Source organism: Zeugodacus cucurbitae, chromosome 2, assembly GCF_028554725.1.
Source record: "Zeugodacus cucurbitae isolate PBARC_wt_2022May chromosome 2, idZeuCucr1.2, whole genome shotgun sequence".
NCBI lineage: Eukaryota > Metazoa > Arthropoda > Insecta > Diptera > Tephritidae > Zeugodacus > Zeugodacus cucurbitae.
In genome coordinates this window covers 40405579-40477667 of record NC_071667.1, presented here as the reverse complement: position 1 = coordinate 40477667, position 72089 = coordinate 40405579, and the positions used below count along the sequence as shown (strand labels likewise).

Sequence of the window (72089 nt, the reverse complement as noted above, 5' to 3'; positions counted from 1 at the left end):
TCAATTAAACCTTTTGGTCAACACAAGCACGAGAATTGGAACGACATGGTTTAGGGGCTTTTGAAACCGTTTATTATCATGACGTTTGTCAACTGGGTTTTGCAGTTTCAGTATCTTTGGGCTTACCGGCACTTGGCCGTTCCATTAGCAGCTAAAACACAGAAATTAAAGCGTAAATTTAAAGAAACCAAAAGAGTCCTCACATAATGTGCGCAGCTTACACTTCCAGTCCGCACGGAGTATTTGACATTTGCCACTCTTCCTCCATCCTTTGTCCGATAGCAAAATTTGTTCAACTATTCAATTCTTTATACATATGTATATAGTGTAGTATGATAATATATGTATAAAGTAAATATAAATGGCATGATATTTTAAATAAATATGAAATATAATTAATGAAAATTGCGAGTATAGTCTCAGGGCTTTTGTGAGTCTAAGTACTGAAAATGCACATGGAGTTTTGGTTCGTAGTTTTGGGTATTTCATCCGTAATAGTACCAAGAACAGTACTGAAAGTGCACATGTAGTTTTGGTTCGCAGTTTTGGGTCTTTCATCCGTTATTGTACCAAAATCATTCACAGAATTGTGCAAGATAATATATAAATTGTTAAATGATGAATGTAATGTGCAAGAAAGGGATGAACGATCACACGTACACAATAGTTTCGGGTACTTTTGTCAATTCGCCCTTAAGAATGGCATAGAAACTTTCATTGAAACTGCTAGTACCGCTCCCTGGCATTTCACCGAAGAATTCGCTGGTACCTATCTTGCAGGGTAGCTCTTCAAACCATTAATCTAAGTCGTTATTTAAATTCCGATATGAAAGCAATCGTTGACAAAGTAATCGAACATAATGGATACTTTGGTCACCCAGTAAATCTTCTCATTTCCATGCTTGGTGATGACAGAGAGATTATAAGAGATCTTGCATATCGAAGAATTGTAAAAGCAAGATCAAATAATGCTCGAAAACTTCAAACGTTTAAAGTAAATACAGTTAACTTCGACACCAAAGATTATCATGTGCCAAGACTGCGATATAACTGAGCCACCTCTAACTTTAACTATATCTGATGAAACCTTGAAAGACATTGTCACAAATGGTCTTGGTACATGTCAGAATCACAGTGTATTCAACAAAGTGAACTAAGTATATGACATTTCATTTTTTTACACGAATTTAACATGTTTGTTGCCACTGATTTAACCCTTACATTTATTCAAAAATTCAAATTTTGAAATTCAAAAGTAAACAAATTTCAAACCAAAACAATATTTTTTAAATGAATAAAAGAAAATGCCGAATACTTTCTGCTTATGCAAAACAACTCATGGAAGCAATTTACTAATGTTTTGTGCTTGAACTGACAAATTGCAAACAATTTTATCAATATATATTATATTGTTCAAATACATGAATTGTTTACTATTTTATTGTCAAAAACGGGTATGTCAAATACTTAGTTCACTTTGTTGAATACACCATTGTATAGAGAAGTAGAGAAACCCTCAGCTGATAAAACGTAAACAATCCACAGCTGAGAGAGATTCATGGAGAACTGTCAAATAGTCCCCGAGGGTGAGTTTCTTTGGGCATCCAAAATGGCTGACTTTTTAACGGAAAATGGTTGCATTGTAGAATTTTTGCAAAATTTGTTGAAAAGTTGTACATAAAATATTGATTATTTGAAAGCATTTAATACTTTTTCGATAAAAAAAAGAGTTCCTTTTTCCTCATAAAGTGGCCATACATGACACACAATTAATGTTTAAAAGAAAAAAATGTGTTCATATTATGTATTGTCTAAATACATACAAATACATAAAATTGATAGTGTAACAAATTTATATCATTATTATAAGAAGGGTTGTTTTAATAACTGCTTGATCTCTCCCATGTTTATTCATTGATCCATTCCTAATTTTGTCTATAAATACGTCAAAATAATTAAATTATAATACTATTTAAATTACTGCTAACTTTTCGTACCATATCGCAATATCGCATTACAATGTTATTTCGAGAATCCCACTTATAGTAAAATAAATCTTCTCGTTTCAATTAAATATTTTTCAAATAATTATGTTGGGTATTCACCCCTATCAAGAAGAATTAATATAATTTAATTTCGTAATACTAAATAATATCATAATAATACCAAAAATTCGAATGGTAATAAACAATAATACACAAATTTTTGATTATGTGAAACCCTTTTTGGGGAATATGAATTAGCTCAACATAGGCGGCCATGTTGGCTCAAATGTCAAAAGTAGTTTCTGGAGGTGGGTTTTTTGGAGTTTCTCTACTTCTCTATATAATGGAATACACCTTGGCCAGAATATTACAGATTTTCTATGCCACACCCAAACTGTGGAGCGCTGCATCAAGTTGTTAACAGAAGCATGGAGTGCAGTTTGTGGGAAAAATAAACGAGATTAATTAGGACAAGACTGCATTCACGTCAACGAATGCTCCATTTCAATACAAAAAAAAAATACAATTTGATGTTTAAATAGTATTTTAAGTAATGTATGAGAAAATGTTTCGTAATAAATGCTTAGGTAGCCATTTTTTTGTTTTATTTAAATGTTTGACTGTATTGGGTCATCTAAAAAAAGAAAAAGTCAGTTGTTTGATATTATATTTTGCATGTTTGTTTTAATTATTAAAAGGCAACTTTTCATAGCTATGCCTCAAAAAAAAAAAATTATCCATACATTATCGCTCCACCTTAATATATATACAACATAAGACAAACAATTTTATTATTTAAACTTTGAAACCCACGTAACCCATTAAACGGGGATTTCCGTACATATATATTCGCATTTACAAAATAAGTGATACGGTAAAACGTATTTTGTGTCAGCATGCAACTCTTTTTGTACAAATAAACAGAATTGTCCAAAAAGTTATATTTTTAATTACAGCAAATTTTAATATAATTTATAGAAAATATGTAGAAACATATTAGTGAAGTGTAAATATTTGTATATATGAAATAACGAGTTAAATATTGTTTTTTTTTCAACTTCAAATGCAAATATCGCGAAAACTATAAGTTTGGGACCAAAATATAAATAAAAAATTCAATATAAATTTAAAAGTTAACTAATTTTAAGAGGGATTATGTCGAAAACTATAAATTAGCTGCAGTTTATGTAGATACATCTATTTTCAATCTGGAGAACATTCTATTGGTTTTTTGGTTAAAAAGAGGATGGTTTCCAGAATATATATGGGTCGGCTTTGGTATACCGTCCCACGATTTCGGGGTTAAAATTAATATGGGAGGGTAGTAGAGGATCTCCAGATTACGAATTTGTGTCAGAATGCAACACTTTTTTATTATACAAATAAAGAGAATTGTGCAAAAAGTTAAATGTTTATTTACAACAAAGTTTGATTTAATTTGTTTATAATAAATATGTAAAAACAAATTAGTGAAACGTAAATATATTTAAAGTGCAAAATATATGAGAAAAATTCAATATACAGTGAGAAATAACGTGTTGAAAATTGTTAATTTTAATCTTTAATTGCAAATATCTCAGAAACTATAAGTTTGCGGCGGCAATAATTATATATATTCGTAATCCTCCTCTATCCGCCCATCTTCATTTTAACCTTGAAATCGTGAGACGGTATACTAAAGTTTTCCCCCCGAAATCGTGGGACGGTATACTAAAGTTTTCCCCATTATATAATCTGGAGAACCTCCTCTTTCCAATTTCAACCCTGAAATTGTGGGATACTATACTAAAGTTTCTCACATTCTATTTCCGGCCATACTCATTTTAACCCCTAAAGTGATATAGTAACTATACTATAGTTTCCCGGAATACTGAATATTAATAAATTTATCAACTTTATTATAATATAAATTATAAATTATACACTATTGGATCTAAAATCTTTCACAATCTGATTTTTAAAGAATTTATTTATATATATTAATTGTTCGCATTTCAGCAATTCATCTTATGTAATATTGGGACAGAAAATTATTAAATTGAGACACAGATCACTGTTTTTTATAAAATTTAGAATTTAACCGGTGTACACCGGATAAATTTCAAGGAATCTTTGTATTCAAATAAGGTTTACAATTTTTGATAATAAAATCAATATACAAATAATTATCAATACTCACATCCTTTAATTAACGCATCAGTAAAACAGCGATCTACACGTTTCCCAACATCATCTTCAGGGTAGCTGACTCTGCGATCACCCATTTTAAAAATATTTCTAATTTGATTTAGTTAAATCCTCAATGCTTAAAACAGAACATCTAATTGGAGCAAAATATTTTCGGTCGATTTCTGAAAATGTTCATATATATCGATAAGTAAGAATCGTAACGGGGCATCTCTATAGACAAAATATTATTGTATAATATTTCTGGCGGGGCATCTCGACAGGGAAAAGTTTATATCATACGAAATGTCAAATCGATCCGCAGCAAGTCATGGGTACCGAAACTCCAACACATTTAAAGAAATTTCAATATCACCACTACATACACACATATGTAACAAAAGGCAAAATGTGCTTAAACATTTACCTCAACTCATCTCTCGTACAGCGCCCTGAATGAAAGAAAGAAATAACCAAAGTTCTCGTGTATTTGAGCAAGTTATATTTTGAGCTATATCATGGTTGCTTGTGAAGTATTATTTTGCGTGTTTTATTTAAATCAGTGATCTGCAGCCTAATTAAAGTTTAAATTATTGAAGCATGCATTTTAAATAAGTAAAACGTAAAATAAAAGTTTTCTAAAGCCAAAATATGGAATTGAAGAGGGTGACACAGTAATAATTCATCGCACTGTCAATTCGAAGCACGCAACAGAAGCTACGCCAACAATGGTCAACATCAAGGGCGAAACTATTGAATGCGTAAATAATTGTTGAATATAATAATATTAACTTGCCTTAAATTCTAATTAATTTTCCATACAGATATTTCAAACCTCATACGGCGCGGTAAAGGTACGCAACCTAATTGGTGTCACTTATGGTAGCAGCGTAGAACTATCGAAGCGATGGAATATGTGCTGTTAGCAAATCCAGAACTATGGATGCAAACGCTGCTACATCGAACACAAATCATTTACACACCAGATATTAGGTTTAATGTCAGTTTAATGTCGTGAAATTAAACCTTTTGGTCAACACAAGAACCTGAAGAATTGGAACGACATGGTTTAGATGCTTTTGTAACCGTTTATCGTAGCGATGTGTTTCTACTGGGTTTTGCCTATGAGCTAGAGGGCAAAGTAGATTCAGCATTTTTGGACTTACCGGCACCTCAGTTGGCCGTACCATTAGCAGCTGAAACATAGAAATTAAAGGGTAAATTTAAGTGAATGTTTGTGATCATAGATATTTAAAAACTTGTATGTTCAATTAGGAGGACTTTTTTGATTCATTTTCACCTTGTATTGAGGAATCATAACGTTGTTGTATCGCTTTAAAAGGACATAAATTCACCGAAATTAGTTCAATGGAAATACCAGAGAATGTCAATTATAGAGAAGGTTCATGGTGTGCCGATTGTCACACTGGTCCGCTTTTCGAAGGGGTACTCGTTTCTATAAGCGTGTTTCACCACATGTAGCTATAAGCGTGTTTCACCACAGTTTAACATTAGAGGGCTCAAAAATAACAGATTTGAGCGTTTTCATGTTTAAATGAGAAAAATTGTGTTAATTTCAATGTTAAATGAGAAAAATTGTGTTAATTTCAATGTTAATAAATGTACGCTTACAGATTCGCTTATATACAATGCGCAAACGACTTTGCATATAGTATGTATATATGTAATTTGTGGATATTTTGTTTATATTTGATATTAAAGTACATGCGTACTTATGTAATAATTGACTTAAATAATGGTTTATTCTATAAAACCTTTGAAATATATAATAAACTAAAAATATTACATATAATATGTAAATGTAACATAAATGCCCATATATGTATATGTATATTTAATTACTTTGGTCATGAATAATTTCTATAATATCTCAAAATCATGAATATCCGCGCATTTGTAATCATGTGTGCATGTAAACAAATGTCAAAGAATCATTCTGATTGTGTAGATATGTCAATTTGTCAACATTCAATATATATATATATATGTAAATATGTGCACTCATGGCTTTATATAAAATCTTCGTTGCCACGGTCAAACAATGGCCGAAGATTATGATTTTTTGTTTTCATGTCATAGAGTTGTAATGATTGTGGAGCGTACGCAGGCAAAAAGGCCCAGATGCCCAACATACTATGTCGTTAATTTTTATGCCTTGTTTCTTACAAAGATCAATAGTAATTATTTAAAATGTGTCTTAATATATTGGTAGAATATTAAAATGTATTTAATTGTGTAGATACATCATTAATACTTCAATATTTGTCAACGCATATTAAGCGCAATTATTATTACGGCGGGATAACATGAAACGGCCCTGTGAAGCTCGATGTGTCGAAAATTTGATGGCCGCCTGCGCGATGCCAAAGCGACGCAACATTGCGTTGTTGGTAGAAAATCGGCTTGTCGTAAATATGTATGAATAAGTATGGGCATGCAAACATATCGACATAAATTTTTGTGAGCCACAGAATTTTTGCTGAAAAATATTTTAAATCGACTCAAGGGCTATGTTGCCATTTTTATCCTTTTTTAGATTTTGCGGCGTTGCAACTTTTCCTTTTGCAGGGAACATTAGAAAAATCTTCAATTTATGATTTTTGTCATCGTCGCGAAAAGGCGTTTGTTGGCATGGCATGCGCGGGGAGATGTGTATGGCTCTGCTTTATGAATGAAGCAACTTTGCCAAATGAATGTGCGCCTGCGTTCATGAATGAAAATGTTTTTGTTGTGTTTACTACAATATTTGGCAGCATCGATTGGCTGCCATATTGACTTGTGATGCTGCTTATGCGTTTGAGGCGCTTGTTGTTTTTGTAGAACAATGCTTTTGCTTTTTTGTGGTGGTTGACAAACTTACGTGCACGCATATGCAAATGTAAGTTTGTGTGTTTGTTCAGTGACATGCAAACATATGTATGTATATGCATACAGAGCAATGCGTGCACATGTGACATGACCTTCACTGATAAGTGATAATGAGACAATTCGAATTTTTGAAGACATATCTGCATACATATGTACAAACGTAAATGCTTATATGTATATAGATATACATACATATGTATATGCAAGTTTAAGTTATGAAATTTGTTGCTTATTTTAGTAATATAGGAAATGTATTTAGTATAAAAATATTTTTATAAAAATAAATAAAAATATCTATGAAAGTTAATTATTGTATAACATTATATACACGTATGCAGCTTAATTTGGTTTTTACTACAAATATGGCTCTGAAAACGCATAAGTCATTTTCAATTGTGGATGCATTCATATATAAGAATCATATCAGCTCATATGATTGTATATAAATGTATCAACACATAAGCCAAATAGCTAACATTCCGCTTTAAAAAAAATGTAAACTTCTGAGCATAATTTTCAATTAATACTCAGTTCTGTTAAGAGGCCCTGTTAATATTTCTCCTTCCGAACCGGCCGTGGTGAAACACGCTTATAGAATCTTGATAGGTTTTGACAATTCACACGCTTGTCCGCAATTGGACCTTCTCTATATTATACGTTCTCTGGAAATACTACAGCAAGAGCATGGATGTTAAGACTAGAATGTTGCCCGTGCTAGATTTAGAATTTCTGAAACATAAGGTAATTATTACCAACTTTTATGTTGTAAAAATTCAAATTTTACTTTATATATTATAGAAACCCTCCCAGAAATTGGATGAATCTAGTACTAGTGAAATTAGTGAAATAACAGTTCTCACAAAAACTCCTAAGGAAACCAAAAGAGTCCTCACATAATGTGCGCAGCTTATACTTCCAGGCCGCACGGGGTTTTTGACAGCCAGTCTTCCTCCAGCCGATAGTAAAAATTGTTAAACTATTCAATACTGTAACGGATTTCCAAAATAAATCGTTTACTCTAAAACTCTACCCTGAGTTCGATCACTGGATTGTCAAATAAAAGTCACTATTTAATGGCTATACACTTATCTTTATTTCTAATTCAAAGAACTTAACACTTTATTACTCGTTATTCGAGTTTACAACTTCTTACAACTCTCTAATTAGAACTGCGTGTTGCTGCCAGTACGGCAGCCCTTATATAGTCGATTCTTGGCAACATATCGCCACTCGAACATTCTGGCAATTACGATTATCGATGTCTGGATAAATCTGGCATGTTATCGATTTCGATTCTTGATTCTGGTTTATTCTAGCATCCATGTTCGTCAGACTGCCCTCCACTTAAGTCTGATCGTCCCGATTAGACACACTTCCAGATCCAAATGCGGCAAGCCGTTCTAGATGGACCACCTTCACTTTATTCCTGTGCCTTCCAATTGTCTTTATGCGATACACCACTTCATTGATCCGTTTAACAACCTGGTATGTTCCTTCCCAACTGCATTGAAATTTAGGAGACAATCCATTCATCCGTTGTAGGTTATATAACAACACCCAATCTCCGTCCACAAATCCTTCAGAGTTCATAGCCTTGTCGTATTTAGCCTTTATTTTATCACTCATGATTTGGGTGTTGGCTTCCCTAACATTCTTTCCACCATTTGCGTTTATTCCAAACTTTAAATCAATCGGTAACCGAAGATGATTACCAAAGATTGCCTTTGCTGGAGTCTACCCAATTTGTGGCACATTTCCTTGATTAGAGCTGATTCGAAATTCCTTCCTTGGTCAGAATGTAATTCTATTGAAACACCATACCTTGTTACCCAATTATTGATTAATACATTTGCTACTGTTTCAGCTTCTTGATTAGGAATTGGGTATACTTATGGCCATTTGCTGAAGTAATCCATAACTACCAAAACATATTTGTTTCCTAATTTACTGGTGGGAAACGGATCGGCTACATCTATGGCAATTCGTTCATCGATCCGTGACTCCTGGATTTCGGCCCTTTTGCTGTAATGCACTCAGCACAATTAGCAATCCACTCCGTGACTGATTGCCGACAACCAACCCAATAAAATCTTTGCTTTAATTTTTCCAAGATTTTTGTGATTCCCATGTGCCCCCCCACTTGGACCGTTATGCATCTCCTTCAGTACATCAGGAATTCTTACTTTCGGAACGATTATAAGAGTTCGGGAACTTTGTCCATCTTCGCTTTCCCCTACTCGATGCAAGCAGTCAGATACCATCTTTAAACTGGACTCTATGCAGCTGTTTCTTCTCTGATTGGACGCTTGTTTAGCTCTACTCCATGCATTACCAGTTCCAAATCTAGATCTTTTTGTTGACATTTTCGTAATTGCTTTGGATCCCAGCCTTCTGTCGAAATTATTGACATTAATCGGACATCTATAATGTATTCTTCGTCCTCAGCTCTTGAACAATGTCTACATTCTAAATTACAAAGACGACGGGACATTTCATCCGCATTCCCATGACTACTACCTTTGCGATGTTCTATAGAGAAGTCATAACTTTGAAGTCTCTCAATCCACCGTGCCAACTGTCCTTCTGGATTCTTGAATTGCAGAAGCCATTTCAATGCTGCGTGATCTGTTTTACTCGAAATCGCTGTCCGTAAAGTACTTATGGAAATGTTTGATGCACTTCACCAATGCCAGTAATTCTCTTCGCGTTACGCAATAACTCTTCTCTGGCTTGCTTATCGTCTGGCTATAATTATCGACCATTTTTCTCTCGTGTCCACGACGAACGTTGATCCTGGAACTGGATATGCTAAAATTTTTCGTGAGTTCATGGAGGCTACTAGCTCCGCTGGCGAAACTTGGAACGAATCGTCGGTAATACGTACACAGTCCAAGGAAACTCCACAATTCATGTAAATTTTGAAGTCTGGGCCAATCCTTTACTGCCTCTATCTTTTCTTGAGCTGTACCAATGCCCTTCGTTGTGACTTTGTGTCCTAAATAACTCACTTCCCTCTTGAATAGTGAACACTTCTTCGGGCTCAGTTTTAAACCAGCCTGGCTATAAGTTGAAAAACATCTTGCAAGTTCTTGAGGTGCTTATCAAAACCCACAAGTCTCTTAAAAGTGGCAGGAGCGTTACATAACCCAAAGGGCATTACAGTAAATTGCCAAAGACCATCTCCAGCGCTGAAAGCCGCCTTTTCTATGTCTTCTTCATTTACCTCCACTTGCCAATAGCCAGTTTTCAAATCGAGTCTAGAGTGTCATCTATTCTAGGTAATGGATAACTGTCTTTCTTCGTGACATCATTCAATTTTCTGTAGTCCACACAGAACCACTTGTTGCCATCTTTCTTTTTCACAAGTACTACAGGTGAACTCCATGGACTCCAAGAAGGTTCAATTATGCTGCTATCGCTCATTTCATGTATGGTCTGGCTTACAACTTCACGTTTGGCTAATGGAACGCTGCGAGGAGCCTGGCGGATTGCGGATCTTGCATCTCCGGTGTTGATGAAATGTTTCACAATTTTGGTTCTACCTGGTTTGTATTCATCTTTATCAAATATGGCGGAGTATCTGAGAAGAAGTAGTTTGGCCTTCTTTTTATGGTCTACCTCTAGTTCCTCGGTCCAAGCGTTAATTTCTTTCGAAATATCGTTTTAACCCACAGAATTTCCTTCAAGATGTGTATCGCAATTTATTACGGCCTCTATCTCCTGACACTGCCCTACTATAGCTCCTTTGGGGAATGTGATTGGTGACTTACCAGGGTTTTTCCTAAAAGTAAGTTTCGTATAGATTCTTTCGCGCCTTCAACAACCCATAACGTGTCCGTCCCACAGTCTCCATCTACTTCTGCCCAAACAACTGCTTCTGATTTTGGTGGAATCTTCTGATTTTCTGTTACTAACACTCGTCTAACGTTGCATTTGTTATCATAACCAAACATAAAAGGCACTTTCATATTGGTATAAGTCATAATTTTGTTTTCCATGTCTAATTTGATTCCTTTACTGGCTAAAAAGTCTACTCCAATTATGACTTCGTCGACGATATCTGCCACTATAAAGTTATGTAACACGGCTATTTTTCCTATTCCAATTTCGCACGTTACTTCCCCGAGAACTTGAGCATCATCTCCAGTTGCAGTACGTAACTTTGCACCAGCTAGTGGTTTTACTTCCTTGTTAACTAGATCCGATCGAATTATGGAATGTGTTGATCCCGTATCCACAGTCAAAATGCGCTTTTTACCATCCACGCATCCACTAACGGTAACGTTGTTCGTATTCTATTTATTTGAGAGACAGAAATTACAGGGCATTCACTTGAGGGAGCCAGCACGCGCCCCGTCCGACTGGCTCGCTTTAGTTTAACGATTGGGTGCTTTTTAGAGTTGGTTGGTCTTCTTCAGCTTTGCGTTTCCGTCCGGATAGGTAATTGGGTCGATTCGATTCCATATTGCAATTACGTGCAATATGGCCGCCTTTCCCGCAGTTGAAGCACTTAACCACGCCATATTTTTTCTTAGGTGTTTCTCCAGATTTTTCCAGTATTTTATGCATTTCTTCAAAAAATTTCTTCGTCCAGGGAGGCTCTTCTATTTCTACACGATGAGCTTTAAATGTTCTATGGCTCAGTAAGGAGGCAGTCTCGTGAGTTAGAGCAAAGGATACCGTTTCTGCAAAAGTCATTTTTGGACATGCTAGTGCAGCATAGCGCGTATTTTCGTCTCGTATACCATTAACGAAACTCTGGATTTTTATATCCTCTATATATTCTGCGGACTTATGCGCATAAGCCAAATGAGCTAACCTTTCCACTTCCCTAGCAAATTCTTGCAGAGACTCACTAGCTTTTTGTTTGCGATTTTGCAGTTCGATTTGGAAAATTTGTCTCCGGTGCTCACTTCCATACCGTCTTTCTACAGCAGCCATCAACGCTTCGTAACTGTTTGACTCGCAATTGGGTATAGTTTGTAGAATTTCCGCAGCAGCCTCTTTTAAGGCCACGAACAGCGCTGCAACTTTGTCATCCGCGTTCCAATTATTATAACTGCCGTCTTTTCAAATTGGAGTTTTGACTTTGACAGAGCCTGTTGACACCACTGGTCGATTTATTTGCAGGTCACGGAAACGTTCTTTCAATTCTTCCACATCAGCCTTAATCTTGTCTTGCCCTTCTGAAATCTGCGTTGATACTCCTGCGTCGATATACATGCTTCCTGTTCTTTTAACTGTGCTGACACCTGAGCTGATATCTGTGAAGACAGCTCTGTTGTTTGTAAGGACACTTGTGTTGACAACTGTGACTGCTGTGCTTTCATCTCCATTAATTCTAATTTCTGCGCTTGGAACTGTGACGACATCTGCGATAATGCAGACAAAAACATTTATATGTCCGATGCCCTGATGAACCTGGAGAATCGTGCTTTTCCTCAATGAGGTGCGGTATCTTTAAATCGTTGAACTTAACCATTATCTCCTATGGAATTTTATTTGTCAATCCCACTTCTGACACCAATTGTAACGGATTTCCAAAATAAATCGTTTACTCTAAAACTCTACCCTGAGTTCGATCACTGGATTGTCAAATAAAAGTCACTATTTAATGGCTACACACTTATCTTTATTTCTAATTCAAAGAACTTAACACTTTATTACTCGTTATTCGAGTTTACAACTTCTTACATCTCTCTAATTAGAACAGTGTGTTGCTGCCAGTCCGGCAGCCCTCATATAGACGATTGTCGGCAATAAATCGCCACTCGAACATTCTGGCAATTACGATTATCGATGTCTGGATAAATCTGGCATATTATCGATTGCGATTGTTGATTCTGGTTTATTCTAGCATCCATATTCGTCACAATACGTTATACATATGTATGTGGTGTAGAACGATAATACATGTATAAAGAATATATAAGAGAATATATAAGAGTTTAGGCACTTTTGTCAATTCGCCCTCAATAATCGCATAGAAACTTTCATTGAAAGTGCTAGTACCGCTCCCTGGATTTTCACCGAAGAATTCGCCGTTACCTGTTTTGCAGGGTTGCTATGCCCGTATATATAATATATATGTTTGCATCGGATAACTTGATATTTAATTTTCAAAACGACACCAGCCAAGTATATTCGCTGTATTGAAGCGCTTAATTGCTTGAAAATAATGGTAAAAGTTGCAGATGAAGATAAAAAAGAAAATTTTTATATTGAGACTGTAATAATATATATATTAAGACTCAAAACAAATAAAATGTCGACAACGCATTCCAACGAGGTTATCACTACAACATGTTTTCCGAAATGAAAAATTAGCTGTCAAAATACCGAAGTGACAGATTATGGCAGCAATCTGTCGCTTTTTATGTTTCCACAAGAAACTCGACATATGTGGCGAAATATGAACTTTTGCCTGTCGAGATGCCCCGTTATATTGTCAATATTGGCAGTGGAGTCCGCATATCGTTTTGTGTCTTAATAGAATACTATATATTGCTAAAACATTTCAACATTTATGGGGAGGCTGGAAAACAGTAAATAAACACATTTTCCCATTTGAGGGAGTTTAGAGATATAGAAAATAAACAGTAACGGGAAGGGGACACCGCCCTGAGGAACCCCTGTTTAATTTTCCTGAGTTTAGATGTTTTACCTCGAAATAATACGGATGATTGCCGACCGCTCAGGTAGTGCATGAGAGATGCCTGCGAGAAAGTGTTGTTTGCTCAATGTCTTTTAGTAGCGTTGTTAAGTTGATCGTGTCAAAAGCTTTTGACAGGTCCAACGCCACTAGGACCGTTCTCTTACAGGGTGGTTTTTGATTAAGACCATGAACCATCTGGGCGTTTATGACGCTAAGTGCTGTAATGGAGCTGTGCACTTTACGGAAACCATGTTAATGTTCCGCTAGGTTCAGGTGGACCGCGAGTGTCGGGAGCAGCAAGGCCTCAAGTGTCTTCACTATTGGGGAAAGGAGAATAATCGGGCGATAAGACTTCCCTTGGTTGGCGGGTTTCCCAGTTTTCAGTAGTGGAACCACTCTTCCAATTTTCCACATATCGGGTATTTTAAGAGTGGTTAGCGACAAATTGAGTACATTGGTGAAATATTCAACTTCCGTTGAACCTAGGTGTTTTAACATCAAAGAATTGATTCCGTATGGGCCGATGGCTGTGGAGGACTTAGCTTTCATGATGACATCCTGAACCTCCCCACTGGTGAAAACAAGTGGCGCGCAGTTATTTCGAATTTTGCGCAGTCGTCTGGTGACACGTAAACCGGGGGTGCAGTATAAATTGTCTGCTAAAATAGCCCGCGCACCTCTCCGGGTCCGAGGAGGCATGGCTACCGAATTGAATTTCAACCTGGTCGTCATGTCTCCTCGGGTTTGACAGGGATTTGATGCTTGACCAGAGCTTGCTCACACCAGTGGAAAAATTACAGGACTTCAAGTGCTCTACCCATTTCGTCCGCTTATACTTGTTTACCAGTTATCGAACCCCCAAATTGAGCATTCTCGGTGAATTCTTTAGCTTTATTGAAGTTAACATAGGTACGGTTGTCCGCAGAAATAAAGTCGGTAGGTTTTTCAATCGAGATCTGATGCAAGAGTTTGCATAGGTCGTCAGGTTATTCAATTTATCATACCACCGCGAGCAATGGTGATGTCCGGCGAGTAGCTGCAAGTGCTCATAATTCTGGTGTGGGCTTAGTAACTCATTGTGCAGAGTGTTCTTTTATTGATACGCCAAACGTGGGTGTAAATCTTCAAAAGATATTGATGGCCCCTACCATCAATTATGCACTATTTGACTGTACAAAGCTTATACAGCGTATACATTCTAAAGCACCCCCTAGATCACGTGCCTGTACTTCCCCGCGGAACTACCTTTCGTCATAAACTTTTCTTGCAGCTTATCGGGGCTGCACTCTCGGTCTTACCGCGATTTCCTCTTCTCGAACCCTTTGCATAATGTAAGTTATTATGCCACATACTGTATCCCATGCAATCTGGGACGATAACATAAAACCTACAATGTCTGCGCCACATATAGGTAAGGGGTTTCCCTAATTTCTCGGACAGGATTCGCCTTTCATTTCGAAAACTGACACAGTCCACCACCAGATGATCTGCTGTTTCTATATAGTTTTCACAGTACACGCAGTAGGGAGATTTAACGTGCTTGAATTTGTATAGGTATCCTCGGAAGCAGCCGTGTTAAAAACTGGGTACGGTAATAATTCACGTTGCATGGCCCCGCATTATCCAGTCTCTAATATTGGGTATCAGAGAGTGGGTCCACCTTTCCTTAATCGAAGTATTCCACCTTTTCTGCCATTGATAGAGGCATTTCTCATCGACTTTTGTCACTTCTTGTGCGCAACGCTCTGCGGCTATGTCTATGGGAAGTCTCCACGAGATAACATTTATTGCATCGTCCGATACTGTTTTGAATGCACAGCAGGTTCTTAGTGATCAATCTGTGTACCGAGGCGACTCCTCTCATGTACGAAATATGTTTAGTTGCAGAGAACCAAATTGGCGCCGCGTATAAAATGATTGAATTACTAACACAAGTTAACAGCTTGTTGCCTGGGGCCTTGCATATTGGGCATTATTCTAGATATTGCCGACACAGATTGCGGCGCTTTGATGTGGGTGGCTATCAAGTACTGTTTAAATGAGAGTCTGTGATCCAAGAGAACTTCAAGATATTTGAGGTATGGGCTCGATTTTATGATATGCCCATCAATAATGATTTCAATGGTCTCAACTCTCTTACGACTACTCATTAGACCACTTCCCTTTTATGTGCAGCTACTTCTAAGCCAGCGTTCTCCAACCATTTCTGAACGTTACGTATGTTTTCGTTACATTTATGTTTTGCTTCGTAAAGTGTTTTCGCCACGACTACAACCGCTATATCGTCCGCATATCCTAATATCTTTAGCGAATCCGGCACAACAACTCTTAGAACACCGCCGTACATTATGTTCCACAGTACAGGACCAAGGACAGAACCCTGCGGGACGACGGCATTTATTTTGTACATTTCAGGGCCGCATTCTGTGTCATATAAAAGGACCCTATCCTCAAAATAACTTATCACAATACAAATAAGGTAGTCAAGGACATTTACCTTGGTCAAAGCTTGAGAATCTTGGTCCAGTTCGCTGAATTGAAGGCATTTTTTATGTCAAGGGCGATAACAATACAGTATTCTTTATCCCCCCATTGCCACGTAGTACCTCCCAATGCTTTATTTGCTATTTTTGTGACAGGTTTTATAGCATCTACAGTGCTTCGTCCTTTCCGGAAACCGAACTGAATTTGGTTCAGCCCTGAAGTTCCCTCGGTATATTGTTCGAGTCGCCTACATATTATTTTTTATAATACTTTTCCGGCTTTTCAAGCATACATTGCTGGCGATACGACGTGGGTTCTCCTGGTGGTTTGTCATCCTTGGGAAGTAGAAACAGGCGTTGGCGTTTCCAGCATTTGGGAAAGACTCCTTCCTTCAAGCACTTTGTTTATGTTTTCCGAAACAGAGGTGGTTTTCCACATAAAACCAGTTTGGTAACGAAATTTGGTATTTCGTCTAAACCTGGTGCTTTCCTAGTCTTTATTCTTGACATTGCAATTTTTATTTCTTCAGGGGACACTTCCATGATTTCCTCCGGCTTTATTATAAGATTAGGAATTTGCATTGGTTCTCGTCTTGGGAATAAAGTATGGACTATTCTGCCAATTACAGTGAGGGTTATAGGTGGGCTTGGTCCGCAAAAATCCCCCGCTGAACCCTCCGCGAGGGTGCCGACTGGTAATAGTTACCACAGTGTCGCAACTGTGGAGGGAACTGTCCGGTAACGGTCTGTCCCCACCACAGTTGCGAGGTATCTAGCTAAGGTGCGACTCCGTTGTTGAGTGTTTGCTGCTCTTCAATAGCACAGCATTCGGTGACGCAGTCGTATCATGGTAGGGGGTACAACAAAGGGCTGGATCAAGGTGTCATGCGACCTGTGCCGAGGATCAACCTGGCTGGGGGCCCTTAAATAGCCCAGTCTCGAACGGAGCTTACGGATACCTGGCGCCCTCCGTAATAAAATAGCCTTGCTTGCGTATCGGGGGCTATGCGCAAGTGGACATTTATTCCCCTACACTCGTGGGTCCAAAATATGAACACATCAAACAACAAAACTGGAAAATCAGAGGAGTCCGGTCCTCCCTTAATAAAGTCGGAAGGAACGGATTGTTCCGAGAAAAGAGCAGCGTTTGCAACGAGCTCAAAGACAGTCAGCACGAAGACAATGGCTATGCCTGGTCTGAATGTTAAGGCTGGCACCAGTGCTGGAACTACAGCTAAACCAGGTTCCAGCAAGGCAACAACAACAGCGGCACCCGGAGCCAAGCCTACCAACCAGAGGCAGAAGGCAAAGGGAGAAGCCAAAAGTTTAGTTGCTGGTGCAGTGCCGAAAGAATGGCCTACCCATAGGGTGGAAGAGTCATCGAAGGCGAAGTATGCAGAGAGGAAACTCCCAATAAATCGTTTGCGGATGTGGCCCGGAACCGCATTATCATTGGTGTTCTGGATGAGGGAGATCCCGAAGGCAGAATTCCCAGAACCCAATGGAAATGGGTGCAAGCTGCGCTCGCTAACGTGGCCCTGGAAGTGCTACTAAGCAATCGAGGTCCACCGTCGTCATGCACAGATGCCGGTTGGTACCAGGGCCAAATTAAAATAGTAGCATGTGACGACGAACGATCGGTCCAGCTCGCTCGGCTACACCATCTCAGCCGGATCAAATTATGCAGCTGATCAGGGCTTGCAACCCTAAACTACCAACGGAGGGTTGGAAGTTCGTTAAGGCATTCGACGAAGCGACAACCGAATCGGGCGTGGAGACCAAAAGGGCCACAATGCAGATTTTGTTGTTGCTAACGAATGACGCAATCGAACCGCTGAAAAAAGTGGCGGTGAAATCAATTATGGCTTCACTAAGGTCAAGGTGAAGACATATAAAGCAGATGCCGGTGCTATCGACCATCTTACCTCGGATAACGAGATGGATGAAGTGGAGGAAGATCCTATGGAGTCCTCGAGCGATGTCGATAGCCTCGAACAAGGTGAGTGTTCCTCAGGGTCTGAACTGGCGGACAGGCTCTCTAACTTATATACTGAGAAAGAGCTTTTAAGCGATTCTCAAGACGATGTAGATGTAACTTTAACTAATGCATCTCTTACAAATTAATCTTCACCACAGCAAAGTAGCGTCAGTAGCCCTAATTAACCGCATGGCAATAGATCAGCCTGACTTTGTCCTCATTCAGGAGCCATGGGTTAATGGAGGGCGGATTTGCGGCCTGAGGACGCCGAACTATAAAATTTACATGTCACATTGTGAAGGTAAGAACAGGACATGTATATTGGCTAAAAAGGATCTTAATGTTTTTATATTGTACAAATATAGTGACATGGACACCACGGCAGTAAGCTGGGAGACGAGCAGAGGTAACTACCGGCTTGTCTCTTGCTACATGCCGTATGATGAGGAGCAGGTACCATCACTGCTGATAAAAAGGCTGGTGCAAGAAAGCGAGGCGTCCAGGAGTGTGTTAATACTTGGATGCGACTCCAATGCACATCACTCACTATGGGGCAGCTCAGATATCAACACAAGAGGTGAGCTGCTTTTTAGTTATTTATTAAGCACTAAGCTATTGCTGTGTAATAGAGGAAACACGCCAACTTTTATTACCAGAAACCGACAAGAAGTATTAGATATAACACTTGTGTCGGAAGAACTGGTAGACAGAGTAGTACGATGGAGGGTTCTAGAAGAACACTCCTTTTCCGATCATCGGTATATTGAATGTGTACTGAGTGACAAAGTAGGTCGAGATAATAAATATAGGAACTATAGGAAAACAAACTGGCTAGTGCGTATGCAAGAGCTAAAGAGGTATATCCCTATGACTCCTCCATTCCAACCTAAGAGCAGGGAAGACATAGATTCCCTAGTTGAAAGGTTCACAGAATCTTATCAACAAGCATTAGAAGTGGCATGTCCACTTACTCGCAGTAAGGGAAGAATTAGACCCCAATGGTGGTCCCCCGAGCTCAAGAAATCTCCGAAATAGTGCAGGAGGCAATTTAACGTAGGGAAACAATCCCAAGTAGAGCGGGACTGGGAACGATACTATAGCCCTCTTAAGTTATACAAAAAGGAAATCAGGAAATCAAAACGTAAATCGTGGAAATCCTTCTGTGAAGAAATCGAGACGACGACAGAAGCGTCTCGGTTAAGAAAAGCAAAGGCTACACATAACTTTGGGTACCTACAGAAGCCAGATCAGAGCTGGACGGAATCCAGTGAAAAAACCTTAAAATTGCTAATGGATACTCATTTCCCGGGCAGCTCAGAGAGCTCCACCGCTAAGTATACTCTAGACAGAGTAGTGGACACAGATCCTAATATTGGAGACTTAATATCAATAGACAAAATAAGGTGGGCAATTAACAGCTTCAAGCCTTTTAAATCTCCGGGACCTGACGGTATATTCCCGGCTCAATTGCAGAAATCGCTCAGTTACGTAACGGGCTGGTTAATAACCATTCTCGAAGGAAACCTTCGGTTAAATTACATTCCTTCATTGTGGAGAAAAGTGAAGGTAATATACATATCAAAAGCGGGCAAAAGCTCTCACACAAGTCCAAAAGATTTTAAACCAATCAGTCTTTCCTCATTTCTACTAAAAACACTGGAAAGATTAAAAGAAATTAACATAAGGAGTAAGCTAGATCACATCATGCATACTCCAAAGGAAAATCCACGGAAATAGCCTTAAACTCGGTGGTAACAGAGATTGAAAGGGCTCTAGTAGTAAAGGAATACGCTCTCATAGCCTTCTTAGACATAGAAGGCGCGTTTAACAACATCCAGCCGAAGGCCATTATCAACGCGCTTAAAGATCTGAACGTCTCGGAATCACTCTTGAAACTTATTGAACAGATGCTTCTAGGCAGGTTCATAACTTCAACGCTGGGGGTTTCGACGATGTGCAGATCTGTGCAAAGGGGTACACCTCATGGAGGCGTGCTATCCCCACTTCTATGGATCCTAACAATGAATAGTATGTTGTTAGATCTAGAGAAAGGGGGAGTACATGTGGTGGCCTACGCTGACGATGTGGCGGTATCAATTAGGGGAAAATTCCCACATATACTCTCGCAACTTATGCAAACAAGGCTAAATGAGATAAATCGTTGGGCAAAATCATGTGTGGTTCAAAACTGGACAAACGAGTAGGAGGCGGGGTATTTTCAGAGAAACTGGATACCAGAATCGCTTTCCGATTACCGGATCACTGCAGTGTTTTCCTAGCAGAGATCTCTGCAATTAAAGAAAGCCTTCTCGTTTTGTCAAAAAGAGTGCTAACGGCTAAGTACATATTCATATTTTCCGATAGTCAAGCGGCTTTAAAATCACTAAAGTCGCATAGAATATCATCGAAGATAGTGAAAGAGTGTTTGGATTTACTAATAGCAATGACATTATATTTCAGGAGGATGGAGTCACATGTAGAAGTTCACGTAAGTGAGGAAAGTTTCTGACTGCCATTCACTTGGGAGTGGCCAGGAACGATTCTTTTACATGTGGCTCAAGCAGCTCACAACTTCCGGTCTTAGACCAAGTATGCTCTGGGTAGCCAACAGACATCCGTCTGGAAGCGAGCTAAAGTGAGAAGGCGAATCCCGCTTATGCGGTTGTGCGTAGGGCTTGGGACCCACCACATAAAAACGAATAACCAGTGAATAAGAAACACAGGCCTCGGATGAGAAACCCCCCTTTTGATGACGACCACGGCAAACGTATAAAGGACTATGATTTAAGGGCATGCACCTGGAATGTCCGGACCCTTAATTGGGAAGGTGCCTCTGCCCAGCTGGTTGATGTCCTCATACGACTTAAGGCTGACATCACCGCCATCCAAGAAGTGCGATGGACGGGACAAGGACGGAAGAAGGTGGGTCCTTGTGACATCTACTACAGTGGCCATATAAAGGAGCGCAAATTCGGTGTGGGATTCGTGGTGGGAGAGAGACTCCGTCGTCGAGTCCTGGCATTCACTCCGGTGGATGAACGTCTAGCCACAATCCGCATCAAAGCGAGGTTCTTCAACATATCGCTGATTTGCGCCCACGCCCCGACGGAAGAGAAGGACGAAGTGATCAAAGATACCTTCTATGAGCGCCTAGAACGTACCTATGAGCGCTGCCCCCGCCACGATGTCAAAATCGTGCTTGGCGATTTCAACGCTAGGGTGGGTAAAGAAGGTGTCTTTGGCACAACAGTCGGAAAATTCAGCCTCCATGACGAAACATCACCAAACGGTCTGAGGCTGATCGACTTCGCCGGGGCCCGAAATATGGTCATCTGTAGTACTAGATTCCAGCATAAGAAAATCTATCAAGCTACTTGACTGTCCCCGGATCGAATCACTCGCAACCAGATCGATCATGTTGTGATAGATGGACGACATGTCTCCAGTGTTTTTGATGTGCGTACGCTTCGTGGTCCCAACATCGACTCGGACCATTATCTTGTAGCAGCTAAGATACGCACCCGCCTCTGTGTGGAAAAGCGCACACGTCAACAAACACAAGGAAGGTTCGACATCGAGAAGCTGCAATCACAACCGACAGCCGAACAATTTTCTACTCGACTTGCACTCCTGCTCTCTGAGAGCACTCATCAGCACCTCGGTATAAGGGAGCTGTGGGACGGCATATCAAACTCCTTACGTACAGCTGCAACCGAAACCATTGGCTTTCGGAAAAGCCAAAAAAACAGCTGGTATGATGAGGATTGTCGTCTCGCAGTGGAGAGAAAACAGACTGCCTACCTCGCAATGTTGCGATCGACCGCAACACGAGCGGGATGGGAAAGATACCAAGAGCTGAAGAGAAAGAGGCAGAAATGCGTGAGTGTGAAGAGCTTGACAAGCTGGCCGACAGGGGTAATGCTCGAAAATTTTACGAAAAGTTGCGGCGACTAACTGAAGGTTTCAAGACCGGAGCACACTCCTATAGGACCCCCAGCGGTGATCTAGTGGTTGATGACCAGAGTATACTGTGTTTGTGGAGGGAACACTTCTCCAGCCTGCTGAATGGCAGTGAAAGTACAACACCAGGAGATGGCGAACCCGATTCCCCAATCGACGACGATGGAACAGATGTTCCATTGCCCGACCGTGAAGAAATTAGAATAGCAATTACCCGCCTGAAGAACAACAAGGCGGCGGGGGCCGATGGATTGCCGGCCGAGCTATTCAAATACGGCGGCGAAGAGCTGATAAGGTGCATGCATCAGCTTCTTTGCGAAATATTGTCGGAAGAAAGCATGCCCGACGATTGGAATCTCAGTGTACTCTGCCCAATCCACAAAAAGGGAGACCCCACAATCTGCGCCAACTATCGTGGGATAAGCCTCCTTAACATCGCTTATAAGGTTCTATCGAGCGTACTGTGTGAAAGACTAAAGCCCACCGTCAACAAACTGATTGGACCTTATCAGTGTGGCTTTAGACCTGGAAAATCAACAACTGACCAGATATTCACCATGCGCCAAATTTTGGAGAAGACCCGTGAAAATAGGATCGACACATACCATCTCTATGTCGACTTTAAAGCTGCTTTCGACAGCACGAAAAGGAGCTGCCTTTATGCCGCGATGTCTGAATTTGGTATCCCCGCAAAACTAATACGGCTGTGTAAGTTGACGTTGAGCAACTCCAAAAGCTCCGTCAGGATCGGGAAGGACCTCTCCGAGCCGTTCGATACCAAACGAAGTTTCAGACAAGGTGACTCGCTATCGTGCGATATCTTTAACTTGATGCTGGAGAAAATTATAAGAGCTGCAGAGCTAAATAGAGAAGGTACAATCTTCTACAAGAGTGTACAGCTACTGGCGTACGCCGATGATATCGATATCATTGGAAACAACACCCGCGCCGTTAGTTCTGCTTTTTCCCGCCTGGATAAGGAAGCGAAGCGAATGGGTCTGGTGGTGAACGAGGACAAGACGAAATATCTCCTGTCATCAAACAAACAGTCAGCGCATTCGCGTCTTGGCTCCCACGTCACTGTTGACAGTCATAACTTTGAAGTTGTAGATAATTTCGTATACCTAGGAACCAACATTAACACCGATAATAATGTCAGCCTTGAAATCCAACGCAGAATCACTCTTGCCAACAGGTGCTACTATGGACTGAGTAGGCAATTGAAAAGTAAAGTCCTCTCTCGACGAACAAAAACTAAACTCTACAAGTCCCTCATCATTCCCGTCCTACTTTATGGTGCAGAAGCGTGGACGGTGTCAACATCCGATGAGACGGCACTAGGAGTTTTCGAGAGAAAGGTTTTGCGGAAGATTTACGGTCCTCTAAACATTAGCAACGGCGAATACCGCAGAAGATGGAATGATGAGCTGTATGTGTTGTTCGACGACATAGACATAGTCCAGCGAATAAAAAGACAGCGGCTACGCTGGCTGGGTCATCTTGTTCGAATGGATGAAAGTGCCCCAGCTCTGGAAGTTTTCGATGCAGTACCCGCTGGTGGAAGCCGAGGAAGAGGGAGACCTCCACTCCGGTGGAAGGACCAGATGGAGAAGGACCTGTCTTCACTTGGTATTACCAATTGGCGCCAAACCGCCAAAAGGAGAGATGCGTGGCGCACTGTTGTGGACTCGGCTATAACCGCGTAAGCGGTTTCTACGCCAGTTAAGAAGAAGAAGAATGACATTATATTTCACGATACACCTGCAATGGGTCCCGGAACATAGTGACATTCCTGGAAACTGTGTAGCAGATGAATTAGCCAGATTGGGCACAACATTGCAGTTAGATGCTAATAAAGAGGGAATTTATATACCTCTGGCAACGTGCAGTTACCTAATAGATAAACATGCTGTTGATATGGCTGAATCACAATGGAAACAATTAACGACTTGTTCCGTAAGTAGACAAACATGGCCTGAATGGAGTAAGAGCCGCACTTGTCGTTTACTGAAATTTAGTAGGAATGACACAAGAACCCTTGTAGGGGTGTTAACGGGACACTGTCTGATTGGTAGACACGCCAGCAGGCTGGGGTTACTTAGTAACGATTACTGCAGAAGCTGCCAGGAAGAAGAAGAGGAAGAAACTATTACACACCTTCTATGTGGATGTAAGGCTCTGTATAGGAAAAGAATTGCGACTATTGGACGCGGTTTTCTCGAGGATGTGGGTGAAGTTGCTCATATCAAATTATGTGAACTTTTTCACTTTATTAAGACCACAGGGTGGTTCAAAGATGACCCTATAGTGTGAGGGATCTAAGTCCAAGTGGTGTCACATTGGGCCTCCAAAAGGCCTAGGTGCGTCGTTTTGACAACCACGTAACCTAACCTACAGGTGGGCTTCTTGATCTCCCTATTTTATTCATTACAAGCTGGTAGGCTTTTCCTCAGGGGTCATTTTCCACTTCTGAAATAAGCTGGTTAAAAGCATGTTTCTTGTTGCTGACTATGGCTTTATGAAGTTCTTTTCTTTTTTCCGAAACTGGGCGAGGAGTTCTTCAAAATCTTCTCTTCCTCTAGCCCGTTGTTGACTACGTCGAAGCCTTAAGCATTCAGCCCTCAGTTGAGCGATAGTTTCCTCCATGTTTTCTTCTAAGCATCGCGGAATCGCAAAACATTACTAATTATTTTGTTATATGCTTTGTTTGATTTTCAGCATCACCTTGTTAGTCCTCTTGAATTTGGCTTAAAGCTTAAAGTCGGGAGGTTTTTCAATCGAGATAATTATGAGCAGATGATCTGATGCAAGAGTTAGCATAGGTCGCCAGGATATTCAATTTAACAGACCATCGCTAGCAATGGTAATGTCGGCGAGCAGCTGCAAGTGCTCATAATTTTGGTGTGGGCTTCGTCACTTATTGTGCAGAATGTCGCATCGTCTATTTGTTCTGGTGGTGACCGTGGCGCGCGTTACTGTCGCATAGCACCAATTGGTTTTCACAACGAAGTACCGCACTAATATTCGGGTGATATCCTGTAGGGCAACTTGTAACTATATTAAATATTTCGAGCTCGATATCGCCTGACCGGACAGCTATACCTTGACATTCTAGGATGGTGCCCCTGCGGTCGATGTCACCTTCGATAAAACGATATTGCACGGTGTTGTGAAGTATGAATGCTAGGCCTCCACTACTATCTTGCTTGCGATCTTTACGTAAAACGTTGAAACCTGCACAAATCAGAAGATCTGAGTGGCTGTTTAGCTCGGTTTCTTGGACCACAGCTATCGATACGCGTTCCCGACTCATAAAATCAACTATCTCTTCGATTCGCTCTCGAGTCCGTGGTAGTTAAATTGTAAGAGTCGGGTGTGTTACCCGCAAAGGAAATTGTCGCACTTCGGTGTTGTTTGACGACTCCGATGTTGTTGGTTGCGGGGGCAGACTCCTCCTATTACAGCATGAGTAACGTACGATACACTCCACTCCCGTGTGTTGCGCAGGCCGGAACACGTCGGAAAATGACACCAGCCAGTGCAGGAATTGCATTTGACTGAGGTCATGTTCCGACGTATCACTGCCGTAGGAGCAATAGTCGCAGTATTACGTTGACAGAATGGGGCCACATAACATGTGGTCCACTCCCTATGAGTTTTAAGACCGGGACAGGTTTAAGACGGCTCCATCCATTGCATGAGTTACATCTACCTCAGGCCTTCGTTGGACTCGATGTCAGCCCGATGCAGCAATGATGCTGTAAGGCGTTGCTCCAATGACGTACAATAAGATTTAATACTTACTGATCCTAACAGGGTTAGATCGTCGAAAGGGCAGCCCTTGACCGCATAAAATCCGGGCCAACTCCGGTAACGTAGAATTGCCTGCAGTGGGAGGCTTGGGGAGGTTGTTTATCCTGCTTCTGATTAGACGATTAAACTATGCAGGAATTATTATGCTGAACTTACAATTTATCATTTTCAGTATTATGATTGTTAATTTATAAATTTTGAACGTTCACAATAGCACTAAATTAATTAATTTAAATGTAAAATATTGTTAAATTAGCATCTATATACAAATAACTATACGAATATTTGTAACAATCGTAGTAGTAGTGCAATTTAATTTGTATTGTATAACAACACAAAAAATCATTTCTTAAAACTTTTCAGAAATTGTAAATGATAAAAATTTAATAATTAATACTAACTTTATATGTATTTTGTCAATGTATTATGTATTATTAAATTTTTATAATTTACAATTTCTCAAAAGTTTAAGTATTGCAACTATGTTACCCCTATGTTATTCAGAACAAATGTATTTGTTACCCTACTGGTCATTGGTTTGCTTAGCAGCTTGTTACCTGTATCTATTACCTTTTTCCGCTAATGTTAAAAACAAGCTTTTATTGCTTATTTTTATTACATTTTCAATGATTACAAATTCAAATATGTAGATAGTAAAATGGTAAAAACTTAAATAGTTTAAACTTATTCTTACAAATTGTTTTATATTTTTTTGTGTATTTTTTATGTGTATTAAACTATACATGTTATGTCCCAATTTAACAATTCAAATAATATCCTACAGCCCTATTCTGTGCACTTTACAAAATCAACAAATTTCTAATTTAGAAAAATTTGAAATTTATCAAGCGTTTCGTATACTTTGCCTAAAATAAAATATATTTTCTTTATAAATTGTTAAGAAGTAAAATGCTCTTGACATGGCCCTTTACAAATGAAATATCTCGTTGTGAAAGTGAATTTGTTAAATCTGTAGAGGAAAAATATGAAGCAGTTTTTCATATTAAGAAGTTTATGCGATGGATAAAATAAAAATGGCAGAAAAAAAATTGGAGCGCGAACTTGGCAGGTTTTGAAATTTTGTTCATCAAGCAGCTGCGAACATTCATTACTCGACTCTCTGGCACGCGATGCGAAGAGAATCAATTGCAAGACGATTTTTAGCAGGGATAAGGGGATGACCAACTTATTCCAGTGTGAGAGCGCCTCAAAATTTGCGTTTTTTATAACATTTCGCATTGTTGCCAGATCTGAAAAAAGAGAATTTTTTGGGCATTCTAAATTAAACACCCAATTTGCATTTTCCACACCACCTATGAGGTACGCAAAAGGGCGCGTTACCGAAGTTATTTTTGGGTGCTCGGTTCCCCAGTAGGCCTATATCACCCATAAAAATATTTTATTTACATAAATCAACGAAAAAACAAAAGAATAACAATTAATTCATGAATAAAAAAATAAAATTGATAAAAACAATAGCATGCAATAACAATAAATTCGTAAATAACAAATTAAATTGACAAAAACAATATCACAGCATGCAATAACAATTTTTATAATGAAATAAATATATACATCTTCCGTACCCAACTCTATGGGTTTTTCTAATAGAGAATTAGAGGCATTAAATGTAGGCTCTACTAAATTTACGTCGGGAACGGCCCTCGGACGCAATTTTCGTTCGTGGCGCATTTTTTCGGAAAAATGACGTTCACACGCGAAAATGTGTTTAGGCGTTTTTTCGCCAACTTCTTCAAAAACACCTAAACGCTTGAGCCAACATTTACGCCTATTAAAAGGAAAAATATAATTATCGTAAGAAATAATATTTATAATAATAATAATAATGCAAAAAGAGTCAAAACACATCATTTTCCTTACACAAAAATTGTTTGCAGATAATTTCTATAATTTAAAAAAATTTAAAATATCGATATATCGAAAAATATCTAAAGTTTTTTTTAACAGTTTTTATAGACATTTACACACGTTTAATATATATACCGAACGACAATTTAAATTGGACTATTGATGGCACATCCACTATATTCAAATCATAAGCGCGCGCAGTCGTTATTTCAAAAAAACTTAATAATAAAAATTCGATATATCGAAAACTATCCAACGCATTATTGAAAATAAAAACAATTTTAACACTTTTTTGTCTCAAATTTATCGCACCGCAATTACTTTACACTTTATATTTATATTTGCTTTATTGGTTTATGACACTTTTTGCACTATTTTTTGCACGCTTTTTTTTATTTACTTACCGTTCGAGGTCCGCTCCCACGCTGGGAAATTTAAACACCATTCCTCCCTCGCCGCAGCCAACAACACACTTTTTCCAGCTTTCTTTTGCTTTCGGCATTTTGTCTGAAAAATCTAGATAAAAATTATTAAATAAATACCTATTTATTTTACAAATATTGAAATATACTTACATGTACTAAAGCTACGTGCTGTTTTTCTATTCTTATTCTTCTTATTTGTGGCAGTTACAAATGGATGGAAAAAATGGAAAATATCTCTGTATTCAAATTTTTTTAGCAACATTTCAATCTGGCCGTTCCAGTTTCCCAATTGCCAAACGTCAAAACCTACTGATTCCAGTCAAATGTCAAAGATTGGTAGGTTTTGACGTTTGTGAACATGCTCTCACTTCCAATAAAATGAGAGTTGAACATCTCTTTATCTCTGATTTTTAGGTTAGCATCACGAAGTCTTTTTGATACCCTCAGCTGGGAACTATTTCCAGAATGTTTAGATTCTGGCAATGAATGTAGCTTTTCAATTGTGAAATAAATTTTGAAATCGGCACAGTAGTTTACGATTTTATTCAATACAAACATACATACAAAACTTTCCTCTTTATAATAGTAGTAGATATTGAAATGCATTTGAAAACTTACTTTATAGAATAATTCCATTCAATTCTAATATAATTGAACAGAAATCAGCTGTTTCTGTTTACATTATTTTATTTCCCACACGTGTGGGGAAAGGCTATGCGTACTGAAGCTTTTTATTTTATCAAAATAGTGACAGAATCCCAAAAAATTTCTTACTTGATAAAAATCTGAAAAAATTTTAAAGTTTTTTGTTATTTTGTCAAGTACACCAAATAGGCCTGTTAATCTAAATATACATACATATGTATGTATATTACCATTTGGGGGAAACTTTAGTGTAGTACAGTACTTTTCATTTAATTGACCCTATGGCTAATTGGTTTCTTCGTATAATTGAACGGTGTTATCGGACATAAAATATAACATATGAAAGCACACGTAAATTTTGGTTAATTTTTTTATCTATGGTTAATTGGTTTTCCCGCTTAGTTGGTTCAAAATATATGTCATCAAAAATTAAATATCCTATTAAATTTCCTCGGTTAATTTCACTAAATAATATTGTTAGAAAAAAACTAATCTTAAGGATAAAAAATATTCAAATATTTGAAAAAATTTAAGTGCACATACATATGCATTATCCTTTAAGGGGTTAGGTGAGTTTCTGAGGTTGAAAACATGAGTATATTTACAATTTTTTGTTAATGTATACAATATTAGGTTGCCAGCAAGAATGATAGAAGACAAGATTACGACAGACTGAAGCGTTCACGACCCTCGAATGGGAATAGGCAACAGAAGAATTGTCAAATGGAAAACGGAAGTGTGAAACATAGTGAACCAAATTGAATAATGTGCAGATAAAATATCACAATGAACGTAATTCTTAAAATCTTCATTTATAAAATGATCCAATATAATAATGCGTATTTATAATTAAAATTATATGTTTTGTTACAAAAAGTTCGCCATTTTGCCAACTTTTTTGTTGGTTGGAAAAGTGAAAAAAATCCTTTATATACGACTTTTTTCTACTATTGCTGTTTAATTCCGCCATTGCGGACTTCTTTTTCAAGTTAATACATTTTTCACTTAGAATTTTAAATAATAATTAAGCACTACCCTTAACTTCTGCTCTTTGTTTTGGTTTTACTGTTTTGTACCACCGTGCAATTTGTAAATTTTTCTATTATAAATTGAATTTTTGATAGATTTTGAACAAAAAAACTAACTTTTGTGGTCAAATTTACGCCATATACTGACTCAAAAAAATAGTTGTAATAAAGATGTTTGGAAAATTTTCAACAGAATCGCTTCATAACTTTTCAAGAAATCATGTCACTAACTTCAAATTTGAGATAAACCCGATTAAAGTTTTACATTCATATTGATGTGGTCTGTGGGTAGGATTTTCCTTCAAATTTCAAATTTTGAATCCCTAATCCCTTAATTCACCAGGTGGTCTAAATAAGAGTGATTCCTGTAATTGAACAAACTGTTCATTTATACGGGATTCTTTTAATTGAACAAATTGTTCAATTAAGCGAGTATCTGTTAATTGATTCCCCGGTTAATTGGGCGAAAATTTTGATGTGCAATTAAGCGAAAAGTACTGTATCCCACGATTTCAGGGTTGAAATAGGTATGGTTGGAAAGAGGATGATTATGAATATATATAATAAAGATAAAAATAATAATCTTACGCAGCAAACTAGGTCGGCTGCTCTCAAAACTGAGCTTAATAGATGTACAGTGGAAATAAGAACAAAAATTAGACAGTTTAAAAACTATTCCTTCAAAACGTATTTGTCCAAACTCTCTGTTGATAAATCTACCGATTATTCGCTCTGGAAAGCTGCAAGGAATAATAATAAACAAATAAAACATGTCGCAAAAATAAAATTAAACGAAACTGAATTGGCCAAAACGAATGAACAGAAAGCTGCAGTATTTGCAAATCATTTGAGAAACAAATTTACACCTAACGATGGACATGAGCTAAACTGTGAAAATAGTTTGTTGGATTCACTCGCAAGCATTTCTCTAGTTACTACTAAAGAAATTAAGTCTTATCAGGAACGCAAGGCTCAAAAAAAGCTCCTGGGATTGATTTAATAACCGGAGGAATATCACGCAATCTACCAAAGAATTGTATAAAAACAAGTAAGGAAAGGCTAAGTTCGGGTGCAACCGAACATTTTATTGCTATATTGCTATATTTTTATTATGATCACACACAATTTCACCCAAATATTCGGCATAAAGTCCAATAGAAAAACGAAAATCATCATACATAGTTTATAGGTTGAGGTAATTCCTGAACCGATTTCACTCATATTCATCACCAACATATATTATATCTGAGAGTATATGCTCACTTAATTTGGCTAAGATATTTCACATATTAACCGATTTATAAGCTATTAAGCAAATCGTATTTTTGAAAATCCCATAATTAGGTATATGAGAGCTAGGGGATGTAATGACCCGGTTTTAACCATTTCTGGTACAGAGATACACTATTAGAAGAAAAAATCTGAATTTAATTAAGATATCTCAGAGATTTACGATATTTTCGGTGAAAAATTATCATAAGGCACTGAGTTCTTCATATTCGATATCCGGGGCATTGTTATAATCCGATTTCGACAATTTTTGATTTCACAAGTCATATCATTTGTTCCTTATGTGAAGGAATCAGATGGACTTCAAAATTTAGTTATATGGGAATTTGTCGTGGTTGTGAACCGATTTCATCCATTTTCCACGCGTGTCATCAGGGTGTCAAGAAAATATAATATACCGAATTTCATTGAAATCGGTCCTGAAATATGGTTTTTCACCCATAAGTGGCGATGCCACTCCCATTTTCCATTTTGTTAAAATATCTGAGTGCAGCTTCTTTCTGCTATTTCTTTTGTAAAAATTAGTGTTTCTGACGTTTTTCGTTAGTGAGTTAATGCACTTTTAGTAATTTTCAACCTAACCTTTATATGGGAGGTGGGAGTGGTTATTATCCGATTTCTTTAATTTTTGGACTGTATTAAGAAGTGGCTAAAAAAACGACTGCAGAAAGTTTGGTTTATATAGCTATATTGGTTAGCGAGATATATACAAATAACCAATTTGAGGGCGGAGCCACACCCACTTACACAAAAAAATTACATCCAAATATGCCCCACCGAATCGTTAATTTCGTTGAAAATGCTATGGTTTTTGATATAGTTTGGCATTCGGGTCTACTGCTGAAATTGAAATGCATGTTACCCAAACAATATTGCGAACTAATTGCTTCCTACCTAAAAGATAGATACTTCCGCATAAAACAAGAGGACGCATTCTCAAACTTACAACCACTAGTAGCGGGTGTTCCCTAGGGAAGGGCGTTAGGGCCAATGCTTTACTTGCTTTTTACAAGTGATATCCCCACTGACTCAAGTTATGTGACAGTGACATTTGCGGATGACACAGTCCTGTTAGCAGCATAAGAGTCAACCTCAATATCTACCTTTCGAGTGCAAACATCAGTCAATGCAATTACTAAATGGGCTTCGAATATGAACGATTCCAAATCAATGCACGTAGACTTTACTTAAAAAAAAAACATCATACCATCCCATTTATATAAATGGTACTCCTATACCACATCACAATAATGCTAAGTACCTAGGAATCACCCTAGATGCTATGCTTGATATAAAATCCACGCTTTCAATCGAAAACAAGCTGTTTATATGCAATCAAGTAGTAAAGCCAATTTGGGCCTATTGAGGTCAACTATGGGGTTGCTCAAGTCAAAGCTGTATTGCCTGCATTCAGCGCTTCCAAAATAAAGTACTAATAAGTATAGTTAATGCTCCTTGATATGTTAGATTTGCTTACCCTCACCGTGATTTAGGTGTGGATTCAGTAGTAAATGAAATAACCAAACTTGCCAAGTCTAACGAAATGCGGCATGTAAATGAAGAGGCATCCAGACTTATCGGAACTGCTGAACGAGAAAACCGAGTGAAACGTACTTAGCAAGGCAACTGTAGCAGCAAATGAATTTCTTTAACATTTACTTTGTAAGAATAAAAATCTTAATTACTTTTCCAGCATTGGCGGCCTTCGGCCGCGCTGTGACAAAATAACTATTCATGACATATTTTGTTTTAAAAATTTTTAATAAGGAGGTGACCACGTATCATTTCAAGCTCATAAAGCTTTTGTGTACTTCCGAACTTGCAATTTGCAATTCAAAGCTTTTTAAATATAATTTTTTGTAAATAATTTAATTAAAAACTAGCAAAAATTCATTTTCTTTTTAATTTTTTGTCAGTAAAGTTTAAATAAATATGGCCAAAAATAACTTACCACAGAGACGTGTATGAAAGCTGTATATTATTCTCACCACTTATAAAATATCTAATCTATGTATGTGCATTGAATAAATTTTTTGCAATAATATGGCACACATTGATGTTAAAATCTTCTATAATTGAAATATAGCATAAATAAATAATTTCGCTTTATATAAGACAGCTATATATATAATACTTGCAATGTTATGACTAAAGTCCTACTAAAATTAAGTACTCAATATATACAGCACAGCGCTTTTCCAAGATGGCGGCTATCACCGAGATCCACCGAGAATTCCTCACGAATAAAGTTTTCTACTGTATGTACTGTGTTAAACAGTCACCATACATATAGGACGGTCAAGCGGACGCACTTCTCACATTTAATTTGTATATGAACATTAAATAAATAAGTGTATCAACTAATTATAAAGTTTAAACTAAATGCGTTTGTTTGAAGAGACTATCCTACAAATATGGTATCAGGGATGGTAGCCCCGTGAAGTGGGCGTAAAGTTATTAGATAAATAAAAACTTTCCGTCAATGGGTAAATTTTATCTTTTTATTAATAGTATAAAACGTGTGAAAAGAACTCTACTTTTCCAAAATTTACATACTTACATATAAAAGCAAAAGTAACTGTCTTAAGAAACATACAGACGTATAACGGACGCCGAAATATATAAACGGTATTGGAAAAGCCTAGAATGTAGCGGTGAAAGCAGTGATTAGAACAGCGTTGTCCACGGCCTATGCGCACAATAGCGCACGGACAAGCCAGACACCTCACACCAACATGTCGCGACAAGTGTCTGTGAAAGCACGACTGTGCTACACTATTCAACTTCGTAGGCTAGTAAAGCAGAATTTTGCGATCAGTTGACGCTAGAAAACAGAACGCGCTAAAATGTTCCAACAAATTGTGAAATATGTTATTTTTTTTATTGAGAACAATGAAAAGCATGCAGAATGCTTAATTTGTTATAAAAAATAAAGCGTTGTAGCAAACATGGTATAAAAAGACATTATGAACGTTGTCACAAAAATCTTGTAAATATCGAGGGAGACGCCCGAAAAAGCCTTCTTGATAATTACAAAAGAAAATTTTATTTACAATTAAATTCTCAGCTATACTATCAAATAATCACATTTCTGATCTCATTAGAATTAAACAATATAATAAAGAAATAAATATAGATAATTTAGTTGACCGTAACTTTTAAAAAGTACGTTTACTTATTTGTACGCACTGTTCCGTATTCGTGTTGTCTGCTCGTAGCTTGCCGAATGTACACTAAAAACCAACACAAGCATAACGTGCATACATTCACGTTGGACAACACTGGATTAGAAGCAGCGTACATTTATTGTGCGAGACCATCAATTCGGCAACAAGGCGTACGTAGCAGAGAAGGCAGCAACAAGGTGATCGTAGCAGAGAAGGCAGCAGCAAAGCGTTGGTAGCGGTATAGTAGCAGAGAAATTAATAAATACAGTACAAGCGGGTAAAATCTGATTGGCGTACAGTAGCGGTAACCAAAAGAGGACCACTGTAAAACAATTCAAGCAAGTACAGTTGAGTCGAATAAAGTAAGGCCATATAATTTTATATTAATTTTTCTAATATTATAATTCAATACAATTTAATAAATTTTGTAAGCACATTCATTTTACAAACATTATTCCAATATTATTATTCAAAATAATTTTAATAAACTTTGTAACCATATTCATTTTGTAAAATTTTTAAGAATTTACGGAATCTTATATTTTTAATATACCTAATATTTTGTATTGATATTGAATTTGTAAGAGCATTGTAAGCTAATGGACCGCGAACATATTTTAGCATTTACCGTGGACGGACTTGGGGAGAATTTGGAAAGATTGGGGTTAATAGCTAGTGGACGGAAAACCGTACTGCAGGACAGATAGATAAAACACTTCGGCCTGAATGCAAGCGAGGATGAGGCCGATGACGCTGGTAGTAGACGTAGCGTGAATACACCGATTGTAGAGCGATCGATGTTTACACTTCGTGATGTGGAAGATTCCATGACTCCATTTAGCGGTTCACGACAGCCTAATTTTGAACAATGGATGCAAGACTTCGAAGATAATGCGGAAGCAGTAAGGTGGAGTGAGCTGCAGAAATATATCTATGCAATTTTTGAAGGGAGCTGCAAAAATGTTCGTACGTGGTCAAGCTGGTATTTGTAGTTGGAGTTCGTTGAAATCAGCATTAAAGAGCGAGCTTGGTACCACCGTATCATCCATTGATGTACATCGCACATTGAGGAACTGACGTAAACGACAGAACGAAGATATGCGTGAATACCTATATCGTCCGATGGAAATCGGAAAACCTATAAACTTAGATGACCACAGCCTTATAGAGTACTTCGTCGATGGTATACCGGATTCTAAAGTAAACAAATCCAATTTATACCAAGCAAGGTCTATCGGTGATCTCAAGGAACAGATCAAAAAACGAACGAATCAACGCTGGAAAGCCTCCATTCCAATTTGCAAATCTGATCAAACCATCGTCTTCAAACAGATGCGGAGAAAGTTCACACATAGCTAGAGATTGTCCACGGGGCAGATTCACCTGCTACAGTTGCGGAAGAGAAGGACATAAAGCATCCAAACGTAAAACTTTCATCAAAGTCAACAAGCCAGAAAGGGGATACAATGAGGAAGATAAGCAGAGGAACTGCAACTTATTTAGGTACCTAATAGGATACCTCAAACGATATCTGCGTTAATTGATTTGTGTCTAATTCGGAATGATGCTTTGTTGATACTACGGTTTGATGTTGAATTATGTAAGGAAAGAAAGCGTTTAGCTGGCATTGGCGACAGCGAATTGGTTACCAGGGGTAGTTTTACAATGTCAATGGTTATAGATAACCTATAGATGTGCGATAGAAGGCACGACATAACCGAGAATGGTGGTGCTGGAGAGCACGTGAGGGCAGTCAGCGAGCTGCGTGCACACAGTGAGGTGTCAAAGGGTGTCATAAAGAAGAACGGAGGATGTGCGAAAGGCCGCCGAAATTTAGAGTCAGAGAATGTGGAAAAAGATAATGAACGTGGCAAACATGGAAGAGTGGAAGGAGCAATGGAAAAGTACAGTGTAGCGCTATAGAGCCCAAGGAGCTGATAATATGAATCGTGGCGAAGCAATAGCGTCATTGTACGAAAATGCGGATGTACGAGGAGCGGCTGTGAAGGAGAACAGTATGGAACTTGATGAGAACCGTATTGGTGAATTGATGGGCGAATTTGGAGACATATTTTTGGCTTCTGATATAAATGTAGCATCACATATCGATCTGCAGCATCTCAGTCATACACAGGCGGAGACGATAGATAAGTTAATAACCGAGTATCGACCAACGAAGAACGTGAAGTTACCTGTGGAGATGAAAATTGTTATTGATGAACAAGTTGGACGATGGGTGGAAGTAGGAGTGATTAAACCCAGCACATCGGAATATGCATCACCAATTGTATGGTACCTAATAAGAACGGTGAAAAGATGATATGTTGCGATTATAGGAGACTGAATGCGAAAATACTAAGGGGCAATTTCCCGATGCAATTGATGGATGAAGTAGTCGAGTGTTTGTAAGGTGCCCAAATATATACGACACTTGATTTGGTAAATGAGTTTTGCATTTGCCCGTAAGTGCCGAATCCACAAAATATACGTCATTTGTTACCTGTACATGACAATATGAGCTTTCCTGTTAACAATTTGGACTTTGTAATTCACCAGCAGTGTTTGCGAGATTCATTCTACCCGTAATCATATATTTAATAAGATACGGAATCGTGATCGTGCGTACATGGACAACCTTATAATTTCATCCCAAGATGAACTCGAGGGCATCCAGAACATAGAAGCTGTGCTGAAAAGAGCCGCAGCTAGTTGATTGCGAATTTACTGGAGCAAGTGTCAGGAGGATGAAGTCATATGTAGAAGTTCACGTAAGTGAGGAGTGGCCAGGAACGATTCTTTTGCATGTGGCTCAAGCAGCTCACGACTTCCGGTCTTAGACCAAGTATCTTCTGGGTAGCCAACAGACATCCGTCTGGAAGCAAGCTAAAGTGAGAAGGCGAATCCCGCTTATGCGGCTGTGCGAAGGGTTTGGGACCCACCACATAAAAAGGAATAACCAATGAATAAGAAGCAACAGCCTCGGATGAGACCCTTTGATGACGACCACAGCAAACGTATAAAGGACGACTATGATTTAAGGGCATGTACCTGGAATGTCGAATTGGGAAGGTGCCTCTGCCTAGCTGGTTGATGTCCTCGTAAGAGTAAAGGCTGACATCACCGCAATCCAAGAAGTGCGATGGACGGGACAAGGACGGAAGAAGCTGGGTCCTTGTGACATCTACTACAGCGGCCATATAAAGGAGCGCAAATTCGGCGTGGGATTCGTGGTGGGAGAGAGACTCCGTCGTCGAGTCCTGGCATTCACTCCGGTGGATGAACGTCTAGCCACAATCCGCATCAAAGCGAGGTTCTTCAACATATCGCTAGAGAAGGACGAAGTGATCAAAGATACCTTCTATGAACGCCTAGAACGTACCTATGAGCGCTGCCCCCACCACTATGTCAAAATCGTGCTTTGCGATTTTAACGCTAGGGTGGGTAAAGAAGGTGTCTTTGGCAAAACAGTTGGAAAATTCTGCCTCCATGACGAAACATCGCCAAACGGTCTGAGGCTGATTGACTTCGCCGGGCCCGAAATATGGTCGTCTGTAATACTAGATTCCAGCATAAGAAAATCCATCAAGCCCCCGGATCAATTCACTCGCAACCAGATCGATCATGTTGTGATAGATGGACGACATGTCTCCAGTGTTTTTGATGTGCGTACGCTTCGTGGTCCCAACATCGACTCGGACCACTATCTTGGAGCAGCTAAGATACGCACCCGCCTCTGTGTAGAAAAGCGCACACGTCAACAAACACAAGGAAGGTTCGACATCGAGAAACTGCAACCACAACCGACAGCCAAACTAATTTCTACTCGACTTGCACTCCTACTCTCTGAGAGCACTCATCAGCATCTCGGTATAAGGGAGCTGTGGGACGGCATATCAAACTCCTTACGTACAGCTGCAACCGAAACCATTGGCTTTCAGAAAAGTCAAAAAACAGCTGGTATGATGAGGATATCGAGAGCTGAAGCGGGAAGCGAGACGCATTTGCGGACAAAAAAAGAAAGATACCGAAATGCGTGAGTATGAAGAGCTTGACAAGCTGACCGACAGGGGTAATGCTCGAAAATTTTACCAAAAGATCCGGCGACTAACTGAAGGTTTCAAGACCGGAGCACACTCCTGTAGGACGCCCAGATGTGATCTGGTTGTTGATGACAAGAGTATACTGTGTTTGCGGAGGGAACACTTCTCCGACCTGCTGAATGGCAGTGAGAGTACAACACCAGGAGATGGCGAACCCGATCCCCCAATCGATGACGATGGGACAGATGTTCCATTACCCGACCATGAAGAAATTCGAATAGCAATTACCCGCCTGAAGAACAACAAAGCTGCAGGGGCCGATAGATTACCGGCTGAGCTATTCAAATACGGCAGCGAAGAGCTGATAAGGTGCATGCATCAGCTTCTTTGCAGAATATGGTCGAAAGAAAGCATGCCCGACGATTGGAATCTCAGTGTACTCTGCCCAATCCACAAAAAGGGAGACCCCACAATCTGCGCCAACTATCGTGGGATAAGTCTCCTTAACATCGATTATAGGGTTCTATCGAGCGTACTGTGTGAAAGACTAAAGCCCACCGTCAACAAACTGATTGGATCTTATCAGTGTGGCTTTAAACCTGGAAAATCAACAACTGACCAGTTATTCACCATGCGCCAAATCTTGGAGAAGACCCGTGAAAAGAGGATCGACACACACCAATTTTGTATCCCCGCAAAACTAATACGGCTGTGTAAGCTGACGTTGAGCAACACCAAAAGCTCAGTCAGGATCGGGAAGGACCTCTCCGAGCCGTTCGAGCCAAACGAGGTTTCAGACAAGGTGACTCGCTATCGTGTGACTTCTTTAACTTGATGCTGGAAAAAATTATACGAGCTGCAGAGCTAAATAGAGAAGGTACAATCTTCTATAAGAGTGTACAGCTGCTGGCGTACGCCGATAAGGAGGCGAAGCGAATGGGTCTGGAGGTGAATGAGGACAAGACGAAATATCTCCTGTCATCAAGCAAACAGTCGGCGCATTCGCGTCTTGGGTCCCACGTCGCTGTTGACAGTCATAACTTCGAAGTGGTACATAATTTTGTATACATGAGAACCAGTTTCAACAACTCCAACAATTGCAGCCTCGCAGAATCACTCTTGCCAACAGGTACTTTTATGGACTGAGTAGGCAATTGAATAGTAAAGTCCTCTCTCGACGAACAAAAATTAAACTCTAAACATTGGCAACGGCGAATACAGCAGAAGATGGGGTGATGAGCTGTATGTGTTGTTCGACGACATATACATAGTCCAGCGAATAAAAAGACAGCGGCTACGCTGGCTGGGTCATGTTGTTCGAATGGACGAAAGTGCCCCAGCTCTGAAAGTTTTCGCTGCAGTACCCGCTGGTGGAAGCCGAGGAAGAGGGAGACCTCCACTCCGATGGAAGGACCAGGTGGAGAAGGATCTGTCTTCACTTGGTATTACCAATTGGCGCCAAACTGCCAAAAGGAGAGATGCGTGGCGCGCTGTTGTGTACTCGGCTATAACCGCGTAAGCGGTTTCTACGATAGTCAAGAAGAAGAAGTGTCAGTTTCTGGGGAGCGAAGTTGAGTTTCTGGGTTACATCATCCAGAATAGTTGCATAAAACCATCCGAGGCGAAGACAAACTCCATCAAACTGTTCCCGCCGCCACGTGATAAAAAAGCTATTCAACGATTCCTTGGACCTCGTACTTTAGGTGATACATCGAAGGTTACGCAACGATTGCGATACCATTGTCAGAAATGTTGAAACAAGATATGATATGAGCTAGGTGACGAGCAATTAACATCATTTCAGCAACTAAAATTGGAACTAATCGCCTGTTTTAATGTTATATGATCCGCGAGCAGTAACCGAGGTGCATACAGACGCATCGAAATTCGGATATGGGGCAGTACTATTGCAGAGGAATAGAGATGATCAGAACTTTCATCCAGTCCAGTGAGTCGGATGACGAAACCGTGTGAGGAGTTTTACCATTCGTACGAACTTGAAATCTTAGCCATCATCGAAGCAGTCAAGAAATGGCGTGTATATTTAATAGGTATTATATTCCAAATAGTAACCGATTGTAATGCGTTTGCTATCACAATGAAGAAACGAGGCGTACATTTGATAATTTCGCGCTGGGCAATTTATTTGCAAGATTTTGATTATGAAATACAACATCGAAGTGACACTAAAATGAGGCACGTAGACGCGTTCAGTAGAGCCTCCTGCCTACTTATAGAAGACTCATTGCGTCACCGGTTAAAGCTGAAGAAGAGGACAATTGGGTTAGAGCTGTACGGAAGATTTTAGAAAAGGACGAATACGAGAATTATTATATGAAATACGGTATATTACACAAGGACCTCACCAAAGAGTTGATTGTAGTACCTTCACTCATGGAGGAGGAAGTGATAAAAATTGCGCATAAATAAGGTCATTTCTCCAGTAAGAAAACCCAAGACATAGTGGAGTAAACATATTATATTCCACAGTTGAAAGCGAAAGCATATCGCGTAGTAGAAAGCTGTATCTAATGTTTGGTAAATGAAAATAAAGTAGGGAAATAGGAATGTTGGCTTAATCCAATTAACAAGGAGGACTGTCCTTTAGGTACATTCCACGTCGACCACGTTGGACCTATGGAAATGTCGAAGAAATCTTATAATTATTTATTTTCCAAATTTGTTTGGCTTTATCCAACAAAAAACACGGGAGCAGAGGCAGTAGTTGACAGACTTAGGAAGCAGTCGTCGGTATTGGGAAATCCAAAGCGCATAATCAGCGACAGAGGCTCCGCATTTACGTCATCTCTTTTCAAAGAGTATTGTGAGAAAGAATGTATTCAGCATCTAACAATTGCCACGGGTGTTCCAAGGGGGAACGGACAGGTTGAGCTAATACACAAAATTGTGATACCCATGATATTGAAATTATGCCACGAAAGTCCTGGTGAGTGGTACAAACATGTAGAACGCGTATAACAGACTATCAACAACACTCCACCTCGTAGTACAAAAATATCGCCGTTTAATATACTAACTGGATTAGAAATGCGAGTGGCTGAAATTACGAATCTGGAAGAGCTTTTAGAAAACTTCGCAACAGAGGAAATAAACTCAGAGCGTGAGAAAAGCCATCTTCAAACGTAAGAGAACATAGTTCGTTTACAAGAAGAAAATCGCAAAACCTACAATGCTCGTCGTAAAGCTGAAGTTGAGTACAAAATTAACGAACTGGTAGCAATCAAACGTTCACAGCATGGATCTGGGCTGAAGCTGAAGCCAAAATATCTTGGACCGTTCAAGATCATTAAGCTGTTGAAACATGGCAGATACGATGTTGTGAAAGTTGGAGATCACGAAGGACCCGGACGTACTACTACTGTCGCGGAATTCATTAAAAAATTTGATCCTACATTCGGGTCGAATGAAAGTGCAGGATGACCGATTGTGGGAAGCGATGACAGGACAACACGTAGTGGACACACCTCCTAATACGTACTTATACTCACCACACTTACAAAGGGCAACACTGACCTATGACAATATCAGCACTGATGTGTTGAGCACATAGAAGACGACAAGCGACGAGCGAGTTCTTTCAAATATTAAAATATACGCGTTCTTATGGGCACAGATTTTTTGACAACAGCACGACTACGCGACAACAGGCTTTTAGTTGTCGTTGTCGCCAAATTAGAAATGTTTCTAATTTTGCCGACGACAATGGCCGCTGTGTAGCTGCCACTAACTTGTGAAATGTAAAATTATTCTAAGTTCTCACAACTATGACGTTAATTTGCCAGCAGAAATGTAAAATAGCTTTGATATATCATTTATAATAATATTCGATTACTTAAAACAAATAAATCGCCAATTTTTACATTTTTTGCGTAAATAATTTCACTTTAAACTAAATATGTAAATTTTGTTGCAGTGAAAGATGTTAGTACGGCAACAATGAAATTGCTGTTTGATATGTCGCTGCCGTCTTCAAAATGTGCAAGACAATATAGGATATACAATACATATAGGACGGTCAACCGCACTTCTCACATTTAATTTGTATGTGAATGTTTTAAATAAATAAGTGTGTCAACTAAATATAAAATTTAAACTAAATGCGTTTTTAGTATATATATATTCGTAGTCTGGAGATCCTCCTCTTTCCAACCATACCCATTTCAACCCTGAAATCGTGGAATACTGTACTAAAACAACCCTAAACTTTAATTATGCTGCATATCACTGATTTAAAGACACACGAGAACTTTAAGTTTAGGTAAATGTTTATGTAAATTTTATCCTTTGTTGCGTATGTGTGCATACAGCGGTGTTATTCAAATTTCTTTGAATGTGTTGGAGTTTCAGTACCAATGACTTGCTGGGTATACTCGATTGAAAGAATCTGGCCACAACCGCAAATCGAAGCGATGGAGTCTGCTAAACGTTCAATATTTATGGTGATAATTGGATCTGCTGCTAGGCGTTCAATATATCTTACGTCAATATTTATACGATGCTAGTTCTTTTTTCACAAGAAAATATATTTAAAAAACTAAATTTTTATTTGTACGTACATATATTTATAAAATGTCGGAAGAAAACCGAAGAAAATCATGTTTGACTCTTGTTTTCGCTCCCACAGCAATTCATTATATGCATCCAAGATTTGGAATAAAAAAACTTTGGCAGATGAGTTGCATAGCTCTGGCCAAGATTCAAATGTAAATTCATGTTCACTTTATTAGAATATAGTTGATTTTAAAATTTGACACTATTGTCTTTCACCAATTCGGACTTGTAAATTACAAAATATGCTACACGTTCAATATTTATCACGCGATCCGCGATCCATTATCTGGTTTTCGAAATATTTAAATATTTTGTGATATGGACATGATCCATCAATATTTCATGCTAAACGTTCAATAAATATCGCGATACAGGAAATATCACGATAAATACTGAACGTGTTGCAGGGGCCATCGAACTGTTCACCCTATGTATACTGTTTCATTTTCATTAATTCCATTTTTGGTTTCCGAATTAAATAGTGTTGGAAGTAATTCGTATAATGCAATAAAATGGCAGATATTGAGGTTTTAGATATGAGTTTTTAAATTAAACTTATTTCGTTTAAAATGATTAAAATAATTATTGTTTACAGTTGTCTAAGGCTTTGCGTGATTTACCAAATCGAGTCCAAACGGCTACATGTGATGAGAGAATAACTTTGTTTCAAAATGTGACATCTGTGCTGGATAATCCTGGTATAACATAAAATATTTAATTTGAAAACTTTATTAAACAAACATTATTTTAGGGATTAATGCATCTATTGTGAAAGGCATATGTAAAGTGATTGGAACTACTTTAACCAAATACAAGGATACACCTTCACAAATTCTTGTTAGAAATTTAATCGTGGATATCGTTAAACAGCACCATGACGTGGCTATTGAATGTCTTAGCTCTGTAGTTAAAACAGTTTTAAACAAAGAAATTTCAGTTTTAACACCACAAAAGTCTGCAAAATATTCAGTTATTGCTTTAGGATGGACGGATTTGATTATCAGAAATGGAGATTTTCACTCAAACATATTTAAAACGGAATATTCTAAGTTGGTAGAGTACCAAAGTCAATTGTATCATCATATAGTGCTTTCGTATAATATACGCATCATTGAAATGGCTGAGAAATTACTTTTTGACTTGTGGACGAATATCGAGAATTATAAACTATGCTCCTCAACAATATTGCAAAAGGAATCAGCATCTCATATTGTCGTGTTTTTAATGCTTCTTTTAAGATTTGAAAACAGCAAAGAAGACATCGAATATGATCAAAGAATGCACAGAGCAGAACTACTTGAACACTTTATAAAAGTTGTTATTACGAGTAAAATAATGCCACAAAATTCGATTGTAAAAGCGTGTGAGCCATTGTTAAAGATAGTTACGCAACAGGAATTTGAAGGAGTTATATATCCCGTATTACTCAAATCCATATTAAGGAGTCCTGAAATGGCAATACGTGTGATGGGATTAATTTTTCACCAGTTAAATATAGATTTAAGTGAATATGCGTCATCATTAGGAAAGGTGCTTTTACAACATTTGTATTGTAAAGATGATATAGTTAGAGGAGAATCTTTGGAAGCGCTGAAGGAATTATCACTTAAGTGTACCACAGTCAAGTCAGTTGAATACTTACTAAAAGGAATTTTCGGCTCTCTTAATGGAGATAATGGTAAAATAACAGTAGCGGAGTACAGAATAAATCTAATTCAGGTAATTATTACTGTTGTACTTATACTTTATAAATACTATAATAGTTTAAATATTTACATATTAAATTAGCTAATATGTCTATATATAATACGCTACTATTAATTTATTTCTACGTTGCGATCGATTTTTATGCATTAAAAATATATATTGATCAAGTTGATTATTATTTATTTAATATATAATAATAGGATATTATATTTATAACACTTATAAATATCAGCTTATTAAATAAAATTATTATTAAAATCAAAATTATTTACATATCGGACGGTTTTTTACAAATTTCACACAAAAAGCTTTGGCTTGTAGTCAAAAGTATTTACACACATTTTTTTGCGTCAAAAGTATTTATATACCGCGATTTAGCCTTTATTCTTGGATTTGGTTTAGGCAAGAGTAGTGATTGGCTTCTATTGCATTCATAACTAACTAACAAAGCCTTAAAATATAAAAAAATGGTAAATAAAATGCAGAAAACAAAGGAATTATCGATTATAACTAGATCGGAGATTTTACTAAGTTTAAGACTGGTGTTTCGGCTTCGGAGTTAGTAAAAATTTATAGGATTTAAAGGAATACTCTTTATAATGTTATTAAAAAGAAGGAGACGAACAATTGCAAGGATACTTTAAAGAGAACTGGGCAGAAACCTGTTATAACTCCAAGATAATGTAAAAAATTAGTAGCAACTGTCATTCAAAATCCCACAATTAGTCCTCTTAATATTGCAGCACCATCGAATCACCATATTGCATGAACAGTCAATGATGCTACACTGCTCAGGACCTTAAAAAATGTTAACATAATTGCCTACGTTGTGCATAAAGTGGTCAATATTTCCGAAACCAAAAAAGTGATATCTATCATGTGCCTTAAATTGCTACCTAAAGCCTGTAGTGGGCAAATAAATTATTAATTATTTGTTCCAGGACCTCTTTAGTAAATCCTTTATCCATTTACCACGTGAGTAGAAGAATAATGCAGTCTAGACGCTAAAAAGAGTCGGAGGTGACATTATGATTTTTTTTGGGAAGTTTTCCTTACTTATTTTTTTTGGAGATTTGGTACTAATTTAGTACCCAAAATCAGCCAGATATATCAGAATTCACATGACTATGCCATTGTAGTGGTCCGTCGGCCTTTTCACTCTATTGACTACATTTTACAACAGGACAATGCTTCATTTCATAAAAGATCTTCACCTACAGAAGTTTTAATTGAAGCAAATTAAGTTGACCTCCGCACGGCCCTGATCAAGGTTTATAACAACATAGCATTTTGTTACCCTGCGACAACAACAACAGCAAGCAAAAGCTTTTTCTGTGAAACTTGTAAAAAAATGTTCGATGTGTAAATAATTTTGACTACCTCTGTATATACATACCTCAGAAATTCAAATTGATATTTGTGCAAAAAATGATTTTTCGTAATTCTCAAAAGAAAAAAAAACAATAGCCTAATTCTGATTATGCAGTTATGTTTATTAATGCTTTATTTCTATTTGCCGCACACAAAATTTATGGCTACACTTTGATCATAGTACCGTTAGTATAAGTCCACAATGCAAATCGGGTCGCTTCATACCAAATAGGCATATGTGCAAAACGATTTATTTGTTTTTTGGCTGTGTATTAACATCTCGACTATTGGAATTACATATAAAAACAACTAACGAGGATGTAAGAAATAATTATAAATCAAGTTAGGAAGGAAACCATAATATTAGGTTAGAAGCACCGAGGTCCTCGTGTTCGATATATGGGGCTTTAAAAACCTATGGTCCGATTTCGGCGATTTTTAGAATGGGGCTACCACACTATAAACATAGTATTTGTGCAAAGTTCTGCACCGATATCTTCACTAGTGCTTACTTTATATATTGTAAAGTAAACGATTCAGATCATCTTCAAAGTTCTGGTATATAGGAAGTAGGCGTGGTTGTGAAGCGATTTGGCTATTTTCACAACATATAATTGGAATGTAAGGAAACTATTACAAAACAAGTTTCATTGAAATCGGTCGAGTAGTTCCTGAGATATGGTTTTTGACTCATAAGTGGACGCCTATTTTCCATTTTGTAAAAAAAACTGAGTGCAGCTTCCATCTGCCATTTCTTATGTGGAATTTAGTGTTTCTGATGTTTTTCGTTAGTGAAAAAACGAACGTGGTTCGATATGTTCATTTTCGAAAGCAACCTTCCTATGGTGCCAAGAAATAAGTGTGCCAAGTTTCATCAAGATATCTTAATTTTTACTCAAGTTACAGCTTGCATAGACGGATGGACAGATAGACATTCGGATTTGAACTCCACTCTTCACCCTGATCACTTTGGTATATAGAACCCTATATCTAACTCGTTTAGTTTTGGGTGTTACAAACAACCGTTATGTGAACAAAACTATAATACTCTCTTTAGCTACTTTGTTGATAACAACTTTGTTGCGAGAGTATAATAATTATATGAATACAAAAACCACAACTAACTTTCATTTGAGCTAAAAATGCCACTTGGACCCGAATTTCGACAGAGGAACAGATCGAGGTTGAGATTATGAACAAAGATGTTTTAAAAATTTATGAAATTTATTTTTAATTAATGTGGCATCGAAAAACCATACAAAACTTTATATAAACCCCGCGGTATACAAAAAACATACGCGTACTGAATCCAAATCTTCGATAACTAACACATTTTTGTTTTTCGTATCATGTATTTCACATGGGAAAAATCTCACATCTTCCAACATTTTCCCTTATTGAAAAAGTTATTTTGTTCATGTGAAACAGCAAAAATTGTTCACAAAATATTTTGTTGGGAACAAGTATCAATATTAACAATTTAATATTATTTTGCTCATCGAAAGCAACCTTCCTATGGTGCCAAGAAATAAGTGTGCCAAGTTTCATCAAGATATCTTAATTTTTACTCAAGTTACAGCTTGCATAGACGGATGGACAGATAGACATTCGGATTTGAACTCCACTCTTCACCCTGATCACTTTGGTATATAGAACCCTATATCTAACTCGTTTAGTTTTGGGTGTTACAAACAACCGTTATGTGAACAAAACTATAATACTCTCTTTAGCTACTTTGTTGATAACAACTTTGTTGCGAGAGTATAATAATTATATGAATACAAAAACCACAACTAACTTTCATTTGAGCTAAAAATGCCACTTGGACCCGAATTTCGACAGAGGAACAGATCGAGGTTGAGATTATGAACAAAGATGTTTTAAAAATTTATGAAATTTATTTTTAATTAATGTGGCATCGAAAAACCATACAAAACTTTATATAAACCCCGCGGTATATAAAAAACATACGCGTACTGAATCCAAATCTTCGATAAATGAACGTACCAAATGGCATATTCGCAAGTTGGCAACTCAGGACATGATGAGTTGCTCCAAAATAAATCGGTATTTGGTCTATAAGTGCCAAGACAACGTGTACAACAAATTTTGAAAGGAGTCTTAAATCTTAAATATGAATCTAAAGTGACAAAACCGCTTATAAGATCCCCATAAAATCGCATGCATGCTTTTTCGAAAAATACAATTTAAATTTTCATTTCATGATATTATGAGAAAACATTAAATTTAGAATGTTCATAAATATTGGAGGGATCTACGGCACCATCGCCATACTTACTATAAGCGCAAATATGGCGGTGAATCTCTAATGATATGGGCTGCTCTTAGCGCCAAAGTCTCCCATTTGCCTTGTCCAAAGTCGTATGAAATCAAAATATGGTGTATACTAAAGCATTTTTTGAGTCCCGTAATATTTCCTAACTTAAGCCTAGCAAATAGAGAATTAATGGAACATAATTTCCACAAAATTTTTTAGCTGAACAAAGCAGCATGACAGCTAAAACAAGCCATGGAGGAGGAATAGGCGAAGATAAACGTTTAAGTACTGTAAAAGTTTGCCAATTCTATGCCAAATTGGTAAAAATTTGGAAAAACAAGGACGGGGACCCAATTTCATATTAATGAATCGAAAACATTTCATTCAAATTATTTACCTACTTAAAATTTAATACTTAACTAAAAATTTGAATTTTGCGCAAATAGCTATTTTCTATGATATAAAATGAAGTTATATTAATTTGGTTACTTTTGCTTTTAGCATGGTATATGTTTTGTTTCTTACTAACATCTAACAAAAAAATCAAGCATTAATAAAATATGCAAAGGTTAAATTAAAATTGAGAAAAATAACAGTGCATAAATATCAATTTGCCTGAGGTACATTGACCAATATATAAACAAAAAATTACACACCAATAAATCATAAAACTGAAAGAATATTTGGAAAATACGTTTGCATATTACAAAATATACATACTTCAATACTCGTTAAATAGTATATATTATGCAATTATATTTTAAATATATTAAAAATTGTATTCAGTTCGAGAAATTTTTTTTGTTTTAAAGTTAAGTTTTATGTGTTTATATACATACGTATTTTGATTAAATAAAAATAGCTATACATTGTTCAGTAATATACATATGTACATATTTCATTATCGAAAATACATTTATTCATTTTGCCTAAATATTTTTATTTTAAATTTCTCTAAATCGAAATCAATGTTTTACCTTTTAATTTGTAATAGGTCACATATTTCTAAAATTTGTCAGTTGTGATCAGATACATAGATTTTTTTGAAAGATATCTTATACATATGTATTATTATTTTTATACACTCGCAACAAAGTTGCTAAAGAGAGTATTATAGTTTTCTTCACATAACGGTTGTTTGTAACACCTAAAACTAAACGAGTTAGATATAGGGTTATATATACCAAAGTGATCAGGGAGAAGAGTGGAGTTCAAATCCGGATGTCTGTCTGTCCGTCCGTCTGTGCAAGCTGCAACTTGAGTAAAAATTAAGATATCTTGATGAAACTTGGAACACTTGTTTCTTGGTACCATAGGAAGGTTGCTTTCGATGAGCAAAATAATATTAAATTGTTAATATTGATACTTGTTCCCAACAAAATATTTTGTGAACAATTTTTGCTGTTTCACATGAACAAAATAACTTTTTCAATAAGGGAAAATGTTGGAAGATGTGAGATTTTTCCCATGTGAAATACATGATACGAAAAACAAAAATGTGTTAGTTTTTTCATTGGAAATATCGTTTATATGAAGTTTACCATAAGGCTGAATATGAATTATGGTATGCTAGTTCCTTGGGTATTATCCTTGTGTGGTGCAGGGCGCTTCAAAAGACTTCAAGACTATTGTAGCGTTTTTAAAGTGCAAGTGGCTACTACAAAAGTAGCAGCGAACCTAGGTAGCGTTCCTACCTACGTAGCGTCCTTTAGATTAATGGCAATTCAGGAAATTGTATGACTACACATGTCAGTCTTATCGACAGGTGAATGAAACAAGTAGGAGCACTTCCTATCCTATTGTGATTTTCTACTGGACAGTTGGGCTTCAGCTGGGCTGCACAAGCGCTAGTTAGTAACAAGCTTTCGTATATCATTTGTAATAACAATTGATAATTTAAAACAAATGAAAAGACCTTTTTATAATTTTTTTGCACAACAAATTTCAGTTTAAACAAAATATATAAACTTAATTGAAGTGAACGGTACAGCAACAATGAAATTGATGTTTCAGATGTTGCTGCCGTCTTCAAAATGTACAAGAAGTTGGCTTCAAGACGACAAGGAAATTTCGCTGTTGCTACGTCGGTGTAGTAGTATATGTGTTCAAAGCATTTGTTAATGCAATTTTAGAATTTTTCAAACTAACCTAACGCTCACTTTTCAAAAGAAATTTATCCATAAATCCGCCTTCTTATAGTCAACCTCTGCACCGAATTTCATATTTGTGTATATAGTTCGAGCCCTTTATAATCTTTCACTTAACGTCATTTTGTGTACATGGTAGTGGTCCGAACACATTCATATTAATTATACTCTCGCAACAAAAGTCGCTAAGAGAGTATTATAGTTTTGTTCACATATCGGTTGTTTGTAAGTCATAAAACTAAACGAGTTAGATACAGGGTTATACTCGTATATATCAAAATGATCAGGGTGACGAACTTGAGTAAAAATTGAGATATCTTAATGAAACTTGAAACACATGTTCTTTGGGACCGAGAGATGGTTGCTTTCTATGGGCAAAATCGGACCACTGCCACGCCCACAAAATGCCGAAACCACATAAAGTGTCATAACTAAGCCATAAATAAAGTTATAAAAGTAAAACTTGGAACAAAGCATCGCACTAGGAAGGGGCATATTTGGATGTAATTTTTTGGGGAGGTGGGCGTGGCACCGACCCCAAATTGATTATTTGTATATATCTCGCAAACCAAAGAAGCTATATAAACCAAACTTTCTGCAGTCGGTTCTCTTACGTACCCCACCATACACCATGAAAATAGTTGAAATCGGATAATAACCACGCCCGGCTCCCATACAAAGGTTAGGTTGAAAAGTGGGTTAACTCACTGACGAAAAACGTCAGAAACACTAAATTTGGCAGAAGGAATCTGCACTCAGATTTTTTTTTTACAAAATGGAAAATGGGCGTGGCATCACCCACTTATGGATCAAAAACAATATCTCAGGAACTACTCGACCGATTCGAATGAAATTCGGTATATAATATTTTCTTGACACCCTGATGACACGTGTGGTTGAAATCGACTACTTCCCATGTAACTCAATTTTGAACCAATGATAGCAAAATAAAACTTTACACAAATACTGTATCTGATCTGTGGCATCACTTGTGAAAAAATTGTCGAAATCGGACTATAACTTTTCAAAGCCTCGAATATGAAGAACTCAGTGCCCTCATGGTAATTTTTCACCGAAAACTTTGGTAAATCTCTCAGGTATCATAATTTAATTCTGACGAAATATTTTTCTTCTAATAGTATGTATCCTACCAGAAATGGGTAAAATCGGGTCATAACTTCCAATAGCTCTCATATACCTAATTATAGGATTTTCAAATTGGATCAAATTGGGTGATATCTTATAAAAATATATCAATAAATTGCGAGAGTATAAAAGTTCGATTGCACCCGAACTTGGCCTTTCCTTACTTGTTTTTACTGAAGTTGTCGCTTGCAGACCGTAAAAATTTGAACCAGTGTACCAAGGGTTGCGTTAACAAGCAATTCGTTTATTATTTAGCTTGAAATTGATTATTGGGGATTTTCATTTTGAAATGAACCAAACCATTTTTAGTGGCATTTTTAAATAACAACGGTTCAGTTCAAAATTCGTGGCATTTTTAAATACTGATATATTCTGCGCTTTAGACGAATTTTTACATAATTTTCAGCTAATACTAATCCATAATTCATTTCAAATTTGACCAAAAACGAAACAAAAATTTCAGATTATTTATAATCCAACTTGTAATATTTTCACTTTGTTTTAAATCAGTTTATGGACAGAATCAATGATTGCAGACATTTTTTGGTCGAAAATCTTTTTCGACACGAAGTCGAATGTGCTGTGGAAGGAATGATTATTCCCACTATTATCTTTATTATTATTGTCGGGCATTCTCTTCTAATTGATAGTGTTGTACAAATCTGTTAAATTCAACACTACAATATCAGTGCTTTTAACCGGTTCTAGTAATCCATGTGTAAAAGAGTGTAAAGCGATTCTACTTACTTCCAAATCGTGATAAGTGTTGCTCAAATATGAAGAGTTATTTATTCGTCCAAAAAATTAGTTAACTTACTATAAATAAATATGAAACTGCTAAGTTGGGGTGGAACCGCAAACTTGGTATTCAAAACAAAATTGTTTATTTATTCAATAAGTTTATAAAGTAAGGATTTAAAGAGACAATAGGTTTAATTTGCAAATTATTCACTTTCATTTTACATAAAAAGAAAAAAAGAAAACATAAAAACATTATATATATATTATCAATAAAAATAGACTTACTTGCCTTTGCGGTGTGCTTCGGATTATTATACTCCATAAATATGGACATGGACTCAAATAAAAGTGGCTCCATTTTATTATCTAGTATATCCAAATATTGATACCGATAAATTTTACCATTTATGTAAACCATTTGCACAAAAAAAAGTGACTCAGGCCACGCTGACGAGGTACAATTGTTTTTCCATCTGAACCCATCCTATTCATCTTAATTTTTCCTGCTAATTCGTCAAAATAGCAGAGTTTCGTTAGTCGTCTTCCTACAAGCTTTCTATATACATCCACATAATATTCTTCTTTAATTGCGATCATAATTTGTCCATTCGTCAACACTAATATCGGTTTTACGTCGTCTGGATTTTCTTGAAATCTACTTTTTTAAACAAGCTTGGTTTTTTTTGTAGCATTAAGAGCATACCATTTTTCTATAGTAATATTTCATTATTTTAGGAATTTCTGCAGTTAGAAATTTATATCGAGTTAAAAATATTTAAACAAATATAATAATTTGTCCTCCTCTGTAAAATTTTTGACAAGCGATCAGCGCCCAAAGATAGCGAGTAGAGAAGTGACCAATCAAATACGCATACTATAAGCAACAAAAATTCCCACATACAAAAATTTTGTAAACGTATAGTGTCATAACGGTAACAAGTATTTACATGTCACATTTTTAGTAATCATCTATTTTATGACTTTAGAAATGATATTTAATATTTAATTCGCTTTTTTGTATATATGTGTCCATGGCGTTAGTCGTTCTGTTACAAGTCCAGACCGTTGTAAAAATTAAAATATAACACATTTTTAATAAAGTAAATTTTATTTAATAATGCATATATTTAAACTTTTAAACTTCCGGTAATTTTTATACTGTATACATATATCGATCAGTATGTGAGGTACCTATCTTAGAATAAATATATATTTAAAATTTAACTGAATGCATAATCTTCGATAAAATTTGGCTTCTTGGCGAAAATGAATGAAATCGGTCTAAGATTTACCCCAGCACACATTTACTACTTAATCATTAGCTAAAGTAATTATCGAGATGTATGCAAAAGACCTATTAGGGAGCAGGGCACCTGAAAAATTACAAAGTATATATTTAAAGGTTTAATTATGTAAGGAAAAGCACCAGACATGGTAATGATGACATAGAAGGGTTGAACTGCAATGTGTATACAAAATTTTAAATTGGAGTGGCTCCGTCCACTTACGGGATAAAATCAGTTTAAACCAGTTCTTTGACCTCCCAATGCTATAGTTTGAAAATGGGCGAAATCGGTGCAAAACCACGTCTACTTTCCTTATAACACAATTTTGAGGCCATCTTGAGTTCACTTTACAACATATAAATTAAGTACCAGTAAAGATATCGGAATAAAACTTTGCAAATATACTGCATTTCGATTGCTCATCTTTTATATGATGTAACTTGTTGGTAATAATCGCGGAAATTGGCACAAGAAAAACACCAGCTTCCATGTATTAGTGGAAATTATGCCATTTATACAGAGCGAATTGAGTGTAATATTGATAACATTGAATAAATAAATTGCTAGAGTATAAGATGTTCGTTTACACTGGAACTTAACATTCCTTATGGTTTCATTACATTTATTCTTCGTTTCATAACATTTTATGACATCCCAATGGTACAGTCTTCGCCAAATCAATCGCCCATCTAAAAATCGCCGAAATCGGACTATAACTTTTCAAAGCCCAAGATATCGAACATTGAAAATATCGAAAAATCTCTTAGATATTCTAAAGTACTTCAAAGGAGATGTGTTCCTTCTAATAATGTTCGTCTGTGCCAAAAATAGGCAAAGTCAGGCCAATATTTTCTCGTGTCCCCATATACCTCATCTTGGATATAATGTAACTTGGTGGCAAAAATAGTCCCCATATAATATAATGTTTTTGGTTTTCTGGTATTTTAATTACTTTTTTGTAGTTATTATTTCAATTTTTGTATCAACATGGAACACAAGTTACAATTATAAACACGTTTTTGCGTAATTATAACGACTAAAACTCGATCTAGTGATTAGGATATTTTATCTATCGAATATTATTTTCTACTGTACTTACCTTAGTAACTGTACAACTTTTTGTGCATTTTTTCTTTCAGGGCGCAGGATACTTAAGTTTCAACGCAATTTCTTACAAGGAAACTCCAATTGTATTACTTCTCGCTATAGAACTTTTTTCGAAGGCATTGGTGACTGAAATTCAGGAAAGAGTTATAAGCTGCACCTTAGATATGTTTAGCTTATGGATGTTAAAATTAAGTGGAGAATTACCAAAGTCAATCACCGATGTCTTTAAAAGAGGTTTGGATCTAAAAACGACTACACAAACAGTAAGAATATCATATCTTCAATGGTTTTTAGCTGGCCTTAACAACGCAAATTTACGCCATGATCTTAATATTACATCCATACTTATAAAAATAGTAGAGAAAGGGTTGCAAAGTCCTCTACAGATTTCACTTGTATGTGAATCAGTTTGCGCTGCTTGTATAATAATACAAACCAATACAATATCTAGTGATCCTATATTAGGAAGTTTTTGGAGCACTATGTTTGACATGAATAAACAGATATTTTTTTCCGAACGATTTATGTTAGCTGCACCCCCGGAAACATTATGCTACGTATCGTTAATGGCTGAAATATTATTAACGCAATACTCTGATAAACTTAAAGGTCCATTGAATGTTTTGTTTAAAGCTATAGTTTGTAATTTGATATCAAATTCTCAAAAACTGAGGACATATACTTTGAATTTACTTCCAAAATTAAAGAATACAAATAATGGTGTAGACTATATTCACAAAATTATGATGGAACTTGAAAATCAGATAGATAATATCAAATTTAATACAGATTGTGATTATCAAGAAGAAAATGTAGCTGCTAAAAATATTTTAGGAGAATTAATGCAAAGTATATGTAATTTCGATCAAATTCCTGATGATGCTAAAAAACTATCTTTGCAGTCTCTACTTATATGTCATCACCCTGGTGTGTTTTGTAACAATTCGGTCCTGTGGGAAACCATTTTAAAAAATAAGTTCAATTTTGATCCAGAAATATTTGTTTCCCTTAATGCTAAAGAAATTACAAATATTATAGTAGATAATTTCCAACCGAAAAAAACTTATGAAAATTCTATTTCTACTATTGTTCGGCTGAGTCCTGGGAAATTTTTACCGATACTGGTGCAAAATATTATAACTGATTTAATATATGTTGGAAGTAGTGATATTAGTGAAGAAGAATACTATATATTTGTATCTCCAAAAGGAGAGACGTTCGACGAGAAAGCTATTAAAAATGATATATATGCCACAACTGGTCACACACGAGATAACAAACATCAAATTGAAAAAATAATAATCAGTGAAAGTGATAAAAAACGATACAAAGGCAAAGCTAGTCTCTCAGAACCTTCTCAAAAACAAGAGGCTATTAAAAATCAAATTGAAAAAGGAAATTATACGAGAGATCGTCTTGGTCTTCTCAATAAAAAGTTAAAAAATGCCATATCTATGTTAGAGGCGGCATTCGCAGGAAATCCCAAAGCAGTTTCTTTACATTTTCACGAGTTATTAATGCAACTACTACAATTACTTGCATGTCCAATAGCAGCTGAATCGGTGGCAAAACTTTATTTCAAATTACGAGAAGCATGCTTTGAAGATTGTTTCGACTTGGGAAAAGATATTGCAATAATAACTTTGCGACTAGAAAACCCACGGTTAGAGTTACCAAATGAATGGATAACAAACGATGTAAATGAAGTCATCAAAAGTATTTTACTGAACATTCATAAACTCATAATATATCGCCAAACTGATGGAAATGAAAATGCATCAACCACTCTGTTTAATGCACCGTCCTTTACATATATATTTGAGTTCCTAAAAAGAGCATTTGTGACAAATTTTGTAGCAAACAGTGAAGAATTGTTGTTTATTGGTATTCAAATAATAGAAAGCCATGCTCAAATTAGAGGCTTTACGGTGATTGGTGAAGTGACTGATTACAATCACCCTAAGTATATGCCTTGTTTGGAGATGTCAAAATTATTGCTAAATATTATAAATACATACCAAGGTAGAGTTGAAACACAAGCCGCAGGTGCAATCTTGGAAGTGGCAAATTTAAGTTCAGGAGAAGACTACTGCACATATGCTACTGATGATGAGATAGCACTATTTTTAAATTCATTAGAAAGCGGCAAAGAGTCAGTAAGAGAAGTTTCATTAAGGGCTTTAAAAATCATTAAAAAGGTTATTTTATTTGAAACTGAAGCGCACCGAAATATCATTTCGCGTTTAAAACTTCGATTGTGGATTGCTAAGTTTGACATTTCAGTAGAAAATCGTATCTTAGCTTCAGATTTGTGGGAGTCGGTTAAATTTTCTCCACCTGATTTAGATGATGTGCTTTTGGTTGTCACACATAAGGAGCTATGTATACAAAAAGCGGCTTCAGCTTCTCTGTTGGAACTACTTTCCACTAATCATCAAGAGATAAAATATACAATAAAATCGTTACTTGAAATATACAGAGAGAAACTAACCATGATTCCTCCTAAATTGGATCAATTCGATCGGGAAATTTTTCCAGCTATAGATCAATGGGAGCCTCGAAGAGGTATTGCAATATCAATATCACAAATTTCCAAGTTTTTTGATGTTGATGACGTTAACGAAATTATGCAATTTATGGTATCGCAAGGATTTAGAGATCGCAACGAAACTGTTCATAAAGAAATGCTTGCATCCGCTCTTTGTATAGTGGATCATCATGGAAAAGAAACTATAGTCAATTTGTTGCCGGTTTTTGAAGACTTTTTAGATAAAGCTCCGAAATCACAAACCTACGATAATGTTAGACAAGCTGTCGTCATTTTAATGGGATCATTAGCTCGACATTTAGACGCTGATGATACTCGAATTGAACCAATAGTGCGAAGATTAATTTCAGCTTTGTCAACACCTTCTCAGCAAGTACAGGAAGCTGTGGCTAATTGTTTACCACATTTAGTTTCATCGGTGAAAGATAGAGCTCCTGAAATTTTAAAAAAATTATTGCAACAACTTATAAAATCTGATAAGTATGGAGAGCGGAGAGGAGCAGCTTATGGGATTGCTGGCATTGTAAAAGGTTTGGGGATTTTGTCATTGAAACAATTCGATATAATGTCTAAATTAACGACATATATACAAGAAAAAAAAAATTATAAATCACGAGAAGGTGCACTTTTTGCTTTTGAAGTATTATGTACAACCCTGGGACGTTTATTTGAGCCCTATATTGTTCATGTACTACCTCATCTATTACAATGCTTTGGAGATTCTTCTCAATATGTTAGACAAGCCGCTGATGATACTGCAAAAGTAGTAATGGGTAAACTTTCGGCCCATGGAGTTAAACTGGTCCTTCCATCTCTACTTAATGCTTTAGATGAAGATTCTTGGCGAACAAAAACAGCTTCGGTTGAACTTCTGGGAGCGATGGCTTTTTGTGCACCTAAACAATTGTCATCATGTTTACCTAACATAGTTCCAAAATTAATAGAAGTCCTTGGTGACTCACATACCAAAGTGCAGGAAGCAGGTGCTGACGCACTTAAAGTCATAGGATCAGTAATAAAAAATCCAGAAATCCAAGCAATCGTTCCTATATTGTTGACAGCTTTAGAAGATCCATCAAAAAATACTTCAAATTGTTTGCACAGTTTACTTCAGACAAAATTTGTACATTTTATAGATGCACCATCTCTGGCCCTAATAATGCCTGTAGTAGAGAGGGCATTCATGGATAGATCTACCGAGACTCGAAAAATGGCTGCTCAAATCATAGGTAATATGTACTCTCTCACTGATCAAAAGGATTTAGTGCCGTATTTGCCTAACATAATTCCTGGTCTAAAGATGTCTTTGCTTGATCCTGTACCAGAGGTTAGAGCAATTTCAGCAAGAGCATTAGGAGCTATGGTACGTGGAATAGGTGAATCTTCATTTGAAGATCTGCTTCCATGGTTGATGCAAACCTTGACATCAGAATCTAGTAGTGTCGATCGTAGTGGAGCGGCTCAAGGTCTTGCCGAAGTTGTTGGCGGTTTAGGAGTGGAAAAGTTGCATCAGTTAATGCCAGATATTATCACAACTGCGGAGAGAACAGATATTGCGCCACATGTGAAAGATGGATATATTATGATGTTTATATATATGCCTGGCCCTTTTCCTAAAGATTTTACTCCTTATATAGGCCAAATAATTAATCCGATATTAAAAGCTTTGGCTGACGAAAATGAGTACGTTCGTGAAACGGCATTAAAAGCTGGGCAACGTATAGTAAATTTATATGCCGAATCAGCAGTAATGCTTCTTCTTCCTGAATTAGAAAAGGGTTTATTTGATGACAACTGGAGAATTCGTTTTAGCTCTGTTCAATTACTTGGAGACTTGTTATACAGAATATCGGGCGTATCTGGAAAAATGACTACAGAAACAGCAAGTGAAGATGATAATTTTGGAACGGAACAGTCCCATACTGCGATTATAAGATTTTTAGGTGAAGAAAGGCGAAATAGAGTTCTTTCAGGCCTTTATATGGGTCGGAGTGATGTATCACTGATGGTTCGACAAGCATCTCTACATGTTTGGAAAGTGGTGGTAACAAACACACCACGCACACTAAGAGAAATCTTACCTACCTTATTTAGTTTACTTTTGGGATGTTTGGCAAGCACTAGCTATGATAAACGTCAAGTTGCTGCGCGAACATTAGGAGATTTGGTGAGAAAATTGGGGGAGAGGGTTCTTCCCGAAATAATACCAATATTAGAGAAAGGACTTAATTCTGAATATCCGGATCAACGCCAAGGTGTCTGCATTGGCCTGTCGGAAATAATGGCTTCAACATCTAAAGAAATGGTGTTGTCGTTCGTTAATAGTCTAGTTCCAACAGTAAGAAAAGCTTTATCGGATCCCTTACCTGAAGTAAGAGGAGCGGCTGCAAAAACTTTCGAATCTTTACATTCAACTGTTGGCTCACGAGCTCTGGACGATATTTTACCTTCAATGCTGGAGGGATTGAACGACCCTGATCCAAATGTATCAGAATATACATTAGATGGTCTTCGCCAAGTGATGACTATTAAATCTCGAGTCGTTTTGCCATATCTGGTTCCACAATTAACTGCAGTTCCAGTAAATACAAAAGCACTTTCAATATTAGTTTCGGTGGCAGGAGATGCATTAACAAAATACCTTCCTAAAATTTTGGATGCTCTACTACAAGCACTTTCAGATGCTCAAGGAACTGCTTACGAGTACCAAGAATTAGATTATTGTCAAGCAGTAATACTATCAGTTACAGACGAAATCGGTGTTCGTACAATTGTCGACACTCTAATGATGTCAGCCAAATCTGATTCCATAAATATAAGAAAGTCGGCTTCCAGTTTACTTTGTGTATTTTGTACACACTCTCCAGCGGATTATTCTCAATATGTTCCACAATTATTACGTTGTTTATTACGCCTAATGGCTGACTCCAATCGTGAAATTTTACAAAATTCATGGGATGCGTTAAGCTCAGTTGTGAAAGCTTTGGATTCAACTCAACAAATTGCTCTCGTGTCTGACGTTAGGCAAGCGGTTCGGTTTGCTTCGAGTGAAATGAAAGGTTCCGAGCTACCGGGTTTTTGTCTTCCTAAAGGAATCACCCCACTACTTCCGGTCTTTCGAGAAGCAATTTTGAATGGAATGCCAGATGTTAAGGAAAATGCAGCCGAAGGATTAGGTGAAGTTATTTCTCTAACAAGTGCACAGTCCTTACAGCCATCTGTTGTCCAAATAACTGGACCGCTTATACGTATTTTAGGAGATCGATTTAATGCAGGTGTGAAAGCTGCTGTCTTGGAAACGTTAGCAATTTTATTGAAAAAAGTTGGAGTAATGTTAAAACAATTTTTACCCCAGTTACAAACGACATTTTTGAAGGCTTTACACGACTCGAATAGAAGTGTTCGCATGAAAGCTGGGCAAGCAATATCTGAATTGGTTATCATACATTCACGGCCTGACTCAATATTTAACGAAATTCACAATGGGATAAAATGTAATGATGATCCATCTATGCGAGAAACTATGTTAGCGGCAATACGTTTAAGTATTAATTTAGCTGGGGAAAAAATGTCTGTGTGTTTAAAGCAACAAATATGCACTACCCTACTGAATATGATAGGACATTCAGAAGACATTACTCGAACTGCTTCTGCAGGTTGCTTAGGAGCTCTTTTGAAATATTTAACACCCCAGCAAGTTGATGACTTATTAGAGCATCATATTTTAATTGCTGGAAATGGTGACGGACTATTAAAACACGGGCGAACTGCAGTGCTTTTCGTTTCACTAAAAGAGAGTCCTTCTATGATTATTACTCCAAAATTTGAATCCAAGGTAATAGAATTTATCACTGCTAGTATTTTATCAGACAAAATAAATATTGCAAGCAGTGGTGTTCGCGCAATGACTTGTTTGTTGCAATATTATATGTCGAATGATATTATCTTCCCTCTAACAATAGTTTCATGCTTTATAAGGGCTATGAATCATAAAAGCAATGAAATAAAACAAGTTGTGGCCATAAGTTGTAATTACTTGGCAAAAATGTTAGCTTTAGATAAGATGAGTCCAGATGTTATCAAACAGCTCGTACCAATGCTAGTTAATGGTACCAAAGAAAAAAATGGTTATGTTAAATCCAATTCTGAGATAGCTTTAGTTTCAATTTTGCATCTCCGGGATAACGATACTACTTTTAGTTATGTTTGTCAAATTTTAGAAGTTGGCGCGAGAGATTCCTTAAATGAGGTCGTAAACAAAGTTTTACGTAAAGTCGCTGTACAGTCTATTGGTAAAGACGAAGAGTTTGATGATACCATGTTAAATTGAAGTAGATTTATATATATGCCCTTCAAAAAATTTCCAAAATAATTGTCTTATGTACTGTAAATGAATAATTAATTAATAAATTTCGGAACAAAAGTAATAAAATGTTTTTGTTATTAAATTATTACAATTTGAACAGATGTAACAAAAGACAACTTTTTATAAAAAAACGTATTTTCAAATGGAACTAAACAAAGAAGAGCTTGGCTTGGGTGCAACGGAACCATTTATACTCTAACAATTCGTAAGGATCAAAGGCGGAGAAATATATTTAAGCAAAGTCATAGCCTAAAATATATTGCTTATTCATTCATTGATGAAACCATTACAATTTTCACTACAGCCGGTTCCACGTTATCGATCTTTAATTATGAAATTATCTTCAGAATCTCAACAAGTTGTCAAACAAAATGGTGGATAATTGACCTATCTGTGTTAAGGGGCTATACCAGTGTAGCCCATTAAAATTGAATGATTAATTAATGATTTTCGTGATTTTTTTTTAAGAAAGTACTCGATTGATTGTTTCGAAGTTTTTCGCACATATGTAATACAGTATATACAAGGAGAGCTGAGTTCGGGTGTAACCGAACATTTTATACTCTCGCAATATATTTATTTAATTTTATTAATATTACACACAATATGACTCACATATTTGGCACATATGTATATGGTATAAAATCCATTAAAAGTTTGAAAACCCTAATATTAGGTATATGGAAACTTGAGGAAGTTATGGCCCGATATCACTAATTTTTGGCACGGAGACATATTATTAGAAGACAAATACTCCCTCTGAATTTCTTCATCTCAGTATCTCAGAGACTTATCTATATTTTCGGTAAAAAATGTATTCGAAGCTCTGAGGTCCTCATATTCGATATATGGGGCCTTGAATACTTATGGTCCGATTTCGGCGATTTTTAGAAGGGCGATGCCACACTATAAATATAGTATTTGTGCAAAGTTCTGTTTCGATATTTGCACTGGTGCTTACTTTATATATTGCAAAGTAAACGATTCAGATCGACTTCAAAGTTCTTGTATATGGGAAATAGGCGTGGTTGTGAAACGATTTGGACTATTTTCATAACGTATCATTGGGAAGCCAAGAAGATATAATGAACCTAAGTTCATTGTAATTGGTGGAGTATTTTCGGAGATATGGTTTTTGACCCATAAGTAGGCGGAACCACATCCATTTAAAATTTTGTATACCATTTTAGTGCATATCTTCTGTACCATCTTTATAATGAATTTTAAGGTTTCTGGTGGTTTTCCTTACTGAATTAAAGGATTTTTAGTAGTTTTCAACATAACCATTGTATGGGAGGTAGGCGTGGTTATAATCCGATTTCCTCCATTTTTGGACTGTATAAGGTAGTACCTAAAAGAAACGGTTCTTAATATCTTCCCAGCTTCCCAATGTTAAGTTGTAAAAATAGTCCAAATCGGTTCACAACCACGCCTACTTCCCATATACCAGAACTTTGAAGCAGGTCTGAAAAGTTTACAATACATAAACTTAGTGCTAGTGATGATATCGAAACAGAACTTGGCAAAAATACTGTATTTAAAGAATGGCATCGCCCTTATAAAAATCGTCGAAATCGGTCCATAAATTTTCAATACCCTATATATAGAATATGAGGACCTCAGTACTTCTAATAAATTTTTTACCGAATTTATAGTTAAGTCTCTCAGATATTTTAAGAAATTTTGAGGGAATATTTTTCTTCTAATAATATGCCTCCGTGCCAACAATGAGTGAAATCGGGTATTAACTTCATCTATCTCCCATATACTCACCCCTACAGGGTTTTCAAACTTTCAATGGACTTTATACCATATATATGCCGAATATGTGAGTCAAATTGATTGTTATATTAATAAATTAAAAAAAATAAATTGCGAGAGTATAAAATGTTCGGTGGCACCCGAACTTAGCCCTTCTTAACTTGTTTCTATTGTAAAAAACAAATTTTTAATAAAGCTTTTGAGTAACTGTGCCTACAAACTAAATACATTTGATCCTACTGACTATTGAACAACAACAAAATTCTTGTCAAACGAAAATATACCTTGGTTTAGCTACGAGAGCAAACATAACAGGCCAATAAAGGTAATGATAAAAAATTTACACCACTCATGTGATACTCAATCCATCTTGAACGACCTTAAAGATCAAGGCTTTAATGTGTTAAATGCAATTAACAAACTTAAGTGAAAGAAGAAGTATTCGATGCTACCAAGGACATTAAGAAAGTTTATCAGATCAAAAGCATTCTTAATACCTTTATCCAGGTTGAGCCTATCAAAGCCTCTAAATTACTCCCTCAGTGCAAAAACTGTCAAGCTTTTGGGCATACAAAAAACTTCTGCGGTAAGCCATCGAGATGTGTGAAATGTGGAGGCAAACATCTTACAACTGAATGCACCAAAGCCGAAAAAGATCCTGCCAAATGTTGCAACTGCAGCGATTCTCATCCTGCAAGCTACCGTGGTTGTGTTGTTGCAAAAGTACTGCAAAAAATTAGAGAAAAAAATGGTAATACAGTTGAGGAGAATGTCAATGCTCAGGCGAAGAAATTTCAGTAAAAATGCACAGTCAGTCATTATACTTAATTTCTTTATATAGTCCGCCCAGGCATAATATCGTACATGAAATGGGAAGCTATACAAGTTATTGGATGCAATGTTATTTCGACAAGGAGACCCACTTATTGGCCTGCGGATAGTAGGAAATTACCAGATCTACTTGACTTTTTTGTCATCAACAAAGCGCAGCGCAGCCTGTCCAACAAAGCCGTAGGCATTCTCTGAATGCCTACTTTAGCTTTGTCGAGCCTGCAAAACCTACCAACAAAAAAGGCAGCGGTGAGAAGGATGACCCATCGCAGCGACCAACTGAGCCTAAGCAGAGCTTACAAACAGCAAAGTCAGCAGAGAACGGCAGTCAACAAGGGCCATCAACAAACAAGTATACACCAACAAATTCGCAGGTACCAGCAAATGAGCAGACAGCGAAGAAAAACATAGCGCAAGGTGAGATTGTTCCAATAAAAAAGGTTTATCTGTGCAGATTGGCATTGACCGCTACATCAATGTAAAGGAAGTTAAGTCCTTCAAAGTTAGCGGTCAATCCTAAAAAATTTCAAGGCGACACGCCAATCAAAAACAAACCTGAGGTATTAAATGGCAACAGATTTGCCTTATTAAGCCAAGGTTCGGACGACGATGCGAAGGGTACCACCACAGCCGCGAATGCTAAACCGCCGCCAATATATTTGCGGGAGCATATGCACTTGTTGATAAATTAAGTGAAATTGTAGGTACTAATAATTTTCATATAGTCTAGAGACAATATAGATGAAACTAAAATACAGTCGTACACTGAGAAAAGTTTCAGGAATATAGTTAAATATTTGTCAAACAAAAACAAGAACTATTATTCTTATCAACTGAAGAGTTTTAAAGGCCTAGTTGTTGTAAATAAAAGTATAGAGTCTTCCGTAGACTCTAGCGAAGTCAAAGAAGCTCTTGAAGAATGTGGTTTTGGAGTTAAAACTGTTGTAAACATCTGTAACAGAAATAAAGTACCACAACCCATGTTTAGAATTGAACTGATGCCGAATTCTAACCAGCTTAAAAAGAACGAAGTGCATCCAATATACAATTTAAAATATTTGCTGCACCGTAGAGTAAACGTAGAAGAACCACACAAAAGAAACAGTCCGGTATAATGTACCAACTGCCAAGAGTATGGGCATACCAAATCCTATTGCACTCTACGCAGTCTTTGTGTGGTATGTGGTGATTTACATTCCACCTCCAAATGCACCATTAAGAAAGATAATTTAAATAAAAAATGCAACAATTGTGGACGAAATCACACTGCCAACTAGAGGGGTTGTACTATTTATAAAGATTTATAATCGAAGCTGTCACAGGGAATTCAAGCACGTCGTAACCAAATGTTACATACACCCCGTAATGACATTATGGATATCACAGACCATATTCCAAAATCTAGTAATATTAAAAATAATACTGTACAAGGGAGCTATGCCATTGTTGTAAAAGGAAACAATGTACAAATGCAACCACTGCAAAATCCCCCAAATGGTGGTATTGAAGCTATGATTATAAATCTTACGCAATGTATGACACAATTTATGTCTACAATGCAAAACATGATGCAAGATTTCATAAAATAATAATTATTATATATTAATAAAACCAAATGCTGCAAACTTTATTATGTAAAAAATGAGCATACTAAACATTTGTATATGGAATGCTAATGGTGTTAACCAACATAAACTAGAGATTATTAGATTTCTGTCTGAAAAAAATAAATAAAAATAACTTCTATATACCCAGATTTAGACACTATGTTATAGATCACCCGGATGGAAATGCGGACAGAGGATCGGCAGTATTGGTTAGAAATCGGGATAACCTTTATGCTCTAATATCATACTACAACCCAGTTACAAGCTACAATAATATTATTAAAAAATCGGGTTGTGATTTAAATGTAACGGCTATATATTGTCCACCTCGTTTTAAAATTAAAGATAACGAATTTAAAGACTTTTTTGGAACGCTAGGTCATAGATTCCCAGCAGGTGGAGATTGCAATGCAAAACACATGTACTGGGGCTCACGTCTAAGTAACCCTAAAGGAAGACAGCTGTACAATGAATATAGATAGATCGCCTTTGACAGCTGATACAAGTACAGACTTATCTTCTGATCATTCACCTGTACTAATAATGTTGTGTGAACAACCCATATTCGTTGATCCAAAAGTGGGTCTAACATCTTATAAAACGAAACTGGTTAAAATATAAGAAACACGTGAGTAGCCACATTAATAATGAGTACAAAATAAATACTGGAAGAGATATTGAAGAAAGCATAAGATAACTCAATGATATAATAACTAACGCAGCTGTCGTAGCAACACCAAACAGAAACTATAAGTCACTTGGTCTCCGAAAAATCACTAAGAGAAATAAAAAAGCTTGTAAATGAAAAAGGCGTGCTAGACGAGAATGGCAGATAAATCGCTCCCCTTCCACTCAGCTTCAATTGAAATCTGCTGTACGAAAATTAAAGAAAGCGCTTAAACGCGAGGAAGAATTCAACAATGAAATGTATATAAAGAAGCTATGTCGCGAGGAAGAATTCAACAATGAAATGTATATAAAGAAGCTATGTCTCAAGTAAGCAAAATTTCCTTTAGAAAGCCCAAAAGTCCATGAAGCCTCCAGTCGTCTCCAACATGCCTATACAAGACTTGGGTGGAAATTGGTCTCGAAGTGACGAGGAAAAGGCTAATTGTTTTCTAAATCACCTGGAAAAGGTATTTCAACCTAATTGCCCAAAGAACAACTTTAAGTTGTCAATCTTACCTAACACAGCTAATGAGTCGCTCGAGTCTTTTAAGACTTCACCTTTTGAAATTAATTGCATCATAAAAGAACTAAATCAAAAAAAGTCGCCAGGGCATGATAATATCACCCCAAAAATGCTAATTGAGTTACCAAATATTGCTGTAGATGTACTCTCTTTGCTCTTTAATGCGATTTTTAGTTTTGGAAGTTTTTTTTATTTCATGGAAAAAGTCGCTGATTATCCTGATAGATAAACCTGGGAAAGACCAGACACAGCCGTCTTCATACAGACCAATCAGTCTTCTACCCTGTATTTCTAAAATATTTGAAATGGTGTTACTATCAAAGATGTCTCCTTTCCTCCACGAAAATAATGTAATTCCAGCGCACCAATTCGGGTTTCGTGCAAAATATAGCACGATAGAACAAGTAAATAGAACAACTAACGAAATAAGAAAAGCGTTTGAACACAGAGAGTACTGTTCAGCTATATTATATAAATATATATATATATATATATATATATATATATATATATATATATAACTAGACGTAGCTCAGGCATTTGATAAGGTGTGGCATGAAGGTCTTTTATATAAGATTAAAAACATTCTTTTTATTTAAAAAATAGACTATTTATTGTTAAAGTAGGAGACTTCACATCTGATGAACGACAAATAAGGGCTGGTGTACCACAAGGCAGTGTTTTAGGCCCAACTCTGTATATCATATATACCGCTGATCTTCTAACAGCTAATAATGTTTTGACATCAACTTTCGCGGATGACACAGCTTTAGTGAGCCGTAACAAATGCCACATTATAGCATCAAGAATATTAGCGGAGCACTTAAGATCTGTCGAAGAATGGCTAGCCAACTGGCGTATAAATGTGAATGAACAAAAGTGTAAGCACGTTACATTTTCGCTAAGACCAAAAATGTGTCCGTCAGTAAAAATGAACAATATTTTGGTGACCCAAACGAATGAAGTTACCTATCTTGGTATTCACCTAGATAGAAGACTCACGTGGAGAAAACATATATCTAGTAAAATAAATTCCATGAAGATAAGAGCTGCAAATTTAAATTGGCTTATAAATAAAAACTCTAAACTTAGCCTAGACAACAAAGTGCTTTTATACAATGCGGTCATAAAGCCGATTTGGATGTACGACATTCAACTGTGGGGTTCGACCTGTGCAACTAATATCAATATAATACAAAGGTTCCAATCGAAAATGCTTAGAACAATCACGTGCTCACCGTGGTCGCAATGATAATATCCATAAAGATCTTGGTATCCCTATGGTAAATAAAGAAGTAGAGGATATATATCTAAACTCCGTGATCACCCAAACTGATTGGTAATTGTAATAAAGTATCGAAAATCAATTTACGTATTGAAGATAGCTCAGATTTAAACTCTGATCATTCACCATAACTTTATGTAAAAAACCAGTAATTCGGTCCGGCACGTGTTCTTTATCTAATAAACATACTGATTGGTATAAATTTAAGGCTATACTGGATAAATTCGATTTTAAACTAAAGCGCATATCGACAGATGCTGAGTTAGATTGTGAAGTTGAATCGTTCACAAAAGTAATTCAAAATGCTGCATGGAACAGTACACCGAATATTCGCGTGAATCTAAGTGGAAACCAATTCCCAAAATACATCTTAGATGGTATCCATAAAAAAAGCAAACTTCGACGAAGATGGCAGCAAACTGGGTCGGCTGCTCTCCAAACAGAGCTTAATAGATGTACAGCGGAACTAAGAACAAAAATTAGACAGTTTAAAAACTATTCCTTCAAAACGCATTTGTTCAAACTCACTGTTGATAAATCTACCGATTATTCGCTCTGGAAAGCTGCAAGGAATATTAATAATAAAGGCCTGCACAAGCTGAATCGCTTTTCTTTGTACGATTCGATACAATTGTTATGCTAGATTCGGTTGAGCAAGCGATCAAGATTCACTCAACACGAAGTGCGAGCAAGAGTTGATTAGCAATGAAGTTCGTACTTTTATTTTGACACATGAGTGATTTGTCTTATAACTATTTCCATTGTCTTTCGAGTGATGAACGATTTAACTCGTAAGAGCGTAAAAAAGGAAGCGAATTATACGAATCATTCGTTTGATCGGTTGTTGGTGTTCTGCATTTGCCGCATTCTGCCGCTACAAAGGAGGCAATGTATGTTTATTTAATTAATAAAATTTACAATATAGTTTAGTATTATGTATTTAGTATTACATTTAATAAAAATATATATTTAGAAAAATAGCTTTTTCAAAAGATATGCACTTAATATCAGAAAAGCGGAGTCAATAGGTAACAATTTTCATACACCAAATAATGCTTCTGCATAATAATATATTGTATTAGCATACATACATATGTATGGTAATAATTATAGTTAAGATACATATATGTTATATGTACATATGTATGTAAATGTACAAAATTTAATCAAGCATTATAAAAAAATTCCTTTTAATTACATATGTATGCCTATCTAGTGACTTTCGAATCAATTGCCTTTCAAGTTATGAGTGAAATGAAGCGTATGAAGCAAATGCCTATCTCTCTTCAGTGCCATGCATTGTGCGTACTCTCGCTCCTGGTTTACAAGCTCTTCAACTCGGATCATGAGTTAATGTTATATCGATCAAGTCGTACGGTTTTTTGCGAGTGGCTTGAAATGCCCAACGAGTGAATCGTTGCAGGAGTGGCGCATTAATAAACAAATAAAACATGTCGCACCAATAAAATTAAACGAAACTGAATGGGCCAAAACGAATGTACAAAAAGCTGCAGTATTTGCAAATCCTTTGAGAAACTCATTTACACCTAACGATGGACATAAGTTAAACTGTGAAAATAGTTGGTTGGATCCACTTAAAAGTCTTATCAGGAACGCAAGGCTCAAGAAAGCTCCTGGGTTTGATTTAACATTGTAAACAGGTACGTTCCATCGCTTTGGAAAGTATCTGAAGTTATTATGATACCTAAGCCGGGTAAACCACTACATGATGTCACTCTTATAGGTCAATATCGCTGCTGCCAGCTCTATCGGAAGTCTTTCAGAATGTTCTCATAAAGAGGCTCAAATCAATAATAGATCGTAAACAACTTATACCAGTACATCAGTTCGGCTTTCGTGCTCATCATTCAACAATTGACAAGGTACACCGGATCGTTAATTTCGTTGAAAATGCTATGGATAAAAAGAACGTTTGTTTGGCGGCCTTCTTAGACGGGTCTCAGGCTTTTGATAGAATTTGGCATTCTGGTCTACTGCTGAAACTGAAATGAATGTTGCCCAAACAATATTGCGAAATAATTGCTTCCTAACTAAAAGATAGATACTTTCGCATAAAACAAGAGGATGGATACTCAAACTTGCAACCGATAGAAGCGGGTGTTCCCCAGGGAAGCGTGCTGGGGCCAATGCTTTACTTGCTTTTTACAAGTGATATCCTCACTGACTCAAGTTATGTGACAGCGACATTTGCCGATGACACAGCCCTGTTAGCAGCAGGAGAGTCAACCTCAATATCTACTCTTCTAGTGAAACAATTACTAAATGGGCTTCCAAGTGGCGCATTAAATTAAACGTTTCCAAATCAATGCACGTAGACTTTACTTAAAAAAAAAAAACAATCATATCATCCCATTTATGCAATAATGCAAAGTACCTAGGAATCACCCTAGATGCTTAGCTTCGCTGGAAAGAGCATGTCAAGAAAAAAAGGTGCGAAGTTGATTTAAAATTTGCTAAGTTTTCCATCTGGTCGGTAGGAGATCCAGCATATAAATGAAGTGACATCCAGACTCATCGGTACTGCTGAACGAGAAAACCGACCGTAAGAGGCCTTCAGACTTAGCAAGTCAACTGTCAATTATTATTTTTAACGTATTAGAATTGAATTGTCGTTAGTATTTAATCATTGTATACTAGGTACAATTGTAATAATAAAATAATAAAAAAAATAATAATAATTTTATTGAAACTTAAGCGGCAAATACACTTGCAGACTTGTATGCTACCGGGTCGCATGTCAGTTCACTATTACTTATACGACAATTTTCACAATCGTCGTATCGTTGCAATTTTTGAAGTGAACGGATATGGCATTAGAAGAGGAAATTGTAGCGCTCCTTGTAATTTCGGTATGCGCTGAAAATGAGAAGTAAAAAAGGAAAGCAACGCTTTTGGTGCGAACAATTTTAAAAACATGTTTACTTAATTCTCTCCTTTAGGAGTTTCATATGCCAATAAGGGGTTAGGTGGGTGTTATATATATATATATATTTGGCGTAGGAACCGCTTTAAGCGATTATAGCCGAATCCACCTGAGCGCGCCACTCATTCCTCCTTTTTGCTTTTTGGCGCCAACTGGAAACACCAAGTGAAGCCAGGTCACTTTGCACTTGGTCTTTCCACCGGAGTGGAGGTCGTCCTCTTCCGCGGCTTCCTCCAGCGGGTACTGCATCGAATACTTTCAGAGCTGGAGGGTTTTCTTCCATCCGTACAACATGACCTAGCCAGCGTCTTTTTATTCGCTGAACTATGTCAATGTCGTCGTATAAATCGTACAGCTCATCGTTCCATCGTCTGCGGTATTCGCCGTTGCCAATGTTTAGAGGACCATAAATCTTGCGCAAAACCTTTCTCTCGAAAACCCCAAGAGTCGTCTCATCGGATGTTGTCATCGTCCACGCTTCAGCGCCATACACCAGGACGAGGATAATGAGCGACTTATAGAGTTTGATTTTGGTTCGTCGAGAGAGGACTTTACTTTTCAATTGCCTACTCAGTCTAAAGTAGCACCTGTTGGCAAGAGTGATTCTGCGTTGGATTTCAAGGCTGACATTGTTCGTGTTGTTAATGCTGGTTCCCAGATAAACGAAATTATCTACAACTTCAAAGTTATGACTGTCAACAGTGACATGTGAGCCAAGACGCAAGTGCGCTGACTGTTTGTTTGATGACTGGAGATATTTCGTCTTATCCTCATTCACATAATATATGTATTTCATTTAAATAATTC

The 72089-nt window shown here is 37.0% G+C and overlaps 2 protein-coding genes and 1 long non-coding RNA gene across 5 annotated transcripts in view; 2 read left to right on the top strand and 1 right to left on the bottom strand.

The window, feature by feature from the left end:
• The window catches only part of LOC128922152 (MICOS complex subunit MIC10-like), an 8268-nt gene extending 3929 nt beyond the window's left edge, over positions 1 to 4339 (bottom strand). The window contains exon 1 of the mRNA XM_054231786.1: positions 4165 to 4339. Coding sequence (XP_054087761.1) covers positions 4165 to 4249 — 85 coding nt within the window. The 5' untranslated portion in view covers positions 4250 to 4339. The remainder of the gene's footprint in view (positions 1 to 4164) is intronic.
• LOC128922154 (uncharacterized) overlaps positions 1 to 8286 on the top strand; it is an 11077-nt gene extending 2791 nt beyond the window's left edge. The window contains exons 1-5 of one of the 2 annotated variants that reach the window (XR_008471420.1): positions 1 to 2991; positions 4715 to 4912; positions 4976 to 5368; positions 5427 to 7781; positions 7839 to 8286. The exon at positions 1 to 2991 is cut by the window's left edge and continues 2791 nt beyond it. This is a non-coding gene — a long non-coding RNA (uncharacterized LOC128922154). Of the gene's footprint in view, positions 4913 to 4975; positions 5369 to 5426; positions 7782 to 7838 lie in introns of both variants that reach the window. The other variant, XR_008471419.1, reaches the window with a different exon arrangement.
• Positions 8287 to 43338: 35052 nt separating this feature from the next.
• On the top strand, positions 43339 to 70443 carry LOC105219921 (eIF-2-alpha kinase activator GCN1). 2 transcript variants are annotated; one of them, XM_054225895.1, is made up of 6 exons: positions 43339 to 43492; positions 43561 to 43663; positions 43717 to 44684; positions 54781 to 69228; positions 69629 to 69999; positions 70083 to 70443. In XM_054225895.1, the coding sequence occupies exons 1-4, from the start codon at positions 43478 to 43480 to the stop codon at positions 61624 to 61626; spliced, it is 7932 nt and encodes a 2643-aa protein (XP_054081870.1). In that variant the 5' UTR covers positions 43339 to 43477; the 3' UTR covers positions 61627 to 69228; positions 69629 to 69999; positions 70083 to 70443. The 2 variants fall into 2 exon arrangements, with proteins under 2 accessions (XP_054081870.1, XP_011194571.1); XM_011196269.3 differs by having other exon boundaries at positions 69555 to 69999.
• The last annotated feature ends 1646 nt before the right edge of the window (positions 70444 to 72089 follow it).

Bases quoted from the DNA above. Each gene is read 5' to 3' on its own strand.
- LOC105219921 (XM_054225895.1), top strand. The intron at 43,664-43,716 runs GTATAACATAAA...ACATTATTTTAG, and splicing joins ATCTGTGCTGGATAATCCTG to GGATTAATGCATCTATTGTG. The intron at 44,685-54,780 runs GTAATTATTACT...TTTTTCTTTCAG, and splicing joins ACAGAATAAATCTAATTCAG to GGCGCAGGATACTTAAGTTT.